General features: G+C 46.5%; 1 protein-coding gene and 1 pseudogene across 1 annotated transcript; both read left to right on the top strand.

Moving 5' to 3' along the window:
* Nucleotides 1–26,940: 26,940 nt before the first annotated feature.
* Nucleotides 26,941–28,315, top strand: LOC123166841 (probable xyloglucan endotransglucosylase/hydrolase protein 25). Its single transcript, XM_044584646.1, has 3 exons — nucleotides 26,941–27,306; nucleotides 27,397–27,590; nucleotides 27,694–28,315. The coding sequence occupies exons 1-3, from the start codon at nucleotides 27,046–27,048 to the stop codon at nucleotides 28,106–28,108; spliced, it is 870 nt and encodes a 289-aa protein (XP_044440581.1). The 5' UTR covers nucleotides 26,941–27,045; the 3' UTR covers nucleotides 28,109–28,315.
* Nucleotides 28,316–39,190: 10,875 nt separating this feature from the next.
* On the top strand, nucleotides 39,191–40,410 carry LOC123166840 (cytosolic sulfotransferase 17-like; annotated as a pseudogene).
* The last annotated feature ends 31,679 nt before the right edge of the window (nucleotides 40,411–72,089 follow it).

Below are 72,089 nucleotides of genomic sequence, written 5' to 3'. Positions count from 1 at the left end.
TCCGGCCGTGCGGCATGTTCCATGCGCGGCGTCGGCGGTCGGTGGCGGTCCCGTGCACACTATGCTGGATGGAGGGTCCTCGAGCGGATCCGGGTGAAAACCCTACTCTTGGCACGTTGCCAAGGTCGGCGATGGCGACGTTTTTCTGCATTGTCCCTTTCTTGAAGGCATCATCGTGGAGTAGCTCTAGACCCCTATTCGCTACCTCCGGGGGAAAGCCTAGATCAGTCGTTCGGATGACGACGGCGCTCATGTGTCGTACCCCTCTTGAGGGTGTCACTCTTGGAGGTGTGCAAGGCTCGAGGGACCAGTGGACGGCATCTGCGGTGGAGCGGCGTTCCCTGTGACCCATCGACGTCTTGGAGTCTCGGCAGCGAGGCGTAACAAAGTCTAGGCGACGGATGTGTGATGAAGAACGCGCGTAGGGAGAGGCACTGTCTGGCGCTGTGAGGGCGTCGCCGGCAAGCCTAGGAAGGTTGATACGTCAGTACCTGCTCTGAAGATGGATTGATGGAAGACGGTGGTGACGACCTATGAGTGTGTCGGACCAGTTTGTGCCCCAGACTTGGTATGTGGCTTGGTCGAGGCCTCCGGCTTTAGATGTTAGGTTAGGTGAGAAGTCTGGGTATACGGCACACACTTTCTGCACCCCTTCATCAATGGATAGGAGTAGCGACAGATGTTTCCAAGATGTCGGCTTCAAGCATATTGATGTATTACTTTGTAAGGTCTTTGTGAATAATTAATAAAGTGGTTGCATGCATGTCCCAGATGCAGAGCCGGGGGTCATCCTCCTTTTCTAAAAAATATCACATTCAATGAGACTACATCTAGTTTCCTTACCTTTCCAATTCCTGCTAGCTAGATTATCCCTAGTCAACACACTGTTCCTAGGGAAAAGTCATATAAAAACTTTAGGTTTCAAAGGGAACCTAGCATTCCACATTTTTCGATGAAGCCATGCAATCTGATCACTTTTCAAAGTCAAGTAGAAGGACCTAATAGTAACTTTACCACATATCTTCCCATTCATTAGATTAACATCAAAACAAAGCCTTTTCTACTTTAACAACACAGAGTATTAGTATTTCCCGATAGGTCTCTTCTAAATCTGATGCCCCCCCCCCCCCATGCATCAGCTAGAGCTTTTGCAACAGTACAAGTGACACTAAATGTGAGAAAAATACAATCTAGGTAATTGAACACACCGAGGTTTATTACCTATCCAAATGTCATGCCAGAACCTAGTTCTATTACCATTCCCCGCCATATTTCTACAATACTTAACAAATACAGGCTTCACCTTCATAAGCCTTGCGAGAAATGGGACTATCCAGGTTTTAGTTCAGCAAAACTTACAGAAAATTTCTAATGTATTTTCTCTAAGTAAACTTTTACCACAACCGTTGCTCATTTTCAATTTCCCCCGGACATTCACACATCATGCAAATATTCATAGTGTTCAAATCTACAATACCCAATCCCCCATCTTTTTGGGTGTGCAAACATTCCCCCACTTTACTAGATGATATTTTCTATGCATGATGAATGCCTGATGAATGTTAACCACATGTTCCAGAGATTCATGGTTACATAATATATGTTGGTTCTAAAACACTATTTTTGGAAGATATAGGGATTGGTGATACACCTTTGGCAGAAATATTCACTATGTTTTAAAATAACACATTTTATATGATGATCACAATGCAAAAAGTTAAGAATGTAGTTTTGAGGATTATATCTAATTCAGAAGAACCATACGAGGAGAGAAAAGTGAACACTCGGATGACTTGGATGGAAGATGTCATGTTGGCTGAGGAACCTCACAGAGTGAAGTGGAAAATTGTAAATAAATGGATTAACTGTCAGAGAGCTTTACTTGCAACTGAAATCAACTGAATTACTGGAATACATATTTATTTGGAAGCTCAGGATCCTTCTAAAGATTAAGATGCTCATGTGTTGATGCTTAAAAATATCATCTTGACAGAACTATTACTAGATCGGAAGGGGCTGGACTCGCAACGATCAATGGCATTTTTGTGGTAAAAAAGAAACAATGAACCATGTCCTCTTTGGATGCAATCCGTTCAAGCTCATTTGGCAAGTGGCACTGTGTGCTTTAGAACTCATTAGACCGCCGGACAGAGCAGGGGATATGGAGGTCCTCTCCGATGGCCCAACACAAATCGGGGGGGGGGGGGGGGGGGGGGGGGGGGCTTCAATGGGGGAAGGGGTTCTCAAGATCGAAGGCTGACGCAAGGAGTTAGATGGAATCTAGCGGTTTTCATATTACCACCTGTTGAAGCCGGGGGTTGCTTTGCTAACAAATGACCTAAGCTCGCTTACACTATTCTTATAATTATTTTGCTTGATATGTAGGCACTTTTGTGTGAGACGTGGATGAGATCACCTGTTCATTCAGTGTTGCACTACGATTTATTTTCCTTAGTCCTTTGTTTTTTAATCAACTAATCATATCCATTGTAGAATCGGTGCTTTCGTTAATGAAAATCAACGCATAATTATATATAAAACAAGAAGCAATAAAATGAGGAACCTTGATTGGTTCCCGATGTAAGGCACAATTAACCTCAAATGTTGCTCTGTGCTAAATCTTGAGCTACATGTACGTCTGAGTTGGTTAGATTACAGAAATTGAAGATGTCAATCTGAAGATGGTTTCCAAGATTAAAAATTATTATACATACAACTAAGGTACTATGGTTCTTTTTTTAAGCAAATGCCCTTCGCGGTCTAATTAGCAAGATCTTAAGGCACCATTAACTTCTTTGAATATCTCTGGTCAGTGTAATCATATACCCTTTACTCTTTTTTACTGAAAGTGCCATTCTACTCCCTGGTGCAAATGCACCTAGATGAACAGTAAATACCAAAAAAATAGGAAAACAAATTCCAAAAAATTCAAATTTTCTTGTAGGCAAACATTCTTGATTTTTCTCCCTACATATAAATTTTCGTGAAGAGATCACATTCTTGATGCTTTGGGTAAAAAACATAATAGACAACCCAAAATGTTTTTTGTCCTGAGCACATCGAATGTTATTTATTCTCAAATTTTTGCACGGAAGGAGAACATTCAAATACGTGTGTTATGGGGGGGGGGGGGGGGGGGGGGGTGGGATCAGATATTCATGATTTGTTTTACTCTTTTCCCCCCTCAGATCTTGTTCATCCGGGTGCATTTACACTCGGGAGTAGAAACTCCATGTTGGCGCTTTACGCATCATTAACCTGTTTGGATATCTCTCGCTTAGTGTAGCGCGCCATTGAGGCGTTGTAAAATAGTGTCGCGAGCCACTTGGATTGCAGTCAGTGACAACAATGATCTCAAACACCATCCACACGCACCCGCAAAATATTAAACCATCCCACTTTGGAAAATTAAGAGTCGTGTGCCCATCCCTTGGAGACCTGACCGTTGAGTGCTGCTCGCATTACAATATCATGTATCCATGATTTGTGTGTCACCATTGCGAGCGTCTGAAAACAGTTAGTGCTGAGTTTCAGAATCCGGGTATCTTTTGATCCCTATAGGGAATTTGGTGAAAAAACACACTATTCTGGATTAAATATATTACTCATATAAAAAAATCCGCATGTAGAGAATGGATAAAAGCAGGTGTGTGTAATAAAATATAAAGATGATCATTTTGGCATGTGGAAAAATTATAAAATGAAAAAAAAAACAGGGTGTAACTAAGTTACAGCAACTTTAGGCGAAAACAGCCAATTGGTGATTCACTCTCGCACCAAAACAGAGCAAGGACGTTGCGAGATCCAAAGCCTCGTCTGATATTCAGTGGTCCTCTTTTCGTTCCTCGATGCTACTGCGTTCTGCGTAGGCAGAGCATACAAATTAACATCTGTGGCCTACGACCCCACCCTTTTCATGCAATCATGTACAGTATATGTTGGGAGCACTAGATATTTTGGCGTGACCTACGAGCCCAAGAAAATATATCTGCCAAGCTGCTGATAGTACCCCATGAATCCATGATTGCATGCAAAGGGTGGGGTCAACGAGATGCGAGGCCACACGACTGACTCTGATTTGCCAGCTCACTCGATGGGCACAGCCAGAGGGAGAAACCATGGCAGGTTCGAGTATGGATTGATCCAGCCGGTGTAGCGAATTCAAGTGGAGTTGAAAGGCGATGCGTACGACTGCTCCTTGGATCGCCATTAAGCAAACACGCCTGTCGTTGGGGATTTAGACCCCTGTCGGCGCATAGGATGCGCTCCGCCGCACGCCTTGATTGATCTTGAACGCGTCCGGCCGGTTCAGGCGCGCCGGCGTCAATTCGTTCGTGGCCCCTGCGCGCTGCGTTCATCATCACAACAGTATCCGTAAGTGTAACTCCAGAAAGAAGACCAGAATTATACTATGTACATGGTAGTACAGCCCTCCTTAGATCATCTCCAGCCGCGCCTCAAACAGACCCCCCAAGGCCGTTTTTAATGCTGGCGTCGAAAATTCGGCCCAGTCGCGTCCCCAGGAGCCCGTTTTCGCCGGTTAGGCCCGAAACTAGCGTCGGCAGACACATGCCGAACCCGGCGCGCTGGGGCGCCGGGGAAACTGAATTTGGCGCGAACGGGAATGGGCCTGCCGAGTCAGCGACACGCCGCTTCGTCGTCCTCACCGCCTCGGTTCCCGCGGGAATCAATGCCAAGGCTGCCACGGTGCCACGCCGGTCAGCCTTCCACTCATGCCTCATGTGCGGCGCAGTGAAGGCGCCGCGACACGCGTCCCACCCGCTCCAGCCACCCGGCACCCGGCGGGCAGCTTCCCACCGCACCGCTTCGGCTATAAAAGCCGACCTCCCCGCCGGTGAACGCCACAGAAGCCACTCGCCCCCCTTCCCCCGACGACGAGCAATGGCCGAGCGGTACCCAGGCGGCGAATGGCTTTGCCCGACGCCATCTGCGTGAGGACGAGACGCGCCTCCTCTACGAGGCCGACTACCTGGCGCTCCCAGACATGCGAGTGCCGGAGTCGTGCAGGCTGAGCGCCACCGGCGTCCCAGTGCCTCGGTGCCCACAGGGGCTGAACGGCGCGCCGAGATCGCGTGCATCCGTTCGTCGCTGACGGAGGCGCGGCGGAACGAGCCGAGGTACGCCGCCGACAGCCGCACGCTGTGGACGATGTACTTCGACTGCCACCACGCCGACCAGGTCGCCTCGGCAAACGGCGCCATCCCCCGTGGCCGCCTCAACGCCGACGGGCGGCGCGAATGGTGGGGCGTGCCCAGTCGCACCCTCGAAGCCGTCCTCGACCACATCGAGATCGGCAACACGCCGCGCGAGTACCCGCCCCCGTCCTTCTCTCGCCGTCGCGGTAGTTCCTGGACGCCACGGTGAATCGAGGCGGCGACCTCCTCGTCGTCTGGTTCCGGTTCGCTCTCCTCTGGGTCACCAGCATTCCGCCCCATCAAGCCGGAGTTGTAGGAGACGCCGCTCGGGCGCCGCACCCGCAGCGGCGCCCTCGTCATCAACGAGGGCGGCCGACCCTCCCCTCGTTCCCTCCGCCTCGTCCGGCCGAAGACCGAGCCGGGGTTGCTCCCTGTCAAGGAGCACACGGAGATGGCCACCGACGACAAGACCGCCCTCAAGTGAGCGAAGGAGGACTACGTCCGCGAGCAGGTGGAGCGTCAGCGCCGGGCCTACGAGGAGATCCAAGCTAGGGGCCGCGGACGCGACGAGGGCGGCATCGTCGTCCTTGACAGCGACAATGAAGAGGACGCGCCCGGGCCGTCCAACCCCCCGCGCGTCGGCGACCCTGGTCAGGGGTGCAGCAGGGACGGTGCCGGCGAAAGCGACGACGACGACGGCGGCGGCGACTACACCCGTTTCTATAGGCTCCTCGGCATGTAGGGCGGCGGCGGCGTAGTAGGGCTCCGGCGGCCGCGGCAACGGCGTAGTAGGGCTAGGCGTAGTTGTTCTCTGTTTTTTTTGTACAAATCTAAATGAAATCGCCGAGTTTGTGTCGTGTTTTGTACAAATTTGAATCAAATCGCTGAGTTTATGCCGTGTTTGCGCTGATATGAGGGCGACCTGAGGGCGGCGACTCGGAACACAATCGCCCCCATGCCAAAATGAAACGCCGGTTCGGCCCTAGACGGCGCTTTTTCGGCGTCCTGGGGGGCCGGACGGCTGGAGATCCTCTTAGCAGACCTGCATTGTGAATTGTGATTTAGGCCAACTCCAGCGCACGACCCCTAATAGACGTCCGGTTTGGCCTGTTTTCGTCCGTTTGGGCGGCAATGGGGTCGCCCATGTCCGCTTGGAACCGTTAGGTTGTCGGTGCACCCAACGCGCGGCTGCACCCCAAATCATGTCCGGGGTGGACGTAATTAAAAAACGCAAAAGGTAAAATAAAATGTCAAAAAAATAAAATAAACGCAAACATAAAAACATAAAACATAATTAAACATCACGGCCACAAAACGGCCCAGTTCCACAGTTCACATAGACATAATTAACATAAAAAACAAAAGAAAACCGCCGCCCGCGCGCTTCTGCAATGGTCGTCGATGCCGTGGCCGTCGTCGTCTTCTCAGTGGCCGCCGTTGTCGTCGTCGTCGCTGATGAGGTCGACGTAGGCCGGTGGCGTCCAGAGGTGGGACGCCGGTGCCTGGTACACGGGAGCTTGCTGGAAGGCGGGAGGTGCCTGCACCACATCCTCCCGTGGCGACGCCTCGCGCTCCGATGACTGCGGCGGTGTGGGGCACCAGTTCACGCCCCCCATGGCGTCGGCCATGTCCGGACACAACTGATACGTCTCCAACGTATCTATAATTTTTTATTTTTTCATGCTATATTATATTCTGTTTTGGACATTAATGGGCTTTATTATACACTTTTATATTATTTTCGGGACTAACCTATTAACCGGAGGCCCAGCCCAGAATTGTTGTTTTTTGCATATTTCAGAGTTTCGCAGAAAAAGAATATCAAACGGAGTCCAAACGGAATGAAACCTTCGGGAACGTGATTTTTGGAACGAACGTGATCCAGAGGACTTGGACCCTACGTCAAGAAAACTACCAGGAAGGCATGAGGTAGGGGCACGCCCTCCACCCTCGTGGGGCCCATGTTGCTCCACCGACGTACTTCTTCCTCCTATATATACCTACGTACCCCCAAACTACCAGATACGGAGCCAAAAACCTAATTCCACCGCCGCAACCTTCTGTACCCGTGAGATCCCATCTTGGGGCCTTTTCCGGAGCTCCGCCGGAAGGGACATTGATCACGGAGGGCTTCTACATCAACACCATAGCCTCTCCGATGATGTGTGAGTAGTTTACCTCAGACCTTCGGGTCCATAGTTATTAGCTAGATGGCTTCTTCTCTCTTTTTGGATCTCAATACAATGTTCTCCCCCTCTCTCATGGAGATCTATTCGATGTAATCTTCTTTTGCGGTGTGTTTGTTGAGACCGATGAATTGTGGGTTTATGATCAAGTTTATCTATGAACAATATTTGAATCTTCTCTGAATTCTTTTATGTATGATTGGTTATCTTTGCAGGTCTCTTCGAATTATCAGTTTGGTTTGGCCTACTAGATTGATCTTTCTTGCAATGGGAGAAGTGCTTAGCTTTGGGTTCAATCTTGCGGTGTCCTTTCCCAGTGACAGTAGGGGCAGCAAGGCACGTATTGTATTGTTGCCTTCGAGGATAACAAGATGGGGTTTATATCATATTGCATGAGTTTATCCCTCTACATCATGTCATCTTACTTAAAGTGTTACTCTGTTCTTTTGAACTTAATACTCTAGATGCATGTTGGATAGCGGTCGATGTGTGGAGTAATAGTAGTAGATGCAGGCAGGAGTCGGTCTACTTGTCGCGGACGTGATGCCTATATACATGATCATACCTAGATATTCTCACAACTATGCTCAATTCTGTCAATTGCTCAACAGTAATTTGTTTACCCACCGTAATACTTATGCTCTCGAGAGAAGCCACTAGTGAAACCTATGGCCCCTGGGTCTATTTTCCATCATATTTAATCTTTCAACACTTAGCTATTTCTATTGCCCTTTTATTTTACTTTGCATCTTTATTTCTCTTTATCATAAAAATACCAAAAATATTATCTTATCATATCTATCAGATCTCACTTTCGTAAGTGACCGTGAAGGGATTGACAACCCCTTTATTGCGTTGGTTGCGAGGATTTTATTTGTTTGTGTAGGTGCGAGGGACTCGTGCGTGGCCTCCTACTGGATTGATACCTTGGTTCTCAAAAACTGAGGGAAATACTTACGCTGCTTTACTGCATCACCCTTTCCTCTTCAAGGGAAAACCAACGCAGTGCTCAAGAGGTAGCAAGAAGGATTTCTGGCGCCGTTGCCGGGGAGTCTACGCAAAAGTCAACATACCAAGTACCCATCATAAACCCTTATCTCCCGCATTACATTATTTGCCATTTACCTCTCGTTTTCCTCTCCCCCACTTCACCCTTGCCGTTTTATTCGCCCTCTCTCTCTCTCTTTCGTTCGCCTCTTTTTCGCTTGCTTCTTGTTTGCTCGTGTGTTGGATTGCTTGCCTGTCACGATGGCTCAAGATAATACTAAATTGTGTGACTTTACCAATACCAACAACAATGATTTTCTTAGCACTCCGATTGCTCCTCTTACCGATACTGAATCTTGTGAAATTAATGCCGCTTTGTTGAATCTTGTCATGAAAGATCAATTCGCCGGCCATCCTAGTGAAGATGCCGCTACCCATCTAAACAGCTTCGTTGATTTGTGTGATATGCAAAAGAAGAAAGATGTGGACAATGATATTGTTAAATTAAAGATATTTCCTTTTTCGCTTAGAGATCGTGATAAAGCTTGGTTTTCGTCTTTGCCTAAAAATAGTATTGATTCTTGGAGTAAGTGCAAAGATGCTTTTATCTCTAAGTATTTTCCTCCCGCTAAGATCATCTCTCTTAGAAATGATATTATGAATTTTAAGCAACTTGATCATGAACATGTTGCACAAGCTTGGGATAGGATGAAATTAATGATACGTAATTGCCCTACTCATGGTTTGAATTTGTGGATGATTATACAAAAAAATTATGCCGGATTGAATTTCGCTTCTAGAAATCTTTTAGATTCGGTCGCGGGAGGCACTTTTATGGAAATCACTTTAGGAGAAGCTACTAAACTCCTAGATAATATTATGGTTAATTATTCTCAATGGCACACCGAAAGATCCACTAATAAAAAAGTGCATGCGATAGAAGAAATTAATGTTTTGAGTGGAAAGATGGATGAACTTATGAAATTATTTGCTAATAAAAGTGTTTCTTCTGATCCTAATTATATGCCTTTGTCTACTTTGATTGAGAATAATAATGAATCTATGGATGTGAATTTTGTTGGTAGGAATAATTTTGGTAACAACGCGTATAGAGGAAACTTTAATCCTACGTCGTACCCTAGTAATTCCTCTAATAATTATGGTAATTCCTACAACAATTCTTATGGAAATTTTAATTAGATTCCTTCTGAATTTGAGACTTGTGTTAAAGAATTTATGAATTCGCAAAAGAATTTCAATGCTTTGCTTGAAGAAAAATTGCTTAAAGTGGATGAATTGGCTAGGAACGTTGATAGAATTTCTCTTGATGTTGATTCTTTGAAACTTAGATCTATTCCTCCTAAGCATGATATCAATGAGTCTCTCAAAGCCATGAGAATTTCCATTGATGTGTGCAAAGAAAGAACCGCTAGGATGCGTGCTAAGAAAGATTGCTTTGTGAAAGCGTGTTCTTCTAGTTTTTGGGAAAATAAAGATGAAGATCTAAAAGTTATTGATGTGTCCCCTATTAAATATTTGTTTTGCAATATGAATCTTGATAATGATGGGACTGAATATGATCCACCTTTACCTAGAAGGCGTTCCAAAAATTCAGAGTTTTTAGATCTTGATGCAAAAATTGGTAAAAGTGGGATTGAAGAGATCAAAACTCTAGATATTAATGAACCCACTATTTTGGATTTCAAGGAATTTAATTATGATAATTTCTCTTTGATAGATTGTATTTCCTTGTTGCAATCCGTGCTAAATTCTCCACATGCTTATAGTCAAAATAAAGCCTTTACTAAACATATCGTTGATGCTTTGATGCAATCTTATGAAGAAAAACTTGAGTTGGAAGTTTCTATCCCTAGAAAACTCTATGATGAGTGGGAACCTACTATTAAAATTAAAATTAAAGATCATGAATGCTATGCTTTGTGTGATTTGTGTGCTAGTGTTTCCATGATCCCAAAAACTTTGTGCGATTTGCTAGGTTTCCGTGATTTTGATGATTGCTCTTTAAACTTGCACCTTACAGATTCCACCATTAAGAAACCTATGGGAAGAATTAATGATGTTCTTATTGTTGCAAATTGGAATTATGTACCCGTGGATTTTATTGTTCTTGATATAGATTGCAATCCTTCATGTCCTATTATTCTTGGTAGACCTTTCCTTAGAACGATTGGTGCAATTATTGATATGAAGGAAGGGACTATTAGATTCCAATTTCCATTAAGGAAAGGCATAGAACACTTCCCTAGAAAGAAAATAAAATTACCTTATGAATCTATCATGAGAGCCACCTATGGATTGCCTACCAAAGATGGCAATACCTAGATCTATCCTTGCTTTTATGCCTAGCTAGGGGCGTGAAACGATAGCGCTTGTTGGGAGGCAACCCAATTTTATTTCTAGTTTTTTGCTTTTTGCTTCTGTTTAGGAATAAATATTTGATCTAGCCTCTAGTTAGATTTGTTTTTATGTTTTAATTAGTGTTAGTGCCAAGTTTAACCTATAGGATCTTCTTGGATGATAGTTATTTGATCTTGCTGAAAATTCCAGAAACTTTCTGTTCACGAAAATAATTGTTAAAAATCACCAGAACGTGATAAAATATTGATTCCAATTGCTTCTGATCAATAAACAAATTTTATAGGTCGTCCTATTTTGGCTGAATTTTTGGAGTTCCAGAAGTTTGCGTTAGTTACAGATTACTACAGACTGTTCTGTTTTTGACAGATTCTGTTTTTCGTGTGTTGTTTGCTTATTTTGATGAATCTATGGCTAGTAAAATAGTTTATAAACCATAGAGAAGTTGGAATACAGTAGGTTTAACACCAATATAAATAAAGAATGATTTCATTACAGTACCTTGAAGTGGTGTTTTGTTTTCTTTCGCTAACGGAGCTCACGAGATTTTCTGCTGAGTTTTGTGTTGTGAAGTTTTCAAGTTTTGGGTGAAAGATTTGATGGATTATGGAACAAGGAGTGGCAAGAGCCTAAGCTTGGGGATGCCCATGGCACCCCAAGATAATCTAAGGACACCAAAAAGCCAAAGCTTGGGGATGCCCCGGAAGGCATCCCCTCTTTCGTCTACTTCCATCGGTAACTTTACTTGGAGCTATATTTTTATTCACCACATGATATGTGTTTTGCTTGGAGCGTCTTGTATTATTTGAGTCTTTATTTGTTAGTTTGACACAATCATCCTTGCTGTACACACCTTTTGAGAGAGACACACATGATTCGGAAATTGTTAGAATACTCTATGTGCTTCACTTATATCTTTTGAGTTATATAGTTTTTGCTCTAGTGCTTCACTTATATCTTTTAGAGCACGGTGGTGGTTTTGTTTTATAGAAACTATTGTTCTCTCATGCTTCACTTAGATTATTTTGAGAGTCCTACAAAACAGCATGGTAATTTGCTTTAATTATGATAGGCATTCAAGATTAGTAAAAAAATTCTTATGAGTGTGTTGAATATTATGAGAAGTTTGATACTTGATAATTGTTTTGAGATATGGAGATGGTGATATTAGAGTCATGCTAGTTGAGTAGTTTTGAATTTGAGAAATACTTGTGTCAAAGTTTGTGATTCCCGTAGCATGCACGTATGGTGAACCGTTATGTGATGAAGTCGGAGCATGATTTATTTATTGATTGTCTTCCTTATGAGTGGCGGTCGGGGACGAGCGATGGTCTTTTCCTACCAATCTATCCCCCTAGGAGCATGCGCGTAATACTTTGCTTTGATAACTTGTAGATTTTTGCAATAAGTATGTGAGTTCTTTATGACTAATGTTGAGTCCATGGATTATACGCACTTTCTTCCTTCCACCATTGCTAGCCTCTCCAATATCGCGCACTTTTCGCCGGTATCATACACCCACCATATACCTTCCTCAAAACAGCCACCATACCTACCTACCATGGCATTTCCATAGCCATTCCGAGATATATTGCCATGCAACTTACCACCGTTCAGTTTATTATGACACGCTCCATCATTATCATATTGCTTTGCATGATCATGTAGTTGACATTGTATTTGTGGCAAAGCCACCGTTCATAATTCTTTCATACATGTCACTCTTGATTCATTGCATATCCCGGTATACCGCCGGAGGCATTCTCATAGAGTCATATTTTGTTCTAAGTATTGAGTTGTAATTGTTGAGTTGTAAGTAAATAAAAGTGTGATGATCATCATTTTTTAGAGCATTGTCCCAAGTGAGGAAAGGATGATGGAGACTATGATTCCCCCACAAGTCGGGATGAGACTCTGGACTAAAAAAAAGAGGCCATAAAAAAGAGAAAAGGCCCAAATAAAAAAAATGAGAGAAAAAGAGAGAAGGGACAATGTTACTATCCTTTTACCACACTTGTGCTTCAAAGTAGCACCATGATCTTCATGATAGAGAGTCTCCTATGATATCACTTTCATATACTAGTGGGAAATTTTTCATTATAGAACTTGGCTTGTATATTCCAATGATGGGCTTCCTCAAAATGCCCTAGGTCTTCGTGAGCAAGCGAGTTGGATGCACACCCACTTAGTTTCTTTTGTTGAGCTTTCATACACTTATAGCTCTAGTGCATCCGTTGCATGGCAATCCCTACTCACTCACATTGATATCTATTAATGGGCATCTCCATAGCCCGTTGATACGCCTAGTTGATGTGAGACTATCTTCTCCTTTTTTGTCTTCTCCACAACCACCATTCTATTCCACATATAGTGCTATGTACATGGCTCACGCTCATGTATTGCGTGAAGATTGAAAAACTTTCAGAACATCAAAAGTATGAAACAATTGCTTGGCTTGTCATCGGGGTTGTGCATGATTTAAATACTTTGTGTGGTGAAGATAGAGCATAGCCAGACTATATGATTTTGTAGGGATAACTTTCTTTGGCCATGTTATTTTGAGAAGACATAATTGCTTAGTTAGTATGTTTGAAGTATTATTATTTTTATGTCAATATTAAACTTTTGTCTTGAATCTTTCGAATCTGAATATTCATACCACAATTAAGAGAATTACATTGAAATTATGCCAACTAGCATTCCACATCAAAAATTCTATTTTTATCATTTACCTACTCGAGGACGAGCAGGAATTAAGCTTGGGGATGCTTGATACGTCTCCAACGTATCTATAATTTTTTATTGCTCCATGCTATATTATATTCTGTTTTGGACATTAATGGGCTTTATTATACACTTTTATATTATTTTTGGGACTAACCTATTAACCGGAGGCCCAACCCAGAATTGCTATTTTTTGCCTATTTCAGAGTTTCGCAGAAAAAGAATATCAAACGGAGTCCAAACGGAATGAAACCTTCAGGAACATGATCCAGAGGACTTGGACCCTACGTCAAGAAAGCTACCAGGAAGGCACGAGGTAGGGGGGCGCGCCCTCCACCCTCGTGGAACCCACGTTGCTCCACCGACGTACTTCTTCCTCCTATATATACCTACGTACCCCCAAACTACCAGATACGGAGCTAAAAACCTAATTCCACCGCCGCAACCTTCTGTACCCGTGAGATCCCATCTTGGGGCCTTTTTCGGAGCTCCGCCGGAGGGGGCATTGATCACGGAGGGCTTCTACATCAACACCATAGCCTCTCCGATGATGTGTGAGTAGTTTACCTCAGACCTTCGGGTCCATAGCTATTATCTAGATGGCTTCTCCTCTCTTTTTGGATCTCAATACAATGTTCTCCCCCTCTCTCATGGAGATCTATTCGATGTAATCTTCTTTTGCGGTGTGTTTGTTGAGACCGATGAATTGTGGGTTTATGATCAAGTTTATCTATGAACAATATTTGAATCTTCTCTGAATTCTTTTATGTATGATTGGTTATCTTTGCAAGTCTCTTCGAATTATCAGTTTGGTTTGACCTACTAGATTGATTTTTCTTGCAATGGGAGAAGTGCTTAGCTTTGGGTTCAATCTTGCGGTGTCTTTTCCCAGTGACAGTAGGGGCAGCAAGGCACGTATTGTATTGTTGCCATCGAGGATAACAAGATGGGGTTTATATCATATTGCATGAGTTTATCCCTCTACATCATGTCATCTTACTTAAAGCGTTACTCTGTTCTTTTGAACTTAATACTCTAGATGCATGCTGGATAGCGGTCGATGTGTGGAGTAATAGTAGTAGATGCAGGCAGGAGTCGGTCTACTTGTCGCGGACGTGATGCCTATATACATGATCATACCTAGATATTCTCATAACTATGCTCAATTCTGTCAATTGCTCAACAGTAATTTGTTTACCCACCGTAATACTTATGCTCTCGAGAGGAGCCACTAGTGAAACCTATGGCCCGCGGGTCTATTTTCCATCATATTTAATCTTCCAACACTTAGCTATTTCTATTGCCCTTTTATTTCACTTTGCATCGTTATTTCTTTTTATCATAAAAATTCCAAAAATATTATCTTATCATATCTATCAGATCTCACTTTCGTAAGTGACCGTGAAGGGATTGACAACCCCTTTATTGCGTTGGTTGCGAGGATTTTATTTGTTTGTGTAGGTGCGAGGGACTCGTGCGTGGCCTCCTACTGGATTGATACATTGGTTCTCAAAAACTGAGGAAAATACTTACGCTGCTTTACTGCATCACCCTTTCCTTTTCAAGGGAAAATCAACGCAGTGCTTAAGAGGTAGCAACAACCAGCTCCACCGCTGGCCCAACAGGCCCGGGTGGAATGCGGCGACGGGCTCCTCCTCCAGCACCTCCTCCCTCCTCACCATCTCCAGCTCTGGCACGGCTACGTCGCCGGCGGCAGAGAGGGCCATCATGGTCTCCAGGCCCTTCCACTTGCGCTCGTCGTGCGTGTTCATGGAGTCTTCCATGACACGTTGAAGGAGCCGGGCCTCCTCCTGCTCTATCATGCGAGGAGGAGGTGGTAGCGACGGAGAGGGCGACGGCGTCGGTGTGCCGTGCACCACCCTACGCCCGCGCACTTGGGGAGGGCTCGGAGCGCGCGCGCGGCGCTCACATGGCCGCCGCGGCCTCGAGAAGGTGCCGGCGAAGGAGGCGCGCCGCGTTTCGTGCTCATCCTGGAACCACGTGTCCCAGAGGTCGGAGTCGACGGCGTACCTGGGGTCGTAGTAGAGGTCGTCTGGCAGGAGGCGGCGGCGGCGTTCGATCTCCTCGCAGCGCGCTCAGCCGCTCGTCGGGACCGGTGGGATCGGCACCCGGTCGGCGGAGAGATGCCAGTTATTGGGGAGGTGAACGTCGCTCCAGAGGAGCGGCGTCCTCATCTCCTAATAACAACGGCAAACATCTGCGTGGATGTAGTGTCGGTCGCGCTCACCGGCGGCCGTAGGGGCGATGGAGAATGCGGGCGGCGCGGGGGCCCTTCGTGGGGCGTGCCATTGTGTTGAGGCGGGCTCATTTTTTATGCCGCGGCGGCGGCGGCCCGAGGACGAGCCAGCCTCGTGGTCGTGCGCCCCCTTGCGGCCGGTGTTCCACCACCCCATGGCTGCGTGGCGGCCGGCCGGCGAGATCGAGGACGGGGAAAGGGAGAGCTAGGGTTTGGGGAGTGTCGGGTTTCGAGGAGGCAGCGCGGGCTGAAGCGGGGAGTGTGGACTGCGACCGGTCCACGGCTTCCCAATTAAGAAGGACGGCGACCGTTCGCCTGGGCGGATGACAGGTGGGGCCGACCGCGCGTGCGCATTTATGTTAGCCCGTGGGAGGTAGGTTGCCGCCTGTCACGCGGCCCGACGCGGATGAGCGGCGCGTCCATTTGCTATCCGTCTGGACCCAAACCAGACGCATATTTGCGCTTGAAATGGTTTGGGCCGGACACAAAACGAATAAAATGGGTGCAGGCCATCGCGTGCTGGACCGTCTGATTTGTGCGTTTTGCCTCAAACGGGCCGGATGAGACGGGGCCGCGCTCTGGAGTTGGGAGTTGGTCTTATGAACACGGCCGATCCCGTGACGGCAGCCGGCCCTGCCGAGACAGCTGTGCCGGCGCGTAGTGACGCTCCCGGTACGGCTCCGTGCATGCGCATCGCCCGCCGTGTGGGCCGCCTCGTGATCGGGCCAGCGCCTCGCTGCTCCGGGGTCCTTCATGGTGCAGACCTTGGCAGTGCGACCTAGGCCGGCTTCGCTTATCTCATTTTGGGTCCACACCTTATCTCATTCGTGGTACGGACGCCGGAGACGGGGCCGAGGTCAGTCCCACACCGACGCGAGGTTCCTCGCGTCTCCGTTGCCACCTTGCTGTATGTAGCTAGCCTCCCGCACTGGTGGCGTCTGTGACCTTCTGCATGCACAGCACGCGCACGTACAGGACAACGTGGCCCTCTCGAGTCTCGACCCAAAGCCAAATTCAATGGATCCTGGGCAGGGGTCCTTAAAATATCGCCCCACATCTGATATCCGCCATAGGAAATTCAAATCATGTCTCTGCACCCGCTCTACTCATTCCATCAATTCTCGCGATGCACGGTGATGGCACTGAAATAATTGTTTATTCCATCATTTGGCAGGTGCGACGTTCATGCGTGGCATTCATGGCCGCGCCGGCCGCAGCCTACCGTCGACCAGCCGGACCTACGCACACTGTACGTATTTCACCGGAGCAGCGGTGACCATTGCCCGGTGGCGCGGAGCACGCACGCACGGCAGTCCTGTGATTGGCCTGCGCCTGCTGCGCGCACGGCCGTGGGCCGGGGCGCAGGCGGAAGGCGACGCCGGCGGACGTACTACGGTGGTGATGTGCATGCATGCGGTTGGCGAATGGCAACCAGCTGTACGTAATCTTGGCAAGGGCCAAAGACACACGTCGACATCTGTTTCCTCTGCACTGCTTGGCTCTTGGACTCTGCGACGCTCATGTCGGTTTGCTCATCCCATGCCATGCTACTCCCGCGTGGTGCCTTCTTGCTGCCATCCATTTTCCATTTGTCTAATTTTTTGTTTTGAAAAATGTTACAGTACTATAGTAATACCATCACACGTTTTTCACTCCTATCTGAAGGAGCTAGTCTTAACCGCATGTCCAGTCGTTATCAGGTATGATTGTGAATGTTTGATGCAGATTTGTGAGTTAACCGTGGGGGATTATGACAGAGTAGCGTGAGTGTGCCGAGCAGAAAAACTGCAGAGGACAAGCCTGTAGGCAGTGAGATCCAGAGAAGATTAATAGATTTTGTGATGTCAAGAGCGTTGTTTTCCCTTGGTTTTGGCCTTGGTCTATACACTGCAGTTCGTGGTGCGCTTAGGGCATCTGCAACGCTGACACCCAAATTTTCTTCCCGGTCCGTCTGTGGATTTGAGGAAGCAATCCATGGACACAGATATGGGAGCTGGTCATCCAAAGCTAGCAATATAGGTCCGGTTATATTTCAAATGAATTTTAACGAAAATGATAGATTTGATTAAAACTCAAATGAATTGGCTCCTTCCTGCCACCACCACGTACACCTCTCTGCTTGATGTTGTTGCCGTGCTCGCCTCTGCTGATGTTCTCTGCATTTCTACTTATGTTGTGCCCTCATTCTTTTTGTTTTTTCATGCTACCAATGGTGAGTGGTCCTGTGAGCAGCAAGACAGTGAAGAGAGCATGTTTTTCTGCAGCCGCTGTGAAGTCGAGGTATGATTCTTTCATCTGTTCGTTTTTATGCAAGTAATTTGGTGTTGCAATTTTTTTTGTAACCTCGTGGCTAAACCTGCTCAGGATCTAGTGGTGGTTTATTTGGTGGTCATCTATCTTCACTGTTATTTCTTGATATGGGAGAGGGGGGAAGAAGAATTTAATTCTGGTTGGGACCTATTAGTTGCAGTTCATAAGCTATGTTGACATTTCGTTTCTTTCATTACTTCATTTCTGCTTCGGTACAACCCCCTTAAACACATTAACGGAGGAGATCTCTCCATACCCCTTCATAATAAAGGGTAGGATGGTCCTTTTACAAAATATGCCGGCGACAAAAAAAAATTGAGACAGCCCGTGACAATAAACACAGGCTAAGGGTAGCCTGGGCCGGCCCAACAGCAAGTCGTCTCTCTGAAACACTGGAACACTGCAAAATCTTAAAAAAATTGTGCATGGGGCAGGTATTGAACACACAACCCATGCACTATCAGGGAAATGAGCCAACCACTAGACTCACCCATCCGTAATGACAAAGGAGCAGCGCGGAGTATTAAGACTAACAACAGACATAGTTGAACAATTTTTTAGAATTTTGAACGCGACTTTTTTAAACGCAAAAAAAATTCAAAATTGATTTTCTTAACATGCAAACAAAATTTCCGAGAAGTAGAACTGATTTTAAACTCTGAATAAATTTTGAAAAACAAGAACTATTTTAAAATTCTGAATAATTTTTGAAAACACAAACAATTTTAAAACTCTGATTGTTTTTCTGCAAATGCGATCATTTTTTAAAATAATAATAAATATATAAATATGTTAAAAAAAATTGACTTTGCGATTTTCAAAAAAAAAACCTACTAAAAGGTTCCAGACTGGAAAGCGGCCTGGTATTTAGGGAATTCTTTTCAAATCATAGTTCTCTATGTGCACGTCATCGTAAGGGAAATCCTTTTTAGGAACTCTATCATCGCAACTCGATTCGCTGTTGTCGCCGAACACATTCTCTTCTTCTTCTTTCATCTTACATGGATTGTACGACACACCGGCTTTATTCAATTTCTTTATTACTCTCTACGTTGATGAATGTGTAAAAAAAGTGCTATGGGACGGACTATTCCGACTTAACCGAAACCTCCGTGTTGTACATGATGTACTTGCGGACTTTCATTAAATATACTCAAATTTTGCAGGCAACTGGGTATTGTCATGCTAGCACTCCAAGCAAAATTTGAACGAATTCGGACAACAAACACATGTTGGGTCACGTCCAATCAGTATTTTAGGGATTATTCACCGAAAAACCCTAGAAAATGCACGAAATGTCGACAATAGATGAAACATGGTCTGGATGCTTGCCATGATGATAGAATGATGTGGAAAAAATTTGGGGTCCATTTGATGAATATGCAAAAAAAAATGCTATAGGACGGACTCTTCCGACTTAACCGAAACCCCTACGTTGTACATGATGTACTTGTGGACTTTCATAAAATATACCCAAATTTTTCAGGCAGCTGGGCATGGTCATCCTAGTACTCCAGACAAAATTTGGATGAATCCGTACACCAAACACGCGTTGCGTCACGTCCGGTCAGTATTTTAGGGATTTTTCACACGGAAAAACATAGAAAATGCATGAAATCTAGAAAATATATGAAACATGGCATGGACGCTTGCCATGATGAAGTATTCTGTGAAAATTTTTTGGGTCCATTTGATGAATATGTATAAAAAAGTGCTATGGAACGGACTCTTCCAACTTAACTGAAACCCCTATCTTGTATATGATGTACTTGTGGACTTTAATAAAAGAGATCTCTTAATAAAATATATCCAAATTTTGCAGGTAGCTGGGCATGGTCATCCTAGTACTTCAGGCAAAAATTGAACGAATTTAGACACCAAACACACGTTGTGTCATGTCTGGTCAGTATTTTAGGGATTTTTCACCAGGAAAACCATAAAAAATGCATTAAATGTCAAAAGTCGGCAAAACTTGGCATGGATGGTTGCCATGATGATAGAATGCCGTGGAAAATTTTGGGCCTATTTGATGAATGTGTAAAAAAAAGTGCTATGGGACGGACTCTTCTGACTTAACCGAAACCCCTACGTTGTACATGATGTACTTGTGGACTTCCACAAAATACACCCAAATTTTGCAGGCAGCTAGGCATGGTCATCCTAGTACTCCACGCAAAATTTGAACGAATTTGGACATTAAACATACGTTGTGTCACGTCCGGTAAGTATTTTAGGGATTTTTCACTGGGGAAACCCTAGAAAATGCATAAAATATCAAAAATCAATAAAACATGGCATGGATGCTTGCCATAATGATAGAATACTACAGAAAAAATTGGTTCCACTTATGGATTTGAAAAAATGCTACGTGACAAAAAATACGTCACATGATGAATAATACAAAAATTAATAATTTAACAAAAATACAGCAGACATCAATGCTCTCATTTTGAAGAATATGAACTGTTTGTATGAACCTTACCAGTTCGGAACGGGCGAATATTCATGGTAGCAGTCCATACCCTAAACAAAGAGTACATTGAAGACCGATGCTTATGACTGGCAGAGGAACTGGCTATTTTCTTCTCGTTCGTCTTTCCTCTCGCTCGGACATAGATTGTTCGCACGAGTTTTTTTTTTTGCTTCATTCTTGTGCTCCCTTTCTGTTAGAGTTTACGGATTTTAGAAACTCAAATATCAAAATAGTTTGACAGGTTTAGAATATGGTTTATGAATTTGACAAATTTGGTGGATGTGAAAATAGTTTGCGGATCGGACAAAAAATTCACGAATTTGTAAACAGACAAATTTGAAGGAGGTTCAGGAATTTGAAAAGATTACATATTTGAAAAAAGTTCACGAGTCTGAATGAAGTTCATAAATTTTAATAAGTGCATAAATTTTAAAAAGATCACAAAATTTAAAAATAAGTTCATGAAATCCTCGAAAGTTTAAAATTTTGAAAAGTTCAGGACATTTGAAAAAGATCATGAAAATTTAAAAAGTTCTTATATTTTAAAAAACATGGATTTCAAAAAAGTCATTCATTTTGAAAAAAATCACTGATTTGAAAAAAGTTCACGAATTTGGGAAAAATCATGGGTTTTAGAATAGGTTTGTAAAAACTGAGACAAGTTCGTGCATTTTAAAATCGTTTATGTATTTGAAAAAAATCACGGATTTGAGAAAAAGTTAACAAGTTCAAGAAATTAGACACAGACTTGAAACACAGTTCACGAATTTATGAAAATTTCAGGATTGTAGAAAAATTTCGTGAATTTTAGAAAGGAAAAGAAAATGAAAATGGAATATAGAAGGAGATTGAGAAAAAAAGCAGTAGAAAAATTGGCTAGACAAAACCGGGAAAAAATGAAAATAAGGCGTGGCCTTTTTTGTTTACGTCACGTCTGAGGACGCATGGCTACATAGGTTGTTCACCTCAAAAAAAGGGTACATAGGTTGTTCACGACGTTTTTAGAATAAGTAGAACAAAAGTTAGGATCTGTACAGTAGCATTAGTTCTCCCAGTTGGTTAGTGGCTTTGTATGAATATACAATATACAACGAGGTAACGTGTTCGAATCTTATGACCCGCATCTATTTTTGAATTTTAAAAAATATTAATGGGCCGACCCTGTGGGTGCTAGCACATAGTTGGGTTCCTCGTACTACGGCGCGGGCAACGGAACATGCGTACGAAAATATATACAAAAGAGTGAAATGACTATATTACCCTTTCTACGTTTTGTAGGGTGATTGTACCGAAGCGGGTCTGAACCTGATGGCCAGTGGCAAGTGTAGCAATAAATAAGGCTTCTGTTAGGCGAAGTTGATTAGGTTGTAGTACACACTGAATGCCTCCATAAGAATCTAGATAAAAAATGCCAAATAAAGATGAGATTGGGCATAGTCTTGATATAGTTTTGTTAAAAAATAGCATTAGTTCTCCCAGTTGGTTAGTGGCATTGTATGAATATACAATATACAACGAGGTAACGTGTTCGAATCTTACGACCCGCATCTATTTTTGAATTTTAAAAAATATTAATGGGCCGACCCTGTGGGTGCTAGCACATAGTTGGGCTCCTCGTACTACGGCGCGGGCAACGGAACATGCGTACGAAAATGTATACAAAAGAGTGAAATGACTATATTACCCTTTCTACGTTTTGTAGGGTGATTGTACCGAAGCGTGTCTGAACCTGATGGCCAGTGGCAAGTGTAGCAATAAATAAGGCTTCTGTTAGGCGAAGTTGATTAGGTTGTAGTACACACTGAATGCCTCCATAAGAATCTAGATAAAAAATGCCAAATAAAGATGAGATTGGGCATAGTCTTGATATAGTTTTGTTAAAAAATAGCATTAGTTCTCCCAGTTGGTTAGTGGCATTGTATGAATATACAATATACAACGAGGTAACGTGTTCGAATCTTACAACCCGCATCTATTTTTGAATTTTAAAAAATATTAATGGGCCGACCCTGTGGGTGCTAGCACATAGTTGGGCTCCTCGTACTACGGCGCGGGCAACGGAACATGCGTACGAAAATGTATACAAAAGAGTGAAATGACTATATTACCCTTTCTACGTTTTGTAGGGTGATTGTACCGAAGCGGGTCTGAACCTGATGGCCAGTGGCAAGTGTAGCAATAAATAAGGCTTCTGTTAGGCGAAGTTGATTAGGTTGTAGTACACACTGAATGCCTCCATAAGAATCTAGATAAAAAATGCCAAATAAAGATGAGATTGGGCATAGTCTTGATATAGTTTTGTTAAAAAATATTCCATTGATTTTCGTGTTTGCATATATTTATGATTGTTTACTTCTAACTGCATCTTAATATATGCTTTTGTAGACCGTCCTTGATAGGATAATGGCGATAATGTGACTATGTGAGCGACTTGTACTTCCAAAAAATGCACACTAGTAAAATCTGAAATTTCTTCTTATGTTTCTCATCTTTTTGTCTTCATTTGAATGATTAAAATGTAGCTTCAAACCAACAAATAGTTAATATTAAACTAAGTTCTTTTCCTGCTCCACTCTTAGTTGCCAAATCATGATTCATAAAGTTATTGTGCATCTTGCAAAGGTTATGATAGTATGATATTATTGGTTGCAGGGTCGATGATATAATGTGGATTTTTATACCAACTGATAGCCCATGGTCCATTTTAGCTCATTTTGACGTGACTGTGATGATCAAGGTTTTGACCTACAGTTTTGTATTTTCTTTGACTAATTCATGCGGCTTCCTTCATGATATATGCCGCATGCTAATATGAAATTTCTCATGGTATAAAAGTTTTTGGGAGAGCAAAAGGAATAAATATGCTACGGTTTTCCATGTAGCTCAATTTTGACACCCTTCCCAGGTTAATCTTCACTATTTTCTTCTCTGTACACACCTCATCAAAACCGAACCAAGAGGCATCACATATGTTTAGATGATGATGATGTGTGTGTGTGTGTGTGTGTGGACATGGTTTAAACTATGATGTTTTTTGGAGAGAGGAAACTAACCTTTTCCATTTGATGGTACGCTGATGCCTCTGCTTACCTGTTATTAGCAAAGTTAATAATGATCTCTGAAGGCAGGTACCAAATTAAAGAAAACATATAGAGGTATAGTCAGTCAATTTTAAATTTGATTGTTTGTAGGCGTGTTAAAATAAAACTGGTACATCAATGATGAAATTGCCGCTTTCATTGTCTTCTACGATTGGAATTTCTTTTTATGCATGCAGAACCAGTTTCCGGAGGTTATTATCAGACAATTTTAATTACTTCCTCCTCCTATTAGCTTTTTGTGGATTTACATCTTGTTCATTTGTGAAGAAGAGTTTGTGAGATTTCATACTCGGGAACAGCTCGGTTGACATATAGTACATCTAGGTTACTGTTAGCCAAACATTTTTCCGATGGTATAGCGAGTTGCTTTATTACTTATACAACTATCTATTCGGTTCAGATTTGGATTTTTTCACATGTTCGAAAAGATCATGTAACCAAATTCACTGTCAACACATTAATAAATACGACAACTTGATTGATGCGCACAATCCCACCTCAAGTACGATAGCTTGATTAGTGCGCATAATCCCACCTCAAGAGGCATCACCAGGTGGCGCTCCATCAAAAAGTACAATAGCAACAAACATTTTTTCGAATAGGAGGATTACCCCCACCTCTGCATTATCAATGATGCACACAGCCATTTTTATTAACGAGAAAACTGACGCCCACACGTGTGACATCTTGCACATCGCCCACACACCTTCATCACCACTCATTTTGCCACGTATGAACAGATGACATCAGCAGGAATCTTTATGGTTTTCGGCTTAAAAATATTTATCTCCTAATTAAAAATTGAATTAAAAATCCGTTTTCACCATTAAATCCGTCTCGACGAGATCTTCAAAACTAGACCCCATGTTGATATGTTTGACGAAAAAACAATTTGCCCAAAATTTGCCATGATGTTTACACTGTAGTTGCCATAGTGCTTAAATTAAAGTTGGCATGTGGCAATTTTAGTTTGTAGAGCTTGGCAATTTTAATTTTTTGATGATGGCAATTCCAGTACTTTGACCATGAAAATTATTTTTTTATGAACCATGCCAATTTTAAGTGCATGTATCATGGCAATTTAGTTTATGGTTCATGGCAAGTCTAGTTTATTAATTCCCCGTTTATAATATGTCAAAATTTAATTTTAAATATGGAAGAAAATAGCTGAAACATATTATGGCAGTGCAAACATCATGGCAATTCATGTGCAATAGACATGGCAACTTTTAACCCAAAAAAATTCATCAAAATATATTGATATGAGATCTAGTTTCGAAGATCTCGTCGCGAGGGATTTAATGGTGAAAACGGATCTTCAATCGGATTTTTCATTTAAGAGAAAACATTTTAAAAACTGAGAATCAAAAAAGATTCTCACATGCATGCGGTGGCGTGGCGCAGTCTGTGTGTTATAAGGCGTGTGGGCGGGTTTGGCTCGCACCACACGTGTGGGCGTTAGCGTTGTCCTTTTATTAATTATTGACCAGAGTCTGACAAAATGAATAGAAGGATCAACCTGAAGCCCCTTCTAGGCGAACAAAGTCGTTACACCTATAAGTATACGGATGTGCCTATCCGCATGACAGACACAATCTAATCCAGTGGCCTGGAGACCATTCGTTCTAGGGGTCCCATAACATGCACCGCCTGCGCACGCTCTAGGATCCGCCGCCGCCATCTTCTGCCATCCCGTTTTCAGAAGGGATCACTGCATAGATCTTGTCAATCCCATTGTCGTCGACGTCACCACGACACCAGACAGCACCACCAGCATGCGCGTATCGATCAATCCGTGTCCAACTCTGAGACTCCACTGCTCCACGCCGCCGAGACCCACCGTCATCCATGCAGTCGATGTAACACCGCTCCACTTGTTGGCCTCTCCAGTGAACTAGTCCTCCAAGACGATGCCCCCAGGAGGGAAAACATCACCAAAGTCTCCATCATCATCCGATCCGGGAGACCCGGATCTAGGGTTTCCGCAGGAACAACTGCCACCTGGAGGAAGAGGGGCACACCATCTGCAACTACCGACGCACCTAAGTGGTGCCGACCACCACATAGCTCTCACGACGACGCCTTCAAGAAGGAGACGGCGCCAAGAGCGTCGTTGCCGCCCTAGGGTTTCATTCGAGAGACCGTGAGGTGAGAAAAGGTAGGTCGGGCCCGAACGACGTCTTCATGAAGAAAAATGGCACCCTCGGGGTTGTCGTCGCCGTCGCGGCCGACAGGAGCCGATCAGGGAATTATCCCAATCTGGATCCCCCACCTCCTGCTCCGTCCCAACCCGGTAACCGGCTAGCAGCACGACCATGTCCGGTAAGGATTGCACGCAACATGAGTTGAAGGAAGGACCAGCTCGGTGTCATTGGCCATCTGGGCAGCAAGCCGCGACACCAACCCGTCGGTGAATCGCCGGCCACCCGGTCCGATCCCCGGCAGCCCACCCGCCCTGCCGCACCACCGGACGGGGAAGGCTCGCCAAAGGGACCATCGTCCCTGATCCATGGATATCAGCCGCCGTACCAGCACCGAGCAGCCGAAGAAGGGCCCGCTTATACTCTTATATCACTTAGAGCATGGTTAATAGTATAGCCAATTGCTGGCTATAAGCAACTTCCATGTCATTTGCAGCCATTGCATGTAGTCACTAATACAATAAGGTTGGCTATTAGACTAGTACTTTTCTTCACCTTCTCTCTTTCTCTTTCATTGTATTTATTACTTTTGCGGAGCACGCATATAGGTAGGCTCTTCATAAAAGCTTATTTCCACCCTTTTTCAACGTATCTCTCCTTCACATAGACAAAAAACACCATGTAGGCGGGCTATAAGCCCACTTTGTACTTGCTCTTATAGTAACATACGAGGAATCTTCACACTCTTCGAGAGGAAGAAAAAGGTCGACAAGAATTGATCGTCCATCCATCCCTGCTTATTCATTTGTTCATACATTATGTAGTTCCTTTTCTTTTCTACTGCCATTTGTGTACAAAACACAAACCATCTCAAAGGCTGTAGATACAGATCCAAGCGACCAATTTTTCTTTTTAAAAAAAATCAATAGATGTTGCACTGCCGCTAGAAATTTGCTATACGTCTCAATCGATTCTTAATGGCTTCTTGCTGTACGTGAGAGCCCATGGCGTCGCCATGTCGGGGCAGTCGGGCGTCCCATTTTCCATCAGAAATTTGGCAGCTACAGTCTACAGAGCCGGCCTGCCTGCTCTGTCTCCTCTCCTCTCCTCTGGCGCCAACTCACACGCATTACACTCCTCTCCGGCCAGTTCGCAGAACCATCCATCCATCCATCGGGCACACCACGCTCATTCATCTCCAAACCCCTATATAAACCCCTCACGCCCCGCTCATTCCACTCACACAAACACAAGCTTCCATCAAGCTTTCTCCTCCTCATCAACCTTCTTCTAGCTAGCTGCTTCAGTGAGCGTGCTTTCGCAGCACGAAACGCATGGCTCGCATGGCGGCGTGGGTGCTAGCGATCCTGCTCGCCTCTTGTGCCTTTGCGTTGGCGACCTTCGACAAGGAGTTCGACGTCACCTGGGGTGACGGGCGCGGCAAGATCCTCAACAACGGCCAGCTCCTCACGCTGGGGCTCGATAAGATCTCCGGCTCCGGGTTCCAGTCCAAGCACGAGTACCTCTTCGGCAAGATCGACATGCAGCTCAAGCTCGTCCCCGGCAACTCCGCCGGCACCGTCACCGCATACTACGTAATTAAGCCGACATCATCTGCTTCTCGATTTGCTTGGTTCATGTGCGTGCCTAACATAACTCGATTGGTTTGGCGTATGAATGTGCAGCTGTCGTCGCAGGGTCCGACGCACGACGAGATCGACTTCGAGTTCCTGGGCAACGTCACCGGCGAGCCCTACACGCTGCACACCAACGTGTTCACGCAGGGGCAGGGCCAGCGGGAGCAGCAGTTCCGCCTCTGGTTCGATCCCACCAACGACTTCCACACCTACTCCATCCTCTGGAACCCAAAGCACATCATGTAACTTGGTTCATCGCCATTGCCCAACCTTCGTTTGTTCTCAGTCTGTGCCTTGTGCAGCACAATCACATGGACTGACCGATCATGGTGTACTTAAATGCAGATTCATGGTGGACGACATGCCGATCAGGGACTACAAGAACCTGGAGGGAAAGGGGATCGCCTTCCCCAAGAACCAGCCGATGCGGCTCTACTCCAGCCTCTGGAACGCCGACGACTGGGCCACGCAGGGCGGCCGCGTCAAGACGGACTGGTCCCACGCCCCGTTCTCCGCCTCGTACCGCGGCTTCAAGGCCGACGCGTGCGTGGTGACCGCGGGAGGCCGGCCGCGCTGCGGCGCCAGCGTCGGCACGGAGGTCGCCCCCGGCACCGGCGCGGCGGGCGAGTGGTACAACCAGGAGCTGGACCTGACGCGGCAGCAGCGGATGCGGTGGGTGCAGAGGAACTACATGATCTACAACTACTGCACGGACCCCAAGCGCGTCGCCAAGGGCGTCCCCGCCGAGTGCTCCATGTAGCCCCTATGTCCACCCAGCAAGCTAGCACTGGAACGTCCGTGTATACATCGATCGCCGGAGAAAGGGGAGATGGGGGCGTCTGTATTGTATGATAAATAAGGACCGGTGTGGGGGATAATGTGAAATGTAGGCGGTGGTGGATCCTTGTGCTCGTTCTTTGTCACGCTCACGCCCACTTCGTGTGTAATATATGCCACTTCTTTGCAACGGCTTGGCTGGATTGTTCGATCGCGGTACGTGTACTGTGCGCTGAACTTATCCTGAGGCTTGACAAGCCAAGCCAGCAGTTGTTATTCACTGATAAAGCTTTGCCCCGTCAATCAGTCACTCGGTGGATGGAACTACGCTGCTGTACATGCATGCAACGTGACAAAGAAGTCACAGGGCACGGCCACTGCCTAGAAGACCACTAGCGTGATAGGGGTTCGTAATAATACGTCAGGTACTCGGGTCCCAGACTCGATCCCAGCTAGCTAGCTGCATGTCCTCATCCCTACACTGGCAACAAGGTGGAAGGCGTGTTCAATCCGGCGTTCGGATCAGGACGATACCGATCAACGTCCTGTTAGGCTCGTGTGTCAGTTGTTACACAGGACGCTACACTGATGGCATTTGACAGGCCACTGGTGTTCGCTTCTGTTCTTGTCTCGGACGAGAACGCCTTATCTTTCCATCGTCGAGGAAGTGTGTGTCACTGCAAGCTCGTGCTGACACGAGGCGGTCTGAATTTTGTTCTGTACCGTAGGCAAAGAATTGCCATGATGCATTTTTATTTATTTTTTGAAACAAGATAGCCATGATGCATTTCGTTCTTCTGCTTCTTTTCCAGAGCTATTGTACTGTATTTTTCTTACTTTTCTACTGGAGTGTCGCGTGCTTGTATGCCTGGGCGCCGATCTACCCAAGTGCCCATGACGGAGCTTAATTGTTGTACGTGGCGCAATGATAGACTCAAGAAGAGGAGACCTGCAATAATCTTGTCTGATTCATGGACTCTAGACAAGGGAGACGTATAATTGGGTTGGGTGTACCCGGCGTGTTTATTTGGGTGGGGCATATGCACTATGCTACATCACGCTGTCTGCTTGCTCCCTGCCTTGGTCGTATCCCGTAGTACTTCAGACCGCACGACTTCCTTACCACCGCAGGACCTCCCTACCATTTCACACTTGAACAAACCGTTAAAACCAATACAAACCGAGCAGGAGATGATACAAACAATAAAAAGAACTAATTCATCTGTTGGTAGTGCTTTATGAGTACTTCTTAACAAGGAGACTGTATCACAGAATGTTCTCGAATAAGATCAATGGGTATATAGTATAGAGGAGGTCCATTAGGAAAATATACAGGAGCTCCCGGGCGCTTCACACCCCTATACGAATATTAAACGTAAAAATACCAAAACAATGCAAAAAAAAAATGAAATTTGGGCAAATCAAACCTAGGTCCTCAATCTACTACCGTGTGAAATTTCGTGAAAAAAATACCAGATAACATATGCGTGGCGAAGGAAATACTGTCTGAACAAAAATCCATCCAAACAGTTTTTTTCTACACATACGAAACTTTTGTCTTTTTTTGTCAGGAATTCATTTCCTGGTATTTTTCACGAAATTTCACACGGGAGTAGATCAAGAACCCAGGTTTGATATCCCAATTTTTTTTTTATTTCTCGGTATTTTTTTTTGAATTTAATGTTCGTATAGGGGTGTGGAGCATCCGGGTACTACAAATCCGCTTCCAGGTCCATTATTACTGACTTATTGTATCCTACACTTGCATACTTGCATGACATGACACTACTGTTGGCCAGCCTCTAGAAACGAAAGATTGTTGGTCCTCTATTTTGTGCAACACATGTTGTTTTGCGCAAACCATGAAGGGGAAAAACATCATCATTGCTATCACAAAGCCACCGATCCAAGATCTTGCATAGGTGTAGGCCATGTTTTCTTAACTATTGGAATGATTGCAAACTAGTATGCATTTGTACCAAAGGTAAATAAGTTGTGTACTTGTATAGGTTTTGATTATTTATACCCCACATATTACTTTTTGAGTTGTTTTTTACTTGTTAGGTAGTTGCTCATTATAAGTTTGTGCAACACTAGAATTTAAAATATGTAATTGGATCGCTGCACTTTTAGAAACCTATATTTGCAAATACTTCTTGTGTAATAATGGGTTTTAAAAAATGCAGTTGAGTTGTTTGCACATTATGAAGCATTGCATTGCACATAAATTTGCTAGATAATTTCTGGTTTTAGAATTATTCAGGATTTGTTCCGCATTTTGAAACATGAAGCAACACATTCAGGATTTCTTCCGCAGTTGAGTTGTCAGCATATTAAGAAGCACGTTCATGAGCAACCTTATTTGCTTTCCTGTTACAATGTTCAAACCTAATAAGAGAAAAATCACACGCCATAATTAGTGCATAATTGTTTCCCTACTACAATGTTCAAACCTAATAGTGTGTTTGTTCGCTCATTTCAGTACATATGTAGTCATATTGAAATATCTAAAACTTTTTATATTTGTGAAAGGAAGGAGTGCTTCAATAATGTGAATCTACGGTAGGAGTACGTGGGTTGGACTTGCGTCCATCCAACCGGAGTCTCCCCATAATTGGTACACACCAGGTGAGGTGAGTAGACAGTAGAGCAGGCACACGTGGACAGTGGGCCCACGAGGCCAAACTTGCCAATGATTTTCAGTGACTAGGGAGTAGTACTACCTTTCAGGCACCAGTGGCATTGCATAGCGATTTTGGGCTAATTCAGGGACCAGGTCGTCCCCGGCCGTATGCTACCCCTATTCCGCATAGACACTAGCTGTGGAAGTTTGGCGCTCGACGGCAGATCACGCCTTCAGATAGCCCTCGTGCATGGCCATCGATAATCAGCTTGCCTGCGATGATCAGCTTGGCGTGTGCACCGTGCACGAACCGCATGAGGGCACATGGCGTGAGATAATTGGCCAGGCATCCTGCACAGATGCTGGCCATGGTTAACTGAAACCCATCTGGAGCGAGAACCACGCGGGTGGAACGAGAGCTTCCTGAGCGGGCAGTTAACGCATGGTTGCTGTAGCTTCAGGTACAGTTGAAGCCGCACGGCCATCGTTCGAGCTGTGTCCAACTAAACTAGCTACTGGAGTACCCTATAACTAGCGGCTAATGCTTTGTTTTGGTTGATCGTACAGTACAGTAGAGGTTTAATTATAACTTTTGGTACTGCTCCAGCTACTGAGTGGCTGAAACCCTCGACTGTCTTGGTGCTGTACCGTGAGTCCGAATCATTAGCTAGCTACTGTCCGTAGCTAGGCAGTACTCCTAGGAATAGTAGTACACGAAGCAAAGCTTACCGCTAGGAGTTTCAGCCGGTGATAAATAGCTGACCCGTGATCCAACCACCACTTGGCTTCGAAATGATTTGGCCACTTAAGTAGCAACTGTAGTACCAGTACACGGGACGAAGATGGCGCATCAGCAGCTTGGGTCTCGGGTGTTCTGATCGGTGCTCGTCGGTGACCGGGGAGACCTACGGACGTACGCCGCAGCTGAAAACGATCGTGAATCGGCACGGCCCGGGCGATGGGTGAGTGGACGTGGACGGGACGAGCTCGTGGCGACAATGCCTGCCTGAACAGCGCGCCGACGACTTGCAGCTATTCCGCCGGCACGATGCCGCTGCCGACAGATTCTCGTGGAGCATATTTCTCTGTCGTATGATTCCCTTGGTTCCGGTCTCGTGGGAACGTGACCTTATGGTTCTACAGGCGCCATATGGTACGCAAGCGTGGCTTCATGGCTGCAAGAGATAGAGAGCGAGAAGAAAAAAATGCCCCGTGTGTTGTCAGATGAAAATGACTTATTTTCTCTTCATCAACGCGTACAACGTCGATCGCCGGAGTGCTCCATCTTGTCCCTGTATCGCCGGAGCAGAACGACCGGAGATAGGGAAGATGGGGGGTGTTATTGGTGACGGGGAAAATGTATTAACGTATTTCCGGATGCAAAGAGGCGTTGCGTGAAGCCAGTGGTGTCGCAACTCCAGTGGGTACTCCACCATACATGCATGCAAGAACATTTTGCTCTGCTTTATCCACCGGGTACGCTGCATGCCTGCACGGATGTGGTTTCGGTCAGGGCAAGGCATGGGCGCAGGCGCGCAGCTCACTGCCCGCAAACGACGCGAAAAGGCGACAGAGGAAAGGACGAGGGCCTTCGTGATGATCATCTCTTCTCAGGTCCCAGCTATCCCTACGTCTTCTTCACTGCCACGCTTGCTAGACTGCGAAATGCATGCGTGTACATTCGAGCTTCGAGGCCTTGTTAGGATTGGTCTGGATAAGCACGCAATGCACGCAAGGAACCGATCAGGCTTCAGACGCCTATCTTCTCGAGATCCGAGTGTACAGTACGTGAGTCACACGACGATCCAGCAATGCGTGCAGCTGGCTATTTCTACTTGCAGTTTCGTTTCAGGGGAGAGTTCACGTGCTCCCAATCCCTCTTTTACAAAATCAATTTTAAATGTTTCAAACAATTCTGAAAAAAGTGAATGTTCACAAGAAATGTGTGAACATTTTTTTTAGATCGAATGTGTCAACAACTAAGAAATGTGCCTACAACTCCTAAAATTTTCAGGCCCAAATATGAAATGCACATTGGAAAACAAAAAAAATTGAAAATTTGATTTTTTTTTTGTCTTCCATTGATTCCTGCTAATGATATGAAAAGCCAACGATTGTTGGATCTTTAAAAAAAAATACAAATTCAGAGGTGAATAGTGTTAATTTTGTTTTTGTCTCTTCTTTCACGTTCATGATATATTAAACATTTTTGTTTCTCAATGTGTATTCCGAAATTGGATCCGATTTTTTAGGAGTTCTAGACACATGCCTTGTGAGCATTCACAAAACAAAAATCAAATTTTTTAGAAACATTTAAATTAAAAAAATGTATCTTGAAAGCAATTAAGGGGTGGTATCACCTGATACTTTCCCACAGTTCCAGCTGTCGAGTGCTGATAATGTGGAGCAAAAACACAAAATGTTTTGGAGAATGGCTAAATGTAGTACTTAGGAGCATGGACATGCAGTTGATTTTTTTGGGTTAATGCATATGCAATTGATGTATACAAGAAATTATGAATCATGTAATTAAGCTTATTGGGGGTTAGCCTAGCAGCGAACACGGCACCCCCAATAACACCTAGCAGAAACGCGTACTGCATATGCATTAGCCTAATGCATAACGCCCAAGCGATAGAAACCAACAAAGAAATAAAAAGAAAAGCAAAGAAGCAAAGAAAATCAAGAGAGAAACAAAGAAAATAAAAGTGTAACGAGGAACAAAGAGAAACCAAAAACCCAGAGAAAAAAAATTAAACAGAGGTATAACATAGAAAAAAAGCAAATAAACCCAAAGACGAAACAAATAGACCGAAGAAAAAAAAAGAAAAAAAAGTGACCAAAAAACCAACTGTGAGTGAGTGTCTGCCGAAAAACGGATGCTACTCTCACTATAAGCGAGATATAATTCCGTAGATTGTTTGGAAAGAAAACGGGCAGTACTTTGTCTCGCCTACTGCACAACGGCGCGAGAACTATATCTCGCTTATACAAATATGGAAGGATCTCTCGCTCGATAACTATTGTTAGTTCACTGGCTTTGTCGTTTGCTCGATCGCTATTGTTTCTTGGTTTGGTCTGTCTTTTTCAGATTTTTCATTTTTTTTCTTTTCGTTTTCTTTCTTTCTTCAGGGTTTTCTTCAGTTTTTCTATTTTTTGTATACACACCGAGTTTATCATTGTTTCTTTTATGATTTTATTATATTTTCCTCTCTTGTTATTTTTTCTTTGTTTTTCTTGCGTCTTTCTCGGTATTCTTTTCTTTCTTTGTTTCATTTCTTGGTTTTATTCGTCTTTGTTTCCTTCTCGGGTTTAACTATTTTCATTTTTTACACTGACTTTTCGGGTTTTTATTCTTTCCTTTTCCATCTTTTGTATTTTAATTGAGTTTCTTTGGATTTTTTTCTTTTTTCTCAAAACATGTTTATTTTTTATTGCAGAATATACATTTTATTTAAGTGTATACGTGAAACATATTTTTACACACATTGACCATTTTTTAAATATACAATGCACATTTCTTTTTATTACATATTTCAAACATTTTTTATATTAAATGGTCAATATTTCTTGAAATACACGTTGAACATTTTTGTTATAGGAATAGTTTTTTTCAAAAACTATGTAAACATTTTTTTTAAACCTTGATTAACTCTTTTGAAAGATGTTTTTTATGTCTACCTTTTCAATAAACATTGTATATTTTCTGTATATATCAGGAACATTTTCTATATACACATTTAACATTTTCCAAATACATGGTTAAATTATCCGCCAACATATTTTTTCCGATGTCTACTTTTTTTATATAGACCGTAAAAAATTTCTAAACTACAGGAATATCTTTTATATACATGTTTAAAATTTTCCTACATGATTAACATTTTTGAAACTTATTTTTAATATTTATATTTTCCTCTACTTTTTCATAGACATTGTACATTTTTTTATACATCATGATCATTTTTTATACTAGATGGTGCCCCGTGCATTGCTGCGGGAACCTTGGTAAAATATATGCATAAATTGACGCTTGAAAAATTTAAAGGTCCACACAAAATTGAAACTTGTGCATACATAGACTGGACCATCTGGACTCGGGCACAAGACGGTCATGTTCGAAAAGTTTCCCATTGATCGTCTATGCCTGCACAAAAATAAGTGAAACAAAGTAACATGCATGGTTGCGAAGGTGTCATGATTGCATGAATATATTAATGCACAAATTATAACTTATGACCACATGCATGACTTGCTGATGTGGCATAGTTGCATGAAGAGAAAAAATAGGCAGGGTTGCAACTATATAAGAATAGAGGATACACGTTTAACATTTTTTAAATACATGATTAATATTTTTTTATCTTGGATCCATGGATAATATTGGCATCCCTACTCTCGGCGAGTCAAAATCGATGCAAGAGGCCGGAACTTTTGCCAAATTAGGTTCTCAAATGGGCCGGTTCTATTTTTGAATTAGTTTTAATTAGTAAGTAGCCACCTAACACGCTCCATGCTGGTTAGGCCTTACTCCGTGGCAGATCCAGCATATCCATTTCTCTTACCTTCTTAATAAGACCATGGTTGAGCCAGAATTGCTAGAGGCGTAGAGCAGAGCCACTGAGCTAACATGTGTTGTTATTCATGGCACCTCATATAGGCGTTTCCTATTTGGCGCCTGATGCGCCTGTTAATGTGTTAAAACGTAAACCGGCGCACACAAACGTGTGCGCGACGTGTGTTCACGGTGATTCGAACCCGCGCTCTCCCTGTGCTAGGTAAACTGCACTCACCACCCGCTCACAATGCCTCTTGTGATCAATCCTTCCTTTTCTTCTTTATTTTCTTTTCCTCCTCCCTTTTCTGTTTTTTATTTTATCTTAATTCATGAACATTTTTAAAGTCATTGATATTTTTTCAAAATCAATGATTTTTTTCTCTTCAAATTTGTGAACTTTTCCCAGAATTGATTTTTTTTCAAATACATCAACTTTCTTGTCGAAATTGATGATTTTTTATGAAACGTGAGATTTTTTTGAAACTTGATGAGCTTTTTTCAAAATCAATTATTTTTTAAAAAATTGGTGGACATTTTTTTATAATTTGTGATCTTGTTTTGCCATTCAATGAACTTTCTTTAAAAATCGATGAACTTTTTTCCTATGTTGATGAACATTTTTTAGAATTTGTGAAGTTTTTTGAAAATCTATGGACTTTTGTCAAAATTGATGAGCTTTTTTTAAGATTTGTGAACTTTTTTCGAAAATTGATGATTTTTTTTTCAACATCATGTTTTTGTTAAATCTGTGAACTTAAAAAAAAAAAATTCCCACAAAGAGTCACATTTTTCTAATATATGTGCAATAAATAGTATGGCTACAATTGTTCTTAAATTGCTCGGGCTGAAACCTTTGACTAGCGCCCAGTAGTTCTAGTGGTTTGGTAACCTACATTCGAGCTGAACAGTTGGAGCTCGATTCCTTGTAGGAGTAACTTTTTTTTGCGGGAGGGGTGGGGGGGGGGGGGGGTCACGCAAAAATTCATTTTCGCCGCAGTGCATGGTTGTGGGCCGGCACATCGGGTGCGGCAGCAAGCGCCAGTTTCGTTAACCGGCACATAAAGCACCATATTGGAGCTCCCCCTCGTATATGCCGCAAAACAGGGAGCTCCTATCTGCCGCTCTTTGTGGCAGATTGTCGGTTGAACGCATAGGCTAGTACTTTAGTGATGCAAGGTAGAGCGAGCGAGGCTAGTACGTTAGCAATGCAAAAAAAATATTGCTCCACCGACATATCAAACCTACGACGTCTCGCTAAAGATGACGACCTGCCGAGAAGTTGAACTAGCGAGTGTTGTTGACCATACAACAACAAAAAGCCTTAATGGCCAACTAAAATGCAGATCCGATTTTTTAAAAAAATCAAAGGCAAAACATTTTAATAACAAGAACGTGAATGCTACATGAAACGCGAACACTTTTCGTATTCATGCATTTTTTTTAAAGAAATTCAAAACTATTTTGAGAACACGAACATTTTTCTAAAATCAAACAATTTTTGTGGATAGGAACACTGAAGATCATGATTTTTTTCAAAACGTGAACCTTTTTGTAATCCGTAAGACAATTCAAAGCGCAAACAATCTTTTCAAAATAGGAACATTTTGTGAAATTCCAAAATAAAATTTGGAAACACGAACAATTTTTGGAAGGGGAATTTCTTTACCCAGAACAAAATCTGAAAACACAAACAAAAAATTTGAAAACATGTTTTGAAACTACCGAACAAAATTTGAAAACATGAACAATGTTTCAGAAACGAACATTTTTCTAAAATTATGGAAAAGCGAACATATTTGGAAATCTATAAATAAATTGAGAACACGAACATTCTTTTTGAAACGGGAAGATTTTCTGAAAGTCCAAATCACAAATTGGAAACATAAACATTTTTTTATATTTGGAAATCTAGAACCAAATTCGGAAACACAAACAGAGATTTTAGAGAGAAAAAAAATCAAAACAGCCTAACAAATTTTGAAACATGAACAATTTTTGAAAAATGGGAATTTACTTTAAATATTTGAACATCTGATGACAAACATACTTGGAAAATAAAAATAAAAAGGAAAGAAAAAGAAAGAAAAATAAAAATCTAGAAATGAAACAAACTAAAAGGAAAAAATAAAAAAAGTAACCGGAAAAAAAGTAAAAACCGGTTCAGGAACCTTCTAGAAGGTTCTAAAAAATAAAAATATGTCTAGGAAAGTCTAGAAGGTTCCCAAAACTGGAAAACGCTGCAACTTGTTAACTGGAAAATGCGTCAAAGAGGATATCCTGAAAACATGTGTCATATTAGGGGTGTGACGCAAAACAGTTGACCCGACTAGGCCGGCCTACTAGGGTTCGAGCAACTTGTCTTTTTAGCTCCGCATGAAAAACAAAACAAAATCTATTTTCTCTTACCCCTATCGCTTGGGCCACGGTTAGGCCAGAATTGCTAGATATGCAGAGGAAAACTAGTGAGCTAGCATATGTTGTTGTTCATGGGGAGCGCGGCACAGTACAGTTCGCGCAACTGGGCTAGCCCAATGGGGTGCCAATGACTTGTTTTTTTAGTGAAAAAGTATGTTGTGCTAGCAACCTCATGCTCCCGAAGGTCCGCTTTTAACAACTAGAACTGATAGCCGTTGGTGATCAATGGGAAGCGCGAAATGTTTAAGAAATACTGCAACTTCGAGATTTGAAAACATTTTTTAACATTGTGAACAATTTTGAAATGCTAATTCTTTCTAAGAAATGCAAACAATTTTCTAATTTACATTTTTCTTGGAATTTATAACATTTCATGAAAACACGAACAAATTTTTAAAAATGAACAATTTTCGAAATTCCCAAAAAGTTTTCAAAGTGCGAACACTTTTTAAAAATCAAGAACAATTTTCTGAGAACAAGAATAGTTTTTGAAAATGCAAACAATTTTTTTCATGTGACTTTTTCTAAGAAAAGAGAACAAATATTTGAAATCTCAAACATATATTTAAAATTAAGAACTAAATTCGCAATTCCGGATATTTTTTTGAAAATGAAAAAATGTTAAAAACGTGAAAAAAATTGAAATTCTGAATAACTTTTTGAATTGTTTTTTAATTCTCAACATTTTTTGAAAATTTTGACTGAAATAAAAAAAGAAACCGGAAAACCAGAAGAAAATTAATTAAAAATGGAACAAGAAAAACGGAAAGAAAGAAGAAGAAACAAGACGCAAAAAAAAAAAAAACTGGGTGGCCTCGCACGTAGGATAAGTGGGCCGGCACACTCTGTCTTCCCTTGTGCAGCGTTTCGGCTCCTATTTGCTGCAGTGAGCTCCGCTCAAGAAACAAATCTCATCTGTACGCTGTTCCCCCTCGAAAAATAAAATAAAAATCTGTACGCTGTTTCTCGTTAAAAAAAATAGAAACAAACGAACAATCTGAACGCTGTTAGTTCTTTAAAAACTTGTACAGTGTTTCTAAAAAAGATGATCTAGTAGAAGCGCGACCGCGAGAGCCGACTGCATGCAATGTGCACTGCAGGCAAGCCTTTTTCCCATGTTTGTCCTGTATTTATGCTGAGTTTATGTTTCACACTTTGGAACATCCATTCTCATGATGGACGTTCCAGAGAAAGGCTAACCGATGTAGATCGTATCCATAGTTCCATACCACGCTTGAAATTTCTCCTGGTTCATCTTTGCCATCATAATGAACATATAGCTAATATCCGTGGATCACGTGGTTGGTAGGAACTGTTGGGGGAGAAAGTTATAAAACACAGCTCGCTATTCTCGTGGCTACTTTTCCCTCTTTTTGTACATTTACATTATTGCAAAAGACAATGCGAGTTGTTAGCCGGTCACTGCTATATGACACCCCGAAACCATTAATAACAGCCCAACCCCAGCCATGGCACACCTTCATTCCGAGGCCATGGAGGGTTCAGAAACCCGCCCGTCTGAAGCCGTGTCACCCAAAACCCACACCGAAAACCTTCTAGCAACACTTCCGAAAAGAGAAGGATGGTCCACGCCACTCCTCCTCTACAACAACTGCTGGATCAGACCACATTGCCTCAAGGATGCCATGGCTGTCCAGGACAAGCTCAAGCCCCGCCCCGACGACATCATCCTCGCCGCGCATCCCAAATGCGGCACCACTTGGCTGAAAGCCCTCCTGTTTACTGTCCTAAACAGACCCCGTTACACCTTCACCGACCACCCACTGCTCACGGTACGTCCTCATCAACTTGTGCCCTTCATCGCGCTACGGCCGGGAGACCTCGACAGAGCCGAGATGCTGCCCTCTCCGCGGCTGCTCTCCACCCACCTGCCGCTCCCCCTGCTCCCACCCGCAGTTTCCACCCTTGGCTGCCGGATCGTGTGCGTTTGCCGGGAGCCCAAAGACGCATTTCTCTCAAGGTGGCACTTTGAGAAGAAGTTGCACCAAGGTATATCCCTAAGTATGGATGAAGCATTCGCGATGTTTTCTGAGGGTTGCTCGCCTTACGGTCCTTTCTGGGATCGCTATCTCGAGTACTGGAAATTAAAGTCTGGCCAGACCACGAGAGGTGATGTTTCTAAGGTATGAGGAGATTGTGTCAGACACGCCCAAGGTTATTAGGAAGCTAGCAAGCTTCCTCGGCGTCCCGTTCACCCGAGAGGAGGAAAACGGTGGAGTCGTGAGTCAAGTAGCTGATTTATGCGGCTTCACATCACTTAGCAACGTCGACGCCAATCGGGCAGATCGTGTTGAAGTTGAGCATGCAGGAGCTAAGCTCGTTGTTAATCCCTCTTCGCTGTTTAGGAAAGGCGAGGTTGGGGATTGGGTGAACCACATGAGCAAGGACATGGCAGCTAGAATGGACCAACTTGTCGCTGAGAAGTTCAAGGGATCAGGTCTCACGTTCTGACATGTGCATGTTGTATCGTGTACTGTGTGCGATTGATCTCTACAACTTTGCATCGCATGTAGTGCATGTGTCTCGGTCTGGACGTCTCCCTTTTCTTCCCTCATGTATTCAGAAAAAGGGTAGTTACATCTTATATTTCTAAGCGGAGGGAGTAATCAATAACACATGGTTGTGTGCATCAACCGATGCAGAGGCCGAGTGTGATCCTGCTTTTAGAAAAATCACGATTTAAGTATTTAACCATTCGTTTTTTCCATATCAAATAAAAAATAATAATGTCATACTCAAAATAAGAGTTTTGCTATCCTGAGCTTTCTTTTAGTTTATTTTCTTTTCACTTTGTATTTCTTTTTCGCCTCTTGTTCTTACTCCATTTCTTTTTGTTCAGATTTATATTTTATTTTCTTTTTTATGGCCTTTTACATTATTTTTATTTTTATTTTACTAATAATAATGATTTTCCCTTATTTGGTAAAGATATTTTTTGAAAATGAAAATTTTCACATCATGAATTATATATTTTCATCTATAGAATATTTTTCCCATAATATAAATTTTCACATCATGATATTTCTTTTGACAATACGGATATATTTCGATATATAGGTACATTTAGAAAAACACTTGACGTACATGAGATTTATTAAACTTATTTGTTAAATTAGAAAAAAATACATAGAAGAGATTTATATGTTCTTTCATAATATATGTGTTAATTATCTGTTTTGGGGTTCTGTCCCATAATGTAAGACATTTTTTGACACTAGTGTAGTGTCGAAAAACATCTTATATTATGGGACAGAGGGAGTACTTTAGAAACATTCAATGGATTTCCTTTTTCTTATAAGTTATTTTCATGGTTTAGAGTACAAAAAAACATCGCGTTACGTAAGGGAAGAAATATAAAACAGTGCCAAAATTCATGAACACTCTAGTCACAGTGCACCAATGGTCTAAGATTTGTACTAATTGGTTCCATGGAACAACATCGAGATGTGATTGATAAAGTAAGAGATGGTGACTATGGAGTGTTGTGATAAAACTCAAGAGTTTAAAAATGTATCTCTCGTCAACTTTGTTTTGGTTTCTTTGAATTATGTGATGCATCCTCTTAATTATTAAAGTTAGGTCGTTGTTCTCACAAAAATAAACCATTGGACCGGCCAGTTAGCTTTCCATGTCCGTTTCATTTTTGTCGTTTCTCTTTATTTTTGTTTTCTCATTTTGTCTTTTCCCTTTCATGACTTATGTTGTTTTGGAAACACAAAAGAGTTTTACATGTTTGTTCTAGAGCAAAAACATTTTTGAATTACTTATACGAACTTGTTTGTCATAAATTGATAAACTTTTAATTAGTGCTAGACAATATTGCAAATAATTTTTTTCTATGTGGAACACAACTTTTAGAAGTTGCATGGTCATTTTTTATTGACATTCGTAATTCGGTTATTTGACATACATGATTTATTTCATAGATGGTGTAACATAAAAAAATCAATCTCAAAAATGTTTATCCGATGAAACATTTATTTAAAAGTTGTATGATTATTTCATATGACATAACGCGAACTTTTTTTCATAGATGGTATGCTACTTTTTTTTATCCTGCAGCATAATAATTAGAATTTGCATGAACAATTTATTTCACATGTACTCATCCGTTCCTAAACATTTGTCTTTTTAGAGATCTCGAATGGACTACCACATACGGATGTATATAGACATATTTTTGAGTGTAGATTCACTCATTTTGCTCCGTATGTAGTCACTTGTTGAAATCTCTAGAAAGACAAATATTTAGTAACGGAGGGAGTACGAGACATTTCAGCTGTTGAAACAAGTTTTAGCTGTTCCATGGACATTTTATTTGAAATGAGAGAATATTTTCTAAAACAATTTTAGTATTATTTCTTAAATCTGTTACATAAATTTGAGATATTTTCTATGGAATCCTGTTTACAAATATAGTTAAAAAGCAGAAATTAAACTTGATATTTTAGGGAAACTAAATATGGATCATATTTTTTGGGGACAAACTAAACTTGGAGCGGTTATGTGCAGCCCTAGCACGATAACCACGGCAAAGGCCCAGAACTATATGTGTGTTGGTATATTTTTCTTCCGCCAATTCCTATTCGCGCGGGGACTATATCTCTCTTGGGGCAAGTGTTTCTTCCGTCTCGCCTGAAGATTCCGCCCATGCACACTGTAAGCTACTGGGCCGACCAGTATTCGCCTGCTTTTCTGTTCGTCCCAGGGTTCGTTCTATCGAGTGTGAGTTTGCTGGTTCACTCGCATAGGTCGGTCTTTTTGGTTGTTCTGTTTTCTTTGCTTTTTCATAGGTTTTCTTCGTCTCAATTTGACTTCCACTATTTCTCGTTTTTCTTCATCTTTATTTCTTTCTTTCTTGGTTCTCATTGGTATTTTTTCTTTTGTTTATTTGTAATCTTTTTTTATTTCTTTCAGGGTTTTCTTTGTGTTTTTTCTTAGTTTCTTTCTCGGGGTTTCTCTTTTTTCATTATCTTAAATTGGTCATCGGGTTTATCATTTTCTTTGTATTTCTTTATGCATTTTATTGGGTTTAATTCATTTTATTTTTATTTTATTGTTTTTCATCGGTTTCTTTTCGAATCAATACATGTCCACTTTTATTCAGTACACATTTAGCATCTTTCGTACACATCTCAAACATTTTTATATATGCTGTTACAAAAATTATATACAGTGTTAGCATTTTTTATATATACATTGTACCTTTTTGGAATATACATCTAATGTAATTTTTTATATATGTTTATCATTATTCAAATACAACATTAACATTTTTTGAATACATGCAACATTGTTTGTATCCACCTTTAACATTTTTTCAATTGCCTGATTAACATTTTTGGATTACAAGATGAACGTTTTCCAAAGGCTTGATTAAGATTTTCCAAACACTTGTTTAATATTTGATCAAATGCTTGAATAATTTTTTTTAATACATGATGAACTTTTTTCAGACACATGTATATTTTCTCAATACATTTTTCGTATGCATGCAAAACATTTTCTTTATACACATTTAACATTTTTCATTTGCGTCGCGAATATATATTTTCAATATTTTATGTAATTGTTTTTGTAATATATTTATCTAAAATAATTGGTAGTATAAACAGTATAAAAAATAAAGCAGATAAAGAAATCAAAAAAAGTGAAAAAAGGGAAAAACGTGTTGCTACAAGCTAGACATACGAACACGCGCCTATTCAGCGATCATCGCGCCGTTTACATACATCTGCCTACAACGCACCCACCCACCCAGACAGTGTGTGATACATAATTGGCCGGCTTAGTTGTTGTTTTTTTGTTATTTCGAGCCGGTTTTGTGAAGTTTCTAGACGCTTTCAACCTCTTTTGTGAAGATTCTAGAAGCTCCACATATATATTTTCTTTTTCCTATTTTTCTGAGATTTATGCTTTTTCTTGTTTGTTATTCTTTTTTCTCGCTTTTTGTTTTTATTTCTTTTCCTTTTTTTTTCCATTTTAAACAATATGGTACATTTTAAATTTTCTTAAAGGTTTTGAAAGTTCGGAAACTTTCTTACATTTTGGTGGATTTTTTTGAAAATATGCAAAGATTTCCAAATTTTACGCAATTTTCAAATTCGTGATTTGTTTTTCAAATTTGTCATTTCAATTCAGTGAACTATTTTTAAATTTGTGAACCTTTTTTTCATATTCGTTAACTTTTCTTGAATTACTTAAATTTGTTTAAACTTCAATATATTTTCAAAAAATCTGCGAAAATTTTAAATTTTGTGAACATTTTTAAAATACACGATCATTTTTTAAGTTTGTAAATTTGTTCAAATCAAATATTTTCATGAGTTCATGAATAATTTTTAAAGTGCATGAACATTTTTCTAATATTTATACACATTTTTTAGCGTGATTTTTTGTAAATTTATGAACTTTTTTTTAGGAAAGTCAATTGTCGATAGTCAATGGTCACGGTCAAAACCAGTGAACCAAGCCAGTCGCGGCCAATGTGAGGTGAGCGTTTTGTGCTGCGATCCGCTAGCTTCAGCATGGGCAGTATTCGGAGATTGGGGCGCCTTAAGTGCCGACTAGGAGGTCTATTTTCTTCCGGCGAGGTTGTGCGTCCATTTCTCGGGAGCAACTAAGTGAAGTTCACCCTTTGCGACAAACCACCAGGGGCATTTTTTGTGGCCTGGGAGCATGCCAAGTGGTGCTTCCAGCAGCAGTTAGATGTCACGTGCGAGGAGCTTCCCTTGGTTTCGCATAGCTCGGGGTTTTTTTTGTGTGTTTTTTCCTTTTTTCCTCACGGTATTTTTGGTTGTTCTGTTTTCTTTGTTTTTTCATAGGTTTTCTTCGTCTCAATTCGACTTCTACTATTTCTCATTTTTTCTTCATCTTTAATTGTTTCTTTCTTGGTTTTCATTGGTATTTTTGCTTCTATTTATTTCTAATCTTTTCTTCTTTTATTTCTTTCAGGGTTTTCTTCGGTTTACTTTTTTTCTTTCTTTCTTTCTCGGGGTTTCTATTTTTTCATAATTTTAAATTGGTTGTCGGGTTTATCATTTTCTTTGTTTTTCTTTATGCTTTTTATTGGGTTTAATTCATTTTATTTGTCTTTTATTGTTTTTCATCGTTTTCTTTTCGAGTCAATACATGTCAACTTTTCTTCAGTACACATTTAGCATCTTTCGTACACACCTCAAACATTTTTTATATACGCTGTTAAAAAAATATATATACTGTTAACATTTTTTTATATATACATTGTACCTTTTTCATATATACATTTAATATAATTTTTATATATGTTTATCATTATCCAAATACAACATTAATATTTTTTGAATACATGCACCATTTTTTGTGTCCACCTTTAACATTTTTTCAAATGCCTGATTAACCTTTTTGAATTACAAGATGAATGTTTTCCAAAGGCTTGATTAAGATTTTCCAAATACTTGTTTAATTTTTGATCAAATGCTTGAATAACATTTTTTAAAATACATGATGAACTTTTTTCAGACACATGTATATTTTCTCCATACATTTTTCGTATGCATGCAAAACATTTTCTTTATACACATTTAACATTTTTCATTTGCGTCGCTATATATATTTTCAATATTTTTTGTATTTTTTTGTAATATGTTTATTTAAAATAAATGGTAGTATAAAAAGTATAAAGAAAGCAAAGCAAATAAGGAAATCAAAAAAGTGAAAAAAAAGAAGGAAAAAAACGAGACTGTGGTCTCCCACGCTCCTGGGCCGGCCCATGATGCTCTTGCCTTCAATGGGACTTCCTACGTGTTGCTACAAGCTAGACATAGGAACATTGTCTAAAAAAAAAAACAAAGCTAGACATAGGAACACGCGCCTATTCGGCGATTATCGCGCCGTTTGCATACTTCTGCCTAGAACGCACACACCATCCCAGCCAGTGTGTGATACATAATTGGCCGGCTTAGTTGTGGTTTTTGTTATTTCGAGCCGGTTTCGCGCCGTATATATATTCTTGTTCCTATTTTTCTGAGATTTTATCTTTTTTCTTGTTTGTTATTCATTTTCTTTTTCTTTTTCCTTTTTTATTTATTTTTTATTTTTCCATTTTAATCAGTGTGGTATGTTTTAAAAATTTCTTAAAGGTTTTTAAAATTCGGAAACTTTCTTACATTTTGGTGGATTTGTTTTTGAGAATATGCAAAGATTTCCAAATTTCACGCAATTTTCAAATTCATGAGTTTTTTTTATCAAATCATCATTTCAATTCAGTAAACTTTTTTTAATTTGTGAACATTTTTTTCATATTCGTGAACTTTTCTTGAATTACTGAAATTTCTTTAAACTTCAATTTATTTAAAATAAACCGTAATTTTTTAATAAATTTGTGAACATTTGTAAAATACACGATCCTTTTTCAAGTTTGTAAATTTGTTCAAATCCAATATTTTTTATGAATTCATGAATAATATTTAAAATGCATGAATATTTTTTTAATACTTGTAAACATTGTTTTGTGTGAATTTTTCATAAATTTATGAACTTGTTTTTAGGAAAGTCAACGGTCACAGTCAAAACCAGCGAACAAAGCTAGCCGAGGACTGAGTGGAATCACAACGGCGGCCAACGCGAGGTGAGCTTTTTTTTTTTCTGCGACCCGCTAGCTTCAGCATGGGCACTATTCGGAGATTGGGGCGCCTTAAGTGCCGACTAGGAGGTCTATTTTCTTCCGGCTAGGTTGTGCGTCTATTTCCAGGGAGCAACTAAGTGAAGGTCATCCTTTGCGGCAAACCTCCAGGGTCATTTTTGATAGCTTGGGAGCACGTCAAGTGGTGCTTCCAGCAGCAGTCAGATGTCACGTGCTAGGAGCTTCCTCTGGATTTTGTTTAAAAAAAATCTGTACGTGTTTTTAGGTTTCAGATGGTTCTTTCTTTGGTATTTCCGGCTTTTCATCTAGTTTTCCCTAGGTTTTGGAGAGAAAAATTGCACCGACTTTTTGGCGGAAAAGAAAAGTGTGCTTCCACGAGATGCACATATTTGTTTCTTGTGAAGGCACATATTTGCTTCCATGAGAAGCATAGTTGTGCTTCTCATAAAAGAAAAAGAAAAATGTGCTCCCATGAGAAGCATAAATTTGCTTCCTCAGAAGTCCAATTGTCACTACTGGAATCAGCTAATTTGCCATCTGCCAGCTCTTTGCCGTCTGCTAGCTGACGGCAAAGAAGCTCTTTGCCATCAGCTACCCAAAAGCAGACGGCAAAGAAACGGCAGACGGCAAAGAAGCTCTTTATCATCTGCGGCCTCTTTGCCGTCTGCCAGCGGACGGCAAAGATCTTTGCCGTCCGCTGGCAGACGGCAAAGAGAGAGGTGGCCCCCACCCCCCGCCCGTTTGGAAAAAACTTAACGGCCCACCTCTTTGCCGTCTGCCAGCAGACGGCAAAGAGGCAAAAAGGCGGACGGCAAAGAGAGGCGGACGGCAAAGATTGCACTACCTAACGGCCCGTACCCCCCGCCCGTTACTCTGTTCTCTCGCCGTTCTCTCCTCCCACCCCCCGCCGCCGCCGCCGCCCCCACCACTCGCCGCCGCCCCGGGCCCCGCCGCCGCACCGCCCGTCGCCCCCGCCGCCCCACCGCCCGTCGCCCCACCACCCGTCGCCCCCGCCGCCCCGTCGCCCCGCCGCCCCACCGCCCCGTCGCCCCCCCGCCCCGGCCCCCCGCCGCCCCGGCGCCCCGGCCCCCCCGCCCCCCCGCCGCCCCGCGCCCTAGGTGAGCCCCCCTCCTTTTTTTGTTTTTTTTTTCTGTTTTTTCTGTTTTTTTTCCTTTTTAGTTTTAGTTTTAGTTTAGATTTAGTTTTAGTTGTAGTTTTAGGTTTAGTTTTACTTTAGTTTTAGTTTTAGGTTTAGTTTTAGTTTTAGGTTTAGTTTAGTTTGAGGAAAGAAGAAGAAGAAGAGAAAAAGAGGAGAGGAGGAGAAGAAGAAGAGGAAAAGGAAAGGAAGAAGAAGAAGAGGAGGAGGAGAAGAAAAAAGAAGAAGAGGAAGAAGATGAAGAAAAAAGAGGAGAGGAGGAGAAGAAGAAGAGGAAAAAGGAAAGGAAGAAGAAGAAGAGGAGGAGGAGAAGAAAAAAGAAGAAGAAGAAAAAAGAGGAGAGGAGGAGAAGAAGAAGAGGAAAAAGGAAAGGAAGAAGAAGAAGAGGAGGAGGAGAAGAAAAAAGAAGAAGAGGAAGAAGAAGAAGAAGAAGAAGAAGAAAAAAGAGGAGAGGAGGAGAAGAAGAAGAAGAGGAAAAAGGAAAGGAAGAAGAAGAGGAGGAGGAGGAGAAGAAAAAAGAAGAAGAGGAAGAAGAAGAAGAAAAAAGAGGAGAGGAGGAGAAGAAGAAGAGGAAAAAGGAAAGAAAGAAGAAGAAGAGGAGGAGGAGAAGAAAAAAGAAGAAGAGGAAGAAGAAGAAGAAAAAAGAGGAGATGAGGAGAAGAAGAAGAGGAAAAAGGAAAGGAGGAAGAAGAAGAAGAAGAAGGAAAAAAAGGAAGAAAAGGAAGAATAGGAAGAATAGGAAGAAGAAGAAAAGGAAGAAAAGGAAGAATAGGAAGAAGAAGAAAAGGAAAAAAGAGGAAAAAACCCCGACCCGACACGGCACCCCGACCCCGACCCGGCACCCCGACACGACACCCCGACCCCTAGACCCCGACCCCGACATCCCTTCCCCAACCCCGACCCCGACACCCCGACCCCGAGCCTGACCCGACACCCCGACCCCGACACCGACACGGCACCCCGACCCCGACCCGGCACTCCGACCCCGACCCCGACCCCGACACCCCGACCCCGAGCCTGACCCGACACCCCGACCCCGAGACCCCGACCCCGACACCGACACCCTGACACCACATCCACCCTTACCCCGACACCGACCCGGCACCCCGACCCCGACCCGGCACCCCGACCCGACACCCCGACCCCGAGACGGCACCCCGACCCGACACCCCGACCCGGCACCCCGACCCGACACCCCGACCCCGAGACCCCGACCCCGAGCCTGACCCGACACCCCGACCCCGACACCGACACGGCACCCCGACCCCGACCCGGCACCCCGACCCGACACCCCGACCCCGAGACCCCGACCCCGACACCCCGACCCCGAGCCTGACCCGACACCCCGACCCCGACACCGACACGGCACCCCGACATCCCGACCCCGACACGGCACCCCGAGACCGACACGACACCCCGACCCCCGACACCTCCCGAAAAGGTGTTCTTTGGCCTTCCAGAAGCCGACGGGGTCATATATTTGTGAATTATTAGTTAGGTCATATATCTTTCGATTTTGTTATGAAAAACATCATATATAATTGTGTTGATCGGGTAGTTTTAAATGTGCAGTTGTTTCATCGCTGCGAGGTTTGGTGTTCGACGACCTCACCGTGCGTTTGACGAGCTCTGCCCCTTCGTTCGTGGGTGAGCACAAATGACATGTCCTCCTCCCCCATTAATTATTTGATCTATTCCGATGAAACTTGATAGCTAGCTATATATGTGTCTTGAATCATCAGTATGCGTAACCAATATGTGTCTCCCGTTCGAAAGCGTCATAGTTATAAATATGCATGCATTTGCATATTTATAACCTTGATTCTTTCGAATTGTCCAACGCTATCCATGGACATCCCGAGTATGTTTAGATTGGGTTCGTTTTCCCATATGCTTTGCTCCGGATCCGACGCATAAATTTCGTCAGTGCCTCCCGTGTTGTTCTCCGGGTACACATCCTCTCTGTTTATTGCAGAGACGTGTATCAGGAGAACAGCGGGGAGGTGCTGCCGAAATTTTGCGTAGGATCCGGAGCATAGCATGGGAAAATGAACCCAATCTAAACATACTCGGGTGGGATTAGGACCTATCATTACCTATTAGAGTGTAGGTTGCATGGACGTAATAAAATTGACAAAGTAGATCAACTGATGAATATATACATGGTGAATTATATATATATATATTTGTTGTGTGTCTAGTAGCTCTAAAAGTCAAGATGAGTGATCGTGCGTGGATGTACACCGGTCACACTGGTCAGAACAAATGGAGCACTGAATGGTTCACAAAAACCAAGGGGTTTGTGCGAGCCGCATTTGCAAATGGCCAGAGGAAAACCTGGTGCCCCTGTTTACGGTGCGGCAACTGGGAAAAGAGGACAGAGGCTGAAATGGGCAAACACCTGCAGAAGAGTGGTTTTACGCCCGATTATACGGTGTGGACATTTCATGGTGAGTCTGCCCAACGTGACCGAGCTGAGGTGGATCGTCGTCGCACCGACGAGCATGGTACCGGGATGAAAACATGGTGCAAGACTTTGATGATGCTCGGGATTCGGACGAGGAGATGGAGGAATCTGCAAAGGCCTTCAATGAAATGTTGGAGTCTTCAAAACGTCCGCTCCATGAGCACACTGAGCTTTGTCAGTTGGATGCCATCTCACAAGTAATGGCTCTGAAGGCTCAGTTCAACTTGGGCAGAGAATGCTACGATGCAATGATGACAGTATTTGGACGCTTTCTACCCAAAGGCCATGTAATGCCTGCAAACCTGTACCAGTCGGACAAAATCCTCCGTGCACTGAAGATGCCCTATGATAAGATACATGCCTGTGAGAAAGGATGTGTCTTGTTTAGGCTTGACTATGCGGACTTGAACTATTGTCCCATTTGCAAGTCTTCCAGGTATGTTGTGGTAGACAACGGTATGGGTGAGAAGACACAGACCAAAATCCCCGTTAGTGTTCTTCGGTATATGCCAATCGTACCAAGACTTCAACGTCTTTTCATGGTTGAAGAGACGGCCAGACAGATGACATGGCACAAAACGGGCAAAAGAACCGAACTAGATGCAGATGGGAATGTGATGATTGTACACACATCGGATGGTGTTGCGTGAATTTTTTTTGATGAATTACATGGTGACAAAGCGGCAGATCCGAGGCATCCTCGAGTCGGCATCAGCACGGATGGGTTCAGTGTGTTTGGTATGACGGCAGCCCAATACAGTTGTTGGCCCGTATTTGTCTTTCCACTCAATCTCCCCCCGGACAGATTATGCAAAGAAAGAACATTTTCCTGACGTTGATAATTCCAGGGCCCAACTATCCGGGGAAAAATATGAATGTGTACATGCAACCGCTTAAGGACGAATTGCAAGAAGCCTGGGATAATGGGGAGAGGTACGTAAGTGCATTTAATATTTTTGTACCTTCTGCATTCACGTTTATTCAAGTAACTAATGCGTTGGCCTTGTCATGCTGCAGGGGTTGGGACCACCATCATAGTGTCCGTCGGCCCAACTCCGTCCTTGGAGTTCTTTGCCGGCAAAACTTCCCGGGGTTTGTCACGTTGCCTGGTGAGGGTAGGCTTCCAGAGCTTGGATTGAGCTGGGAGCACTACGTGGCTGCCCCGGCCCCGCCGGATGAGATTATCGACGGTGTCGTGTGCGACACGAGGGCAGACATGGTGATCAGAAAGTTCTGGGTAATTTCTCCTTTACACATTTAAAAATCTTCAACTAGCTAGTTATTAATTGTACTAATCAATATTGTCTCATTTGATTGCAGACATTCTGCAGGTGTGAGGAGGGATACGAGGAGGACGCGGCACATGTTATCGAGAACGTCTGCAAGCGCCTACTCCAGAACTTACGACACGAGGCTCGGGTGCAGGCTGTTCGAGACTACTACGCCTTGCGTGGTATCAAGAAAACCAAGCCGGCGTGCCGCGATAAGTTCCTGAGTAAGGAGCAGTACATGAAGGTAATTCTTAAGGCCTTCTACTTATCCGTTGGAGATGGACTTATCCGTTGTCCTAGCACTCTCCCGGAGATCAAGGCGCGCCAGTCGAGCTCCGCTCCTGAGATAAGGCCTCGTGAACGGCCAGTGCAACTCGCCATCAAGGTTAGTGATACGTACTCAGTTATCTTTCTCCATTACATTGTGTGCGCTTCCATCAATGATTACAAATGGTCATGTGAGTGGTGTTGCAGGCTGCTATACAGACTGAGAGAGATAGAACGGAGAAACTTCTGGCGGAGGCGGCGGAGAGGCAGCGGGAGATGGAGGAGAGGACGAGAAAGATGATGGAGGAGGAGAGGGCACGGAATGACATGCAGGCAAGGGCCATGTACGAGCTCCTTGTGGTAAGTTTCTTCTGCAGATTACTTGCTAGTCTTAACATTTGAGTCTCATTACTAACTAGTATGACTCTGTTGTGAAAACCAAATGTGCAGTCTGTGTGCGAGAAGTCCGGTCAGCCCGCTCCGCCGATGCCAGTGATTGCTCCTGGGAGCACGGTGAGTTTAATTTGAATGGACATTACTTGCTAGTCTTAACATTTGGGTGTCATAATGCTAACGAGACATTGGAAATGATCTTTGGTGCAGCTTAACTCCAGAAACGCATCGCACGATCCTTCTCCAGGTAGCGGCACTAGCCACCCCGCTCCTACACCTCCCTGATCACGGTAAGTTTCTCTAGTGTTTTGCTTAACAAATGCATAAAGACCTAGACTTAGCTTTATTTCCTCCAATATGCTTACCATAATGACCTAGAGTTAGCTTCTTTTCCTCAAAATGACCCATTTTACCTAGATTAGCTCCTAAATGATCCATTTTACCTACGTTAGCTTTAAAATGGCCCATTTCACCTAGGTTAACTCCAAAATAACCCATCTTACATAGGTTATCTCATAAACGATCCATTTGAACTAATTTAGCTCATAAACGATCCATTTCACCAAGTTAGCTAAAAAACGATCCATTTCACCTAAATTAGCTCTTCAATGATCCATTTCACCTAAGTTAGCTCAAAAAGATCCATTTCAACTAAATTAGCTCATAAATGATCCATTTCAACAAAGTTAGATCAAAAAGATCCATTTCAACTAAATTAGCTCATAAATGATCCATTTCAACAAAGTTAGCTAAAAAACGATCCATTTCAACTAAGTTAGCTCATAAATGATCCATTTGACCTAAGTGAGCTAAAAAACGATCCATTTCACCTTAGTTACCTCAAAAACGATCCATTTGACCTTAGTTAGCTCATAAACGACCCATTTCAACTTAGTTAGCTCATATATGATCCATTTCACGTAAGTTAGCCCATAAATGACATACTCTTCTTGTTCTAGTCTTCTTCTTGTTCTAGTCACCTATTTCTAACTTTCTTATTTTTCATTTTGCAGATTTCATTCACTTGACGAAAGCTTGCATAGATGGAGTGCTCCTTATCCCTTTCTCTGTTTCTTTTGTATCGTTGAACTATGCATGTATCGTCGGATGAAACTATTGTAATATATATGGTTGGATGCCTCTATGTTGAACTTGCTATGTATGATGGAACTATGCATGGAACTATGTATGATGAAGTTATGTGTTGGATATCTTATATGTTTGCTCTGTAATGGCCTTGTGAAATATATCTATATATGTCATATATATTTGTGATGAAAATTGTTGGATTTAATAAAAAACAGAAAAAAGAGCCAATATGCAGGCTCTTTGCCGTCTGCCACCGACGGCAAAGGGCTCTTTGCCGTCCGCGGCAGACGGCAAAGAGGCCACGTGGCATCCAGCTGTGCTTCCTGGGAGCTGACCCATTTGGTCAATTTGCCTACAGTGGCAGACGGCAAAGAGTAAAAGAGTTTGCCGTCAGCGGCGGACGGCAAAGGCCTGCCATGTGGTGACGTGTAGATGACATCATACGGCGGACGACAAAGACACTAGAAAGTTTACTGTCCGCTGGCGGACGGCAAAGGCACTAGAAAATTTGCCGTCCGCTAGCGGACGGCAAAGGCCTGCCGTTAGCCACTTAACGGACTGAGAGCACAATTTTTGCCGTCCGCGGCTGACGGCAAAGGGCCTTTGCCGTCAGCCGCCAGGAAGCAGACGGCAAAGTAGCTGTTTACCGTAGCCTACTTTGCCGGTGCCTTTTGCCGTCCGCGGCTGACGGCAAAGGCCTTTGCCGTCCGCCGTTCATGCCTTTGCCGTCCGCCGTGGCAGACGGCAAAATAGCTGATTCCTGTAGTGTGTGCTTCTCGGAAAGGAAAAAAAACCATGCTTTCACCATAAGCACATATTTGGTTCTCGTGGAGTGCTTCTCGAAAAAAACTATGCTTCCACAACAAGCACATATTTGCTTAGATTTGCTTCTCGTGAAGTCATACATTTGCTTCTGCAAGCTGTGCTTCTTCGGGGGAAAAAATATGCTTCCACAAGAAGCACATATTTGCTTCTCGTGGAAGACTGATATGCTTTCGCGTGCTTCTTGAGAAAAAGAAAAAGGTGAAAAAACTATAACTGTCCTTCCGGCCTCACTTTTTCATGAAAAAAGGTTTGTCGAGACCTATTAACATTGGATCTAGTTTCCAAGATCTGGACGCAAGAAATCCGATGGTGAAAATAGTTCAGGATTTGAACACGTGGTTCAAGAGATAAAATATTTAAAATAAAATAATTACGAAAAGGAAAAACTATCAGTTTGCGACAAGTGAAGCACATGCAGTACGCCACTCGTCATCTGCTTAGAAGGTGGAAGTGACTTTTGAAAGGGGTAACCCTTAACTAGTGACATTGCAATTTCTTGCTTCGTGTGTAGCCAGATGAACTGCGAGCCTACAACGCCCGCACACATGGGCCGAATCAATTCGATGGAATTTCTTTTATTTCTCGCTTTGTTTTTCTTCTATTCTTCTGCATAAAACTCCAGAATATATTTTAGAGATACATGAAATATTTTTTTAGTGTTCATGTACTTTTCAAAAAGAGGTGTCCGCATGTTTAAAAAAAACAAGTATCTTCTAAAATGTTCACGCATTTTTTAAAAGTGATCCATAATTGCAAGAAAGTTCATGTAAATAAAAGGATGTTCACATATTTTTCAAAGTACATGGTGAACTTTATAAGAAAGAACATGATGAATGCTTTCTAAAAACACAAGCAGTTTTAAAAAAAAAATCCGATGGACTTTGAAAATGATGCGATGATTTTCTAAAAATACATGGATAACATTTTCTAAAACACGATGACCCATTTTTCCTAGAAATTCTACTTGGGATTTTTTTAAATTACAGAAAAAAGCAAAAACAAGAAATGACATTGGGCACTTGATCAATATGTTAGTCCAATAAAATTCAATGAAAAGTATGGCCAAAGTGTATGTAATTGATAGCAATATAGCATGAATTGTACAAAAATTATCAATACGTTTGAGACATATCATTGTTGCACGTTGTGTGGGTGGTGGTTGACGGTGGTTAGCTGACTAGTGCTCTTGGTTGTTGCCGGTGGCGGGTGGCGGTTTTGCCGGAGTGGCGATGGTGATGATGGGTTTGGTGAGCTCCAGGTGAAAACTAGCTTGATCTCGGTTGGTGCTAACGTCGGTGACGTCCTAGGACATTGTTCCCTCCCGGAGGCGTAGTTCTGGAGCCCCTTCAGCACCCTTGTCATCTCTACCTCATGCTCTTCGACTTCAGGCGAAAACCCATGCTTCGGCCTTGGTCAAAGCGGGCGTTCCCCTTGGGGCAACACCTTGGAGGTCCGGTCTCTTGTTAGTTGGTGATGCCTCTTGCAGCTTTATTAGCTTCGTGGACGGCTAGGCGGGTGCGCAACCTATGGGCCGGTGTGGAAGCTGGACATCGTTAGTCTCCCGCGCGTGGTGCTGGCTTTAGTCGGTTAGGTGGCAGTGTCATCGACTAGGCTGGATCACGGCCTTGGTGCTGGTGTGGAAGTCGGAGCGGTGACTTCGGAGATCTCCTGTACGAGGGTGTTGGCTTTGGTCGCCAGGGCGAGAGAGCCATCGACTAGGCTGGTGCGCGACCTTGGGGCCAATGTGGACATTGGAGCGGTGCCCGACTTCAGAAATCGGTCTTGGGTGGGAGGGTGTCATCTCTTGTCACTTAGGTGGCGGTCTCCTCAGCTCGATTAGGGCGCAGCCTAGGGGCTGGTGTGTGCGCTTTGTCGCAGATGTATTGATTTTCAGTTAGTTTTTCTTATAAACTAGCCAGTTTATTTTTCCTTAATGAAAAGAGAGGGCTTCTACCGGTTGCTTGAAAAGAAATCAATAAACCTAAGTTTTCTTGACGATCATCTTCTCCTTTATTTATTCATAAGGATAGTAGCTTTTATAATAAGTAGAATAACTGCATCCGGAGCGGTGTCCATGCAGAGATTCAAGGAAAAAAAATCCTAGCCAGTTCATAAGCTACTTGATTTTCCTTTGTTACAATGATCATAGATCACAAGAGTAAAGTCAAATGACATAAAATAACAGTCATAAGAAAATAGCAGAAGCTTTTTTTTGACCCCTGATATCTGCATCTGAGCGATGTATGTAACCATTTTATTAATTATTCACAAAGACTTAAAAAAATACATCAGTAAGTCTGAAGCCACCATCTTGGCAGCATCTATCGCTACTCCTATCCACTTGATGAAGGGATGCCGATTGTTCGAGCCGAATACCAAACATGCATCGCACCAAAGCCTAACATGTAAAACCGAATGCCCCAACCAAGCTGCATTGCCGGGTCTGGGGTCACACAACGGCCCGGCACTCTCAGAGGCCGCCGCAGTCTTCCACTGATCCAAACAAACATCCACCGGTCCCACGGAGAAGCTACCGAAGAGTAACCATCGGTTAAGGCAGCAACAACCTCCGCACAATCAGAGTCGACCTCGATCTTAGACCTTGCTAGAAGCCTAGAACACGTGGACATGTCCTGTACATAGTCTTACAACACTAGCCATACAAATATTTTAGCCGAAAGATCACATCACCCGTCTTCCGAAGCTGTTCGTGGGCGATGACATGATGCGGACCGCATTGTACATTTCCAGTGCTAGTGCACGTCAAACATCGCTTCAACGGCACCATGTGTGTCTGCTTAGTACCAGTCAAACCGTACGATGTCACGTCCTCGGCCCCGTAAGAGTGACGAAGTTTCCGTGCGGAGGAAGAAAGCACGGCAGCCACTTGAATGTTGCTGTCAAAGTGTCAAGTATAGGGGCACTACAAGACGTCCATCGGGAGGCCCCCCGACCCCCCCTACGGCACAGCCCAATAACTACACCAGTTCGACAATCTCTACAGGGCTCTTCTACAATGGGAGGTGTCGGCGCACGCACGCATGAGGCGAATGGGCTACACTTGTAGCCAGTAGCAGGACTGTAGCCCCGTAAGGCCACGACGCCATTGACCTACGCATGTCTTGTTCGTCCTTGGACAGGAGAGAGACCCATGAAATCAGGGTAGAAGACAAAGGCCCAAGCGACGGAAATGCTCATCTATAGTCTCTCGCGTGTCAGCTCTCACGATCCAGGGTTGTTTCAGACGTCCATTCGTGTCACGTCCACGACGGAATTGCTCCAGCAAAAGGCCATGCAACACAGATCGATCACGTTCTCGCCAAGCTTAAAGCTCAGCCCGAACGTACATAATGCTCCAGCAGTGCAGTGCAGTGCTAAACCTCCATGGAAGTTGATGCTGTACCTCCAACGTCACGTACGGCAGCAGTGGCAGCTATGAAGCGTCCAAGCACGGGCGGGTGCAGACCAGACCTGCGGTGGTGTTCCCCGGCCGTACAGGCCATAAGCAGCGTGTAGTAGGTCCATTCTGATGTTACTCGCCGCATCAAATGAATATGGGCCTGCCGGCCTCTGCCGCGCTGCGGCCTTGCCCGGCCGGTGCCATTTATGGCAACTCCGTGTACCGCCGGGCAGACAGCGACCGGATGATACGACGTCTGAAGGCCACGCGGTACTGCCCTGCCCCTTCCACCGGCCGTGCGCCGCTCGTTTGGATGTGGAAGGACCAACAAGACCCGGCGAATTCGCAAGTATTCAGTGCGTTGCCGTTTACTACTGTGTAAAACAGTGTTGGTATCATTATTTCCCATTATTTCCAGTGTGCCACGTGCCTGGGTGCGTCCACGTACGTACGGCTCCGGTGCAGGTGCAACTAACCTCCTCCTAAGGAAAAATGATTAACTGGTATACTCCGTATGTATGGATCGTGGGGCAGCAGCGTGTCATCTTTGGGGTAGCAAGTGCCCGAGTTTCCCTAATGAGCATGGAACTTAGCAGAGCAGATGTAGCATTTGTTTCTGATGCTTGTCTCACCCGCCACCTTTGGGAAAAAGAGGGAAGTAGCTGGAAAAGGGGGGGAGGGGTAAATATGCGTCGCTTTTAGGCAGTCGCCCCAGGCTTTGCGGCGTGCTCGCTCATCACAAACACAAAGTCACAATGCAGGCCGGCCCAACCCTCGCGACGTAGCAGTAACGCTGATCAGCCAAGCGCTAGGAACGCGTAGCAACAAACAGTGGAGACGGGCCAAGCCAGAGACGGCTTTTTACAACGTCATAATACTACTACGGATCAGTCGTGGCAGGATCAGTTATCATCACCGCCCGTCCATGGGGCTGTGAATTAATCGAGCAAGCAAGCATGGTTTTTTTGAAGAAATAAGCATGAAATTTATAAACCATGTAGAGAAGGACTACGTAGACGCTACTGTTTGTTTGTTTGTTGTATGCATACTGCCACTGTTCGTCTGTTGTATCCAAATCATCCCACTGGGTTCCCAATGTGCCTGTCCATTTGCATAGCAAATCAATGCTCCATGCCAAAACTGGTGAAATCCATGGAGGACTCATGCGGTGCTTTTTTAATAACAAAGGCAGGGCCAGGAAGGATCCGCAGCATTTTCTGTAAAAACCGGAGACAAGAGCATCTACAGCCGGCCGCCCCAAATCGGGCTCAAACGTTTAGGCTGTCCGTCCGGTCATGATTTTTTTGACCCAGATGTTGAAAATATGCCTCAGGCAATAATAAAATTATTATTATCATATTTCCCGTTCATAATAAATGTTTATTGTTCATGCTAGTATTGTATTGACGGAAACTTAAATACACGTGTGAATATATAAACTACACTGTGTCCCTAGTATGCCTCTACTAGACTAGCTCGTTAATCAAAGATGGTTAAGGTTTTCTAACCATAGACATGAGTTGTCATTTGATAACGGGGTCACATCATTAGGAGAATGATGAGATGAACAAGACCCAACCTTAAGCTTAGCATCAGATCGTTTAGTTATTTGCTACAACTTTCATCATGTCAAGTGTCTGTTCCTTAGACCATGAGATCGTGCAACTGCCTGACACCGGAGGAATACTTCGTGTCTATCCAAACATCACTTCGTAACTGGGTGATCATAAAGGTGCTCAATAGGTATCTCTGAAGGTTTTTGTTGGGTTGGCACGGATCGAGACTGGGATTTGTCGCTCCGTGTGACGAGAGATATCTCTGGGCCCTCTCGGTAATACAACATCGTAAAGAGCTTGCAAGCAATGTTCTTAATGAGTTAGTCACGTGATCTTGTATTACGGAACGAGTAAATAGACTTGCCGGTGACGAGATTGAACTAGGTATGGAGATACCGACGATCAAATCTCGGGCAAGTAACATATTGCCGGACAAAGGGAATTGCATACGGGATTGACTGAATCCTTGACATCGTGGTTCAACCGATAAAGATCTTCGTGGAATATGTAGGAACCATCACGGGCATCCAGGTCCTGCTATTGGTTATTGACTAGAGAGGTGTCTCGGTCATGTCTACATGATTCTCGAACCCGTAGGGTCCACACGCTTAACATTCGATGACGCTAGAGTAGTATTGGGATATGTGCATTGGTAACCGAATGTTGTTCGGAGTCCTGATGAGATCCTGGACATCACGAGGAGCTCCAGAATGGTTCGGAGGTAAATATTTATATATAGGAAGTCCTGTTTTGGTCGCCGGAAAAGTTTCGGGCATTATCGGTATTGTACCGGGAGTGCCGAAGGGGGTCCGGGGGTCCACCTACCCCGGGGGCCCACATGAGCTATAGGGGGTGTGCACCTAGAACAAGGAAAAGGGGAAGAGTCCTAAGGGGAGAAGGCACCCCCTAGGTGCCTTGGGAAGGGAGGATTCCTCCCTAGGCCGTCGCCCCCTACCTTGGAGGAGGGGCCAAGGCTGCTCCCCAACCCTTCCCCTTGCCTCCTATAAGTAGTGGGGGAGAGGGAGGGGCTGAACACACCAAATCCCATGCTCGGCGGCAGCCCTACCTCTCCCAAAACTCCGTTTTCTCCTCAGATTGGTTCCGGCAGCGTTTGGCGAAGCCCTGCCGGGATTGCACCACCACCATCTCCACCATGCTGTCGTGTTGGTTGAGATCCCATCTACTTCTCCTCTGTTGCTTACTGGATCAAGAAGGAGGAGACTTCGTCGAGCCGCACGGTGCTGAACGCGGAGGTGCCGTTCGTTCGGCGCTATATCGAATTGGATTGTGATTGGATCACGAAGAGTATGACTACATCAACCGCGTTATATACACTTCCGCTTTCGGTCTACAAGGGTATGTAGACACACTCCCCTCTTGTTGATATGCATCTCCTAGATTAGATCTTGGGTAGGGATTTTTTGATTTTCATGCTTCGTTCCTCATCAGTGGCATCATGAGCTAGGTCTATACATAGATGTATATGCATGAATAGAACACAAAGAAGTTGTGGGCGTTGATGTTCAAATTGCTTACTTCCTGATGTCTACTACGCAACTTTATTCTTATAGACTCGTGTTGGGCCTCCAAGCGCAGAGTTTTGTAGGACAGTAGCAATTTTCCCTCAAGTGGATGACCTAAGGTTTATCAATCCGTGGGAGGCGTAGGATGAAGATGGTCTCTCTCAAACAACCCTGCAACCAAATACAAGAAATCTCTTGTGTCCCCAACACACCCAATACAATGGCAAATTGTATAGGTGCACTAGTTCGACGAAGAGATGGTGATAAAAGTGTAATATGGATGGTAGAAATATATTTTTATAATCTGAATAAATAAAAACAGCAAGGTAGTAACTGATAAAAGTGAGCACAAACGGTATTGCAATGCTTGAAAATGAGGACTAGGGTCCGTACTTTTGCTAGTGCAATCTCTCAACAACGCTAATATAATTGGATCATATAACTATCCCTCAACGTGCAATGAAGAATCACTCCAAAGTTCCTATCTATCGAAGAACATAAGAATAAATTGTTTGTAGGGTACGAAACCACCTCAAAGCTATTCTTTCCGTTTGATCTATTCAAGAGTTCGTACTAAAATAACACAAAGCTATTCTTTCCGTTCGATCTATCCTAGAGTTCGTATTAAAATAACACCAAAGCAAATTCATATTCATAATCTGTCAGCGGGATGGACCCCGGGCAGGCAACGGAACCCGGATCCTCTTCAAAAAACAACGGGGTTGGCACGCCCCTCAATACCGGCACGCGCTTGGCCGGGTCGCTCGACCCGGCCAAGCCCCGCAAGCCGGCCAGACTAGCCGACCCGGCAAGACACGTCGACTCGGCCCCAACGACTAGCGCAAGACAGCCGAACCCGGCACGGCCAAAGCCTCCTCAACAAGCCAGCGCCACCCATGGCGTGCTACGCAATCCAGCCGCGGGTCAACTCCTGTCCCATACAGGCCGTATGATGGGGACGAGACTTCAATCAACGATGACCGAGGCAACAGTGCCCCGTCCATGCCTCTGGTCAGCAGGAACGTGGCAACAGTGCCCCTCACCTACCCGCTGACCAGGGCTGGCGTGGCTACAGTGCCCCCCCCCCCTCACCGCTGACGACAGCAAGCGGCAACCTGACGGAGAGCACTATACGCGACTCGACTCGGCCACGCCCTGACGATCGACAAGACGGCGCACAGTCCCCCTAGGCTTGCGGGGCCCGCACCTAGGGGAACCCGGCGAACCACAAGCCCTCAGCGGGACCCTGCCCGGGTCCCCGGACACCGACAATACGGACCCACCGACTTGTAACATTATCATTGTACCCCCGGGGGGTTGGACTATAAAACCCCCGAGAGCCCACGATCATTCGGGGGGCGAGCGAGAGGGCAAGCAGAAAACACATACGAGAGAAAAGCAAGTAAGCAATAGGACTAGCCACAAAACAGCAACACCGGAGAGAAGGAGCAGTCCAAGCCTTGGCCAGCTTCGTTCCTCCTCCATACAGCTCCAGGAGCAACATTGTACTATCAATCATCCAACTACACTCGGCAGGACTAGGGGTATCATCTCTCCGGAGAGCCCCGAACCTGGGTATGTACGGCGTCCCGCGCCCGCTCATGCCAACCTCGCCTCTGGAGTCCACCAGTGCCCTCGAGCCTCCTCCTCTCTTTAGCCATCCCTTGGCATCTGCCGTGCGCCCACCACGACAGTTGCCGCCCACCGTGGGACAGCTCGAGGAGCTGGCCGGGAGCATGCTTCAGACGAGGCCCTTCTCCTACACCGACGAGTCCATCGCGCTGGCGGACGACGTCGTCGGCGCGCTTGTCGCCTCCTTCGCCGCGCTGCGCATCTCCGATGCGTTCGTGGCCGACGAGTACCCCAGCGAGGTGCTCAGCTACTCCGACTCTCCCCTCTCCCCTCTCCCTCGGTGGCGGCGTTTCCGCCGGGGCAATGGACGTCCATGTGGAGGTCTTCGTCACCGGCGACGGCGCCTCCTCCTCGTCGAGCAAGACGAGGAAGGCTGCCGAAGCCAAGGCCGCAACGGATCGGATCGAGCCGTCCAATCCGTTGTGCGTCGCGATGCAGAGCCTCCGCATCCCCATCGGCACCGACGTCGACGCCACCAACGCCACTGAGGCCCGAACCCAGCTCGAGGAAAGGCGCCAGCAGATGCTGGACCTGTCCGAGACGCTCGCCGCCACTCAGCGTCGCCTGGACGCCGCTGAGCTGGAGCGCGATGCCGCCTACGGATTCACGCCCGCCGCGGTCGAGCCAAGCCGGGTCGCCGATGTGCGTGCCTGGGGAGGAGCGATCGGCCGGGCCCTCGGCGCATCCGGGAGGAGCCCTTCCCCAAAGGATTCATGCTCCCCTGCGACACCCCCAAGTACAACGGGACGGTGAAGCCAGAAGACTGGCTCACCGACTACACCACGGCCATTGGCATCACCGGTGCCAATCGTCGTCTCGCCGTGCGCTACGCACCACTCATGCTCCAAGGGCCGGCCCGCACGTGGTTGAACAGCCTGCCGATGGGCAGCATCAACACGTGGGTGGACTTCGAGGAAGCCTTCGTCCGCAACTTCATGGGGACCTACAAGCGACCCGGCCGCCCTAGCCAGCTCGCCATGTGTGTGCAAGGGCCTACGGAGACCGGTCGCGAGTACCTCGCACGCTGGACCAAGCTCCGGAACAGCTGCGAGGGTGTCCATGAAGTCCAGGTGATCCAGTACTTCGTCAGCGGGTGCCGAGACGGCACCCTCCTCAAGCACAAGCTCTTATGCTCCGAGCCGGCCACCATGGCCGCGCTCATGGTGATGGCGGACAAGTACGCCAACGCCGACTCCGCCATGAAGACCCAGCTGGCGCTGGATGAAGCCGGCAAGGCGAAGCCGTTTCCCCCTCCGAAGCCGGCCGGCGAAAGCACCCGGCAGCAGCATCACCAGAACAACAAGCGCAAGGCCGACCAACCGGCGCCGCGTCACGACAACCGGCTCGTCGCGGCCACCGAGCCCGCGGCGGACCCGGCGGCGAAGCGCCGACAAACCGGCAAGACGGCATGGCAACCCGCCATGAGCTTCGAGCAGATGCTCGACGCCCCTGGAAGCACCACAGTGGCGCAAGACCCTCCACGCACACGCTTCGGCAGTGCGCCATCACCAAGCGCATCATGAGGGGCGACGTCCCGTCCTCTCCGGCTCCGGCTCCAGGCGCGGGACAGCCGCCTCCGCCTCCACCGCCGCCTCCAGCTCGCGGCGCGATGCGCGACGACGCCTACCCGGACCAAAACGCGGCCTACGTCGTCTTCACCAGCCTCGGCGACGACAAGCGCAGTGAGCGCCTCCTTCGGCAGGAGGTGAACACCATCGTCCCGGCCAAGCCGGAGTTCATGCATTGGTCGGATCGCCCGATCACCTGGACCCGGGAGGATCACCCGGCAGTCATGCCGAGCCCGGGTGGTTACGCCCTCGTCCTCAACCCCACCATCATCGCGCGGCGCACATGCAAGTTCTCCCGAGTCCTCATCGACGGCGGCAGCAGCATCAACATCCTCTACCGCGACACGATGACCAAGCTCGGCCTCAAGGCCGAGGACCTGGAGCCAACCCCAATGATCTTCCGCGGCATCGTGCCCGGCCTCTCCTTCTCCCCCATTGGTCGGGTCCGGCTAGATGTCCTATTCGGTGACAGCAGCCACTTCCGGCGCGAACTGATCTGGTTCGAGGTGGTGGACCCGTCCAACGCGTATCATGCGTTGCTGGGCCGGCCCGCGCTCGCCAAGTTCATGGCGGTTCCCCACTACGCGTACCTGAAGATGAAGATGCCGGGTCCCAAGGGCCTCATCACCCTCACCAGCGATTACCGCAAGTCCCTGGAGTGCGCTCGAGACGGCGCCAAGTTGGCCGAGTCGCTGGTCATTGCCGAGGAGCGGCGCCAGCTCGACCGGATCGTCGCCTTGGCAGGCGAGGCCTCCGCCGCGTCGATCCCGACCCCGGACCCGGCCGACGAGGCCGCCTTCAAGCCCTCCAAGGAGACCAAGAAAGTGAAGCTCAACCCAGAAGACCCCAGCTGCAGCAAGTACGTTGTCATAGGCGCCCGCCTCGACAACAAATAGGAAGGCGAGCTCGTCGACTTCCTCCGTGAGAATAGGGATATCTTCGCATGGACCCCCAAGGACATGCCGGGTATCCCGAGGAAGTACGCCGAGCACAAACTTCACGTCCGCAAGGACGCCAAGCCTGTCCGTCAACCCCTACGACGATTTTCCGAAGAGAAGAGAAGAACCATTGGTGAAGAGGTCGCCAAGCTTTTGGCGGCCGGCTTCATAATGGAAGTGTTTCACCCCGAGTGGCTGGCCAATCCAGTCCTCGTCCTGAAGAAGAACAAGACCTGGCGCATGTGTATCGACTACACCAGCCTCAACAAGGCCTGTCCCAAGGATCCGTTCGCCCTCCCGCGGATCGACCAAGTCATCGACTCGACCGCCGGGTGTGAGCTCCTGTCCTTCCTGGACGCTTACTCCGGCTACCACCAGATCAAGCTGGACCGGGCCGACGCCCTGAAGACGTCCTTCATCACACCCTTTGGGGCGTATTGCTACATCACCATGTCGTTCGGCTTGAAGAACGCCGGCACCACCTTCCAGCGCTGCATGTAGAAATGCCTACTGCCGCAACTCGGCCGCAATATCCACGTATACGTGGACGACATTGTGGTGAAGACCAAGCAACACCTCATGCTCCTCGGCGATTTGAAGGAAACATTTGCCAACCTCCGCGAATACAAGGTCAAGCTTAACCCGGAAAAATGCGTCTTCGGCGTCCCGGCCGGAAAGCTACTCGGCTTCCTCGTCTCGGAACGCGGCATTGAGGCGAACCCGGAGAAGATCAATGCCATCGAGCACATGCGCAAGCCGGCTCGGCTGCGCGATGTCCAGAAGTTCACCGGATGCTTGGCCTCGGTCAGCCGGTTTCTAAGCCGGCTGGGCGAGAGGGCGCTACCCCTGTACCAGCTGATGAAGAAGACAAGCCCGTTCAAATGGAACGACAAGGCAGACGAGGCCTTCCAAGACCTCAAGCGCATGCTCTCCACCGCACCAGTCTTGGCCGCACCGACCGACAAGGAGCCGCTGTTGCTCTACATAGCCGCGACCTCGCGGGCGGTCAGCACGGTGCTGGTGGTCGAGCGACCAGAGAAGGGCAAGATCCAAGCCGTCCAGCGCCCAGTCTACTACCTGAGCGAGGTGCTCTCCATCTCCAAGCAGAACTACCCGCACTACCAGAAGATGTGTTACGGCGTGTACTTCACCGCCAAGAAGCTGAAGCAGTATTTCCAAGAGCACGTTGTCACCGTGGTCAGCACGGCGCCTATCGGAGAAATCATCGGGTGCCGGGATGCCTCTGGCCGGGTTGCCAAGTGGGCGATCCAGCTAGCCGGCCACACCATCCTCTATGAGCCCCGCACCGCGATCAAGTCTCAAGCCCTGGCCGACTTCCTCGTCGACTGGACCGAGACCCAGTACCTGCCGCCGCCTCCCGACTCGACGCATTGGCGCATGCACTTCGACGGGTCCAAGATGCGACTCGGCTTGGGGGCCGGCATCGTACTGTCGTCCCCGAAGGGCGACCGGCTCCGCTACGCGCTCCAGATCCACTTCGCCGCCTCCAACAACGTCGCCGAGTACGAAGCCCTTGTGCACGGCCTCCGGCTTGCCAAGGAACTCGGCATCCGGCGCATCCTGTGCTACGGCGACTCGGACCTGGTGGTGCAGCAGTGCTCCGGCGAATGGGACGCCCGCGACTCCAACATGGCAAGCTACCGCTTCCTCGTCCAGAAGCTGTCCGGATCCTTCGAGGGCTGCGAGTTCCTCCACGTCCCGCGCGCGGAGAACGAAGCAGCCGACACGCTCGCCAAGATCGCCTCGTCACGACAAGCCATCCCGTCCGGCGTCTCCCTCGAGCACCTACGCAAGCCGTCCGTCAAGCCATCACCGGACTCCGAGTCCATCCACGTTCCAGACGACCCGGCCGCACCTCAACCCGGCCCGGGGACTGCTGAACCCGGCCCAGGGGCTGCTCAGCTCGACCCGGCCACCATCGCCCCGGACCCGGCCGTCGCCATCCCCGACCCGGGGGCTGCTCAACCCGGCTCGGGGGCTGCCGACTCGGAACCCACCCTGGTGGCCGTCTTCGCCGTGGTTACGGCTCCATCTTGGGCCCTCCCAATATCAGAATTTTTGGAGAACGGGGTTCTCCCCATGGACGAGACCGAAGCTCGGCAAGTGCAGCGCCGGGCGTCCGCCTACAGCATCATCAACAACGAGCTCGTCAAGCGCAGCTCCACCGGCGTGTTCCAGCGCTGCGTCGAGCAGGAACGGGGCATCGACATCCTCCTCGACATACATCAGGGCGAGTGTGGGCACCACGCCGCATCACGATCCCTGGTGGCCAAGGCGTTCCGCCACGGTTTCTACTGGCCCACGGCCCTCCAAGATGCCGAGTCGCTCGTCCTCAAGTGTGAGGGATGCCAGCGCTTCAGCAAACGCAGCCACCAGCCGGTGTCAGCACTCCACACCATACCGATCGCCTGGCCCTTCGCGGTCTGGAGACTCGACATGGTGGGACCCTTCAAAACCGCTCGAGGCGGCATGACGCACTTGCTGGTGGCAGTGGACAAATTCACCAAGTGGATCGAGGCAAGACCAATCAAGAAACTGGACTGGCCAACAGCCGTCCGGTTCATCAAGGACATAGCGGTGCGCTACGGCATGCCAAACAACATCATCACCGACAACGACACCAACTTCGCCAAGGGCGCGCTCGAGCAATACTGCTCCATCTCCGGCGTCCGCCTTGACCTAGCCTCCGTTGCGCATCCGCAGTCCAACGGGCAGGTCGAGCGGGCCAATGGACTCATCCTGTCCGGCGTCAAGCCGCGACTCGTCGAGCCACTCATCCGCTCACCCAGCAGCTGGCTTGACGAGTTGCTAGCCGTTCTCTGGAGTCTACGCACCACGCCGAATCGGTCGACCGGGTTCACCCCGTTCTTCCTCGTCTACGGAGCCGAAGCCGTCATCTCGACCGACGTCGAGTTTGACTTGCCGCGCGTCGCAATGTACACCGAAGCCGAAGCCAGAGAAGCCCGCGAAGATGGCGTCGACCTGCTCGAAGAAGCACGCCTCCTGGCGCTCAGTCGCTCGGCCATCTACCAGCAAGGCCTGAGGCACTACCACAGCAAGAAGATCAAGCCCCTCGCATTCCGCGAGGGCGACCTCGTCCTCCGACTCGTCCAAGAGCAGGCAGGCCAGCACAAGCTGTCCCCTCCATGGGAGGGCCCATTCATCGTGAGCAGGGCCTTGCGCGACCGCAACGCCTACTACCTCATCGACGCACGCAAGTCAAGGAAGCGCAAGAAGGACACCGCCGGTGAAGAAACGACCCGGCCGTGGAACGCGGAACTCCTCCGCCCGTTTTACAGTTAGCCGCACGAGCGTATGTATCGTCGCCTTTTGTAAACGCATGAAACTATGGGGTCCCCGAACGAGACTCGGGGGCTGCCTTTTGTCGACCAATTTATTGTGTCCCTATTTTCTTGCATCACTATACCACTGAACCCGGCCACCGGCCCGACTCGCTCGACCCGGGGGCTCGGGGGCTGGCCGGCTCGGTCGCCACCCCGCCGCCTTACTTGGTGATTCCTGATAAAGTTAGGATGCCGCGGTCTCCCACTTCGCCCTAAAGCCACAGATCCAGCTTTGGCTGTCGGCTGGCAAGCACAACGGGCCAAAGCTCCTTTACGCTTCATACACTAAGTCAAAGGCTGCCGGGTCGATCAACCCGGCCCACCATTCATCAAATGAACAGCCGCATGACCGGCTGCTCGCCAACCGGCTTCGCCGGATTGCCGCCAGCCGGCCTAGTGGGTGTTTCGCTCGCGCTCAACGTTTCGAGGGACCCAAGTCCTGCGCGCGGTTCTCAAAGAACCGAACTCCTTATCACGGATCGGAGCCTCGGCCGTCTGACTCACGGGGGAGGGGGGGAGGTTTGAGAAAGGAAAAGCGCATGAAATCGGTCCAAAAAACGGAAGGCAAAAAGCAAAAGCACCCACGACATCTACACAAGTATTTAAGAAAAGGCCCACGGCCCGAGTTCATTACACCCTAAAACCCCCAATGGGTGGGTGGACCTGCTATTTAACAGATTTTACACAAAGTGTCTCAGGCATCTCCAGCGCCGCGTCGCGACGTCGGCGGCTTTCCCCTGGCGGCCTCCGGGTCCAGCGAGGCGCCGGTGTCCTCCTCAGCACCCGCGTCGTGGTAGACGCCCGTCTCCTCCGAGCTCCCCTTCGGATCGTGGAGGAGCAAGCCGTAGTCGTCGCCGTCCACGGCCCTGCCATCTTCCGTCCGCTCCGGATGGAACTCGTCGTGGAAGGCAAACTCGGCGATGTAGCTGGCCCGGGAGGCGATCTGGCCGGCTTGCTCCTACAAGAGCTGCTCCGAACCGGCCCGCTGCCCCATCAACGTGTCCAGTTGCAGGTCCGGATGCCAGGATAGCACGAACCGGAGCGCCATCTCAGCACCGGCACAAGCGGCGGAGACGCGCCACTCGCCAAGCCGGTCCGGCCCCATCTCCAACCAATGCGCCAGGCGCGAGAAGCTGCTCGGTTGGACGGAGTCCGGCCATAGGGCCGCCGTCGTTGCGGTGCCGGCCTGGGACAGCCGCCCCAACTGCCTTCCCAGGACCTGCAGGCAGGCCTCAGCGGCGGCGATGATCTCCGGGAAGGTCCAGGCCACCCGCGGATCCGTCCCGGACCCAACGACGCCGGTCGGGTCGCGCTGATAGCGGACGGCTTCCTCCGCCAGCCGCTGCGTCTCCGGGAAGGCCCCTGCCGCAAAGGAAGAAGCGAGTTAGAAGAAGAACAACAAGGAAGAAAGGCCGGATCCCGACTCGGCAAACGACAAGAAAAAGCACTTACGGGAGAAGGACTCTTCCAGGTGCTGCGCCTCAAGCAACGTACCACGCCGCTCCCGCTCGATGGCGCGGTCGCGCTCCTCGAGCGCCTTCTCCAGATCGGCCGCCTTGGCAAGGGCCGCCTTCAGCTTGGCGTCCTTGTCTTCGGCCGCCTTCTCGGCCGCCTTGCGGCGACGGGCCTCGTCCCGACGGGCCCCCTCAGCCGTGGTGACCTGCCCCCGCAGGCGATCCACCTCGCCCTGGAGCCGGCCCTTGTCGTCGGCCAGCTGGCCGCGCTGCTGGTCCGCCTCCACCAGGGCCTGCTGTGCCTCTGCCACCTTGGCGGCTTCCGCCTTAAGGAGCTCCACCTCGGCCTCGAGGCGGCTCTTGTGACCCGCTAGCTGTTCATGCAGCCGGTTGGCCTCGTCGAGAGACCGCCGAGCCGTGGCCGCCTCCACCCTCGCCCGCTCCGCCTTGACGCCAAGACGGCCGGTGTCGGCAACGAGCCGGTCGTAGTGATGACCGACCCGGAGCAGACGAGTCCGCCAGGACAGCACCTCGGCTGCGAAAAAGAAGGACTCAGCAGAAGAAAAAAGCAAGACTTAAGATTTGGCCCAACTGTTACACAGTTGGCCCGAATCTCGGGGGCTACACCCAGTGTGTGCGCTAGCGCGCCCCCACTAGGAAAGAGCACAAGAATACCTGCGGTGACGCGGAGCTCCTCCTCCTTGGCGGCAAGCTGCTCCATGAGCTCCCGGTGCTTGCCCAGGAGACGATTGTAGGCGGCGATCCGGAAGGCGTCGAGATGCTGAAGAAAGCAGAAATCAGGACAAGGCCAACACTCTAAAGATTCGACCCAACTACTACGTAGTTAGCCCAAACCTCGGGGGCTACACCCAGTGGGTGCGCTGGCGCGCCCCCACAAAGAAGAAATTACAAGAAGACTTACGAGAACGGCGCGCTCCAGGTCGCGCGTCCGCTCCACCTCGACCTGGACGAAGGCCTCGAGCCGTTCCGTCCGGCCTCGCAGGCGGCGAGTGACGGCGTCCAGCACCGCCTCCTCCTGGGTCTGAGACCCGAAGACAACGGCGCCCCCGCTCCGCGCCGGCTGCGGCACGGCAGCTCGACGCCCTCCCTGCCAGGGCACCAAGGCGTACTCCCCGCTGGCCGCTCGCGACGCGGCCAGCACCTCCTCCGACGCCCCTCCCAGCGCCGACGACGACCCGGACGCCCTGCGTCGCCGTCTCTGACCCGGACGCCGGGACACCTTGCGCCGCCGTCTCCGTCTCCAAAACCGGCGGCACCTCCTCCGACACCGCCGCCCGCAGCGTCTCTTCCAAAACGACGCCGCCACCACCATCAGTCCCCGCTCGCTCGACCACGTCGGCCCGCGGCGGGGTGTCATCCGCCACCTCCACGACCTCCCGGTCGGAGATCACCACCTCAACCTGACCTCCATGGCCGCGCTCCCTCACCGACGACGGCTCAAAGACCGTCGCCGCCACCACCGTGCCCTCCGGCATCTCGCGCCAGGCCGATTCCGCGCCGGCTCGTGCCCATGCTGCCGCTGCGGCGGTCCAAGCATGGACCGACGCCGCCTCCAGCTCCGCCTCGGCCCGGTTCCTGTCCCGCCAGGCCAAGGCTTCGGCGTCGTTCGGATCCAGGCCGAGGTCCGAGTCGGCCCGTCCCTCCACCTCGGCCTGGTCGACGAGGTCGGACTGGCTCCAGCGGAACGCGGCCCCTTCGGCGGTCGCGGCTTCCGCCGCCGCCCTCGCCAGCGCGATTGGCGACCTGGAGAAGAAGACAGAATGACCAGAAAAGAAACAAGACTAGCTCAAGAAAAAAAATCTGAGCGCAAACGAGAGATGAAGCTTACCCCTCCAAGACCGGGACCGGGGATGGCCTCCCGTGCCCGTCGCCGCGCTTCCTCTTGGTCGGCCTCCCGGCCTCGGCCGGGTCTGCCGTGCGCTTCAGGGCCCGGGGTCGAGGCGCGGCGCTGTCTTTTCCATGCGGGCGGCTCGGCGCCACCCCATGCGGGGACCCAGCTCCGCCCGCGTCGCCGCCTCCCCCGCCCAATGCCACTAAACCAACAACTGGCGTCAGCGCCGACCGTTCCGTGCCATGGTCAGCAATTCAAGACACATGAAGAAAAACACGAGACTTACCCGCGCGACGCCCAGCGCCGGCGTCGGACTCGGCCTCCTCCTCCCCGCCATGAGCCGCGGGCTCCTCTGGCGCCACCGGCGCCACCTGCGACGGGGCCCGGGCATAAGGATGCCGAATCGCGTTCAGAAGTACCCCCCGCATCGCGTCAGGGCGGATGAGAAGGTGTGCGGCAGCAAAGTAAGAAGACCAGACACTCACCTGCAGCGCCGGGTTCGACTGGCTGTACGGCGCCTTGCCAAACCGCATTGACAGCCGCGTGCGATCTGCTCCGCGGACAGCCGCGTCAACCCCATGCGGTTGGGGTCTTGAAGGCCGGCCATTTCACCGATGAGGCAGGAGCGCCCCTGAAGCGGAAGGACCCGGCGCATGATGAACGCGGCGAGGAGGTCGGTGCCGGTGAGCCCCTCCTGCGTCCTCATCACCGTCACCCGCTCGCAGAGATTGACGATCTCCTGCGACGGGCGCCTGGGCGAGTAGCCCCAGTTCGTCTTCGCCCGCGGCGGTGCGATGGGGAAGGCCGGAAGGTTGATATGATCCGCACCAAGGTTGCGGACGTAGAAGAAGGAGTTCTGCCACTTCTTGGCAGAAGCCTCCAGCGGGATCTTGGGGAAATCCGCCCCCAACCGCTTCAAGATGACGGCGGCACCGCAATCGGCGAACTCCCCGGCCGACGGGCCCTGC

Source organism: Triticum aestivum, chromosome 7D (genome assembly GCF_018294505.1).
Source record: "Triticum aestivum cultivar Chinese Spring chromosome 7D, IWGSC CS RefSeq v2.1, whole genome shotgun sequence".
NCBI classification, from domain to species: Eukaryota; Viridiplantae; Streptophyta; class Magnoliopsida; order Poales; family Poaceae; genus Triticum; species Triticum aestivum.
The sequence above is the reverse complement of the archived record's forward strand: the minus strand, read 5'-3'. Positions and strand labels throughout refer to the sequence as shown.

What these genes read in the sequence shown, in the direction of transcription:
- LOC123166841 (XM_044584646.1), top strand. Translation starts at nt 27,046, where the DNA reads ATGGCTCGCATGGCGGCGTGGGTGCTAGCGATCCTGCTCGCCTCTTGT. An exon ending in GCACCGTCACCGCATACTAC is followed by an intron (nt 27,307 to 27,396) that starts GTAATTAAGCCG and finishes ATGAATGTGCAG; the next exon opens with CTGTCGTCGCAGGGTCCGAC. An exon ending in TGGAACCCAAAGCACATCAT is followed by an intron (nt 27,591 to 27,693) that starts GTAACTTGGTTC and finishes ACTTAAATGCAG; the next exon opens with ATTCATGGTGGACGACATGC.